The sequence below is a fragment of the Mauremys reevesii genome, linkage group 15 (assembly GCF_016161935.1).
Source record: "Mauremys reevesii isolate NIE-2019 linkage group 15, ASM1616193v1, whole genome shotgun sequence".
In the NCBI taxonomy this organism is placed as follows: Eukaryota; Metazoa; Chordata; order Testudines; family Geoemydidae; genus Mauremys; species Mauremys reevesii.
The window spans coordinates 15198303-15270022 of NC_052637.1; the positions used below are offsets into that span (position 1 = coordinate 15198303).

The following is a 71720-nucleotide window of genomic DNA, read 5'->3' on the forward strand; positions in this document are numbered from 1 at the left end:
CCCCAGACAAGGCTACCAAAAATCAAGCGGCAAGCGGGCGCTACGGGCCTGCCACCACTGCCCCACCAGTGACCGTGGACTCTGTGATGGGACAGTGTCGGCGGCCAGTTCACCGGTGATGTTCACGGACGGGAAGATGAGGAAGGGTTTGTGGAGGAGGAGGCGGGCGAGAGTGCTTACGCGCTGGTTTCCCGACAGCCAGGATCTATTCATCACCGTCACGGAGATCCCCAACAACCCTCCCGGCCATTAACCGGACCCTGAATCAGGGAAGGAGCAGTCGATAAGTGCTTTAACCATGTTAACTTTTATTCTTAATATAACAGGAATCTTAACTGTGTGAAAAGGAGGTCTCTCGAGATATGGGGATAGAACAGACAGCATCCTTGGAGATCTCCACGAAGCTCTCCTTGCGTTAATCAGCATCAGCAGGAGGTTCCTGGGAGAGCTGCCTTATTGGGTGCTCCGTGGTAGCACAGTTTTCAGCGCAAGGCTTTCATGAGGAACTCAGGAGCACTGCCTCCCCGAGCACGGCTGCATCGGGCCCTGGTTCGTGCTAGCTTTCACGCAGCATGCGCTCTCTATCTCCTTCAGTGACCCTCCTCAGGGTGATCTCGCTCGGAGACTCCTGCATCTAATTAGGGTAATTACTGTAATTTCGCCTGGTCCAAAGTATTTTTAAAATCTACGGACAGGCGGCATAGCACAGACTCAGCACGCAGCTGCGTGACGAGCGTAACGGAAAGCCAAAGAATATAATGGACGCTCATGGAGGAGGGAATGAGGGCGCAAGGTATCCCACAGTTCCTGCTGTCTCCGAAAAGTATTTGCATTCTTGGATGAGCTCCAAATGCTTCTAGGGTCAAACACAGTGTCTGCGGTGGGTCAGGGCATAGTTCGGCAATTTGTGCACCCCCCCCACCCCCAGAAGTGAAAACAATCCTCTGTTGACTCTTTTACATGTCACCTATCTTTACTGAATGCTGCAGATAGGCGCGATGGTGCAGTATTCAACACCAACATCCTTGCTCCCCACGCTATGGATGGCTGATGGTACAAAAGATGGGTATCCGTCCTCAACATCAGCCTATTGGCACATGGGGCAGTGCAAAGGACTGGTAACCATGCGTACTAGCATCTGTGAGGTTGATCAAGGGCGCCTGGCCTAATTTTCATGGTAGATGGTGCAGTATGGCTGGTAACCGTCCTCATCATTGCAACAGGGGGCTGAGCTCCATCAGCCCCCACCCTTCCTGTGTAAAGAAAAGATTGAATTGCCCCGGGACTAGCAGAGGGATGATGGGCTCCTTCATCCACAGTAATTAATGTCCTGCCTGGACTATCATTGCAGCTGGAGGCTTCCTTCTACTCATTTCTCACAAACAAGTCACTGTGTCTTATTCCTGCATTCTTTATTACTTCATCACACAAGTGGTGGGACAATGGTATGGTAGCCCAGGAAGGCTGTGGGAAGGCCGGAATGAACAGGTGGTGGTGTTGCAGGAGCACCCCCTTGTGAATAGCATACAGCTCCAAATTTATGCAGGATCGGACAGAGAGCAGCTGTGCTCTCTGGTTCTATGATACAGTGGTTCTCTAGTACACTTGCCCATAATCTAGGCAGGACTGATTCTATTTTTAGATACCAAAAAGGAGGATTGACTCAGGAGTCATTCCCAATTTTGCTTTGCGCCCCTGGCTGCTCGGCCAGGGGCACTTATAACAGCACCAAATGGTGCAGTGCAAAGGACAGGTAACCATGCCCATCTTATTACCATCTTATTACCAATTTATGGTATGGTGGATGGTACAATATGGCTGGTAACCATCTCAGCTGTCATGCAAAGCAAAAGCATGCTGCTGTGTAGCGCTGCTGGCCCGCCTCTGTCAGCGGCATCTAGTACACATACGGTGACATACACAAAAGGCAAAACAGTGTCCATGGTTGCCACGCTATGGCGTATGCCAGGGCAATTCTGGGAAAACGGGCTTGAAATGATTGTCTGCCATTGCTTTCCCGGAGGAAGTAATGACTGGCGACATTTACCCAGAATCCACCATGAAAATGATTTGTGCCCCAGCAGGCACAGGGGTCTCAACCCAGAATTCACAGAGACAGCCTAGACTCAGTTAATTGTTCGCAAAAATGTATCTTTGCAAGGAATTCACTCCCTGTTTCCCATCTCACAGCTTCCACTGTCTCCAGACCTGACACAGCATCCCCCTCGCAGAGGCTGGCAAAGATTAGGCGGCGAAAGAAAAAGACAAGGGACAAGATGTTCGAGGAACGTATGGGCTGCTACCTAGCAGAGGTGGACCAGCAGAGCCAGTGGAGGGAGACCGTCTCTCTGTGGCAGCGCTCACACAGCGAGCGGGAGGAGAGGTGGCGTGAGGAAGACAAGCAGGCGACTGAAGCGCTGCTTGGACTAGTGAGGGAGCAAACGGACACGCTCAGGCGCCTTGTGGATGTTCTGCAGGACCTCAGGCAGGAGCAGAGACACCCTGCAGTGTATCTGCAACCGCACTCCCCCGCCACAAAGTCCCATACCCCCCTCATCGAAAATAATCAGGAGGAGGGGCGGCCGGGACGTGAATACTGTCACTGCACCAGCACAGTGCTCAAGTACCCAAAAGCTCTCATACCCTACATTTGCCGAAGTCCTTCACTTCCAGACTCACAGTAGTCCCAATCCCAGTCCCATCCCTAACTGTCTACTTAATTAATAAAAATGCTTTGCTGTTAATTACTGTTTCCGTTATGCTTTTTCAAAGAAGACTGTGTTTGAATGGGGGCGTGGGGAAGGGGTGGTTAATTGCATAGGACAGTCACCTTTCCCAGGGTACAGACATGGGGGCAGGATCAGCAGCGGGTCACACACACGGTGCAGTCAGTAGGCACCCTGGTCGGTATGGGAGGTGGTTTCCAGGATCAGTGTGGGCGGGAGATGTGACTTTGCAGCGGGGAGGCGGTTACAGATCTTATACAGCGGTCCTTGTCCTGGACCGCTGAGTCACGCAGCTGAGGAATCTGTATCCGTCCTCCTCCACCACAAGGTCACATATCCTCCCGCACACAGAATTCCATAAAGAGGGATGGCAGGCTCCGTTGAAAGAAGCATTCGGCACTGCGGACGCTCTAGGAGCAGGAGCCTGTCATTCCTTGAGTTTAGAGGCGGTCTTTACATCACGCACACCCTACCCAGCACAGCCTGCGTTCCAGTTTCAACCCTTTCACGAAAAGTCATGAATAAAGAAATCTTTGTTAAGTAATAATGGGACATGTATTTTATTTTTACACGTGTGCTGGAAGTGGGGGTAACGGGGTGAACGGGGTATGTAACCGAAGAGGAGAGTCAACAGTAACTGGGTAAAGAAACAGGGGCAGGTTCAGCTTCTCTGTAAAGAAACTGAACAGTCACAGGTCACGCTGCTCGCTGCTTTCGCTGGTATTTGAAGAGTTCCTTGTCGCTGTCCCAGGCGCCTGTATAGGGCTTCATGAGCAAGTGCATTAGCGGGCAGGCTGGGTCCCGAGGATGACTATAGGCATCTGCACATCCACAACAGTTATTTCGTGGTCCGGGAAGAAACTACCTTCCTGCAGGCGTCTGAGCAGCCCACAGTTCCTGAAAATACACGCATCATGAACCTTGCCCGGCCACCCGGCGTTGATGTTTGTAAACGTCCCCTATGGTCCCCAGTGCTTGCAGCACCATTGAAAAGTAGCCCAATTTCTCATCAGCTGACTGTGGAAGAGGTGGGCGATAAAGTGCGAGGAGGAGAAAGCGGCGATGATCGCAGCGGGCTCCATGCTTGCAGTGCTGTGGCGTCCGCTGTCACTGACCAGAAAAGTGCGAACAGATTGCCCAGGCGCTTTCAAGGAGGGAGGGAGGAGGTTGTGATTGATGGTTCAATGGCGACACTTACCCAAAACCACCCTCGACACATTTCTCCCCCCAGCAGGCATTGGGGGCTCTACCCAGCATTCCAATGGGCAGCGGGGACTGCGGGAACTGTGGGATAGCTTCCCACGGTGCACCACTTCCACAGTCGACGCTGGCCCGTGAACATGGACTCAGAAATTCGAATTAGTGTATTTAGTATGGATACACAAATTCGACTTCATAAAGTCGAATCCACAAATTCGAACTAAGTTGATTCGAAATAGTCTTGTAGTGTAGACAAGGCCTAAGGTTTAATGATACGTTTAGTCTTGTTTTCATATGGCATGGGATGTTTGTAAGCTTCTTGCCTTCGTACTGCAACACTCTGTGTCCTGCAGCTTATTCGCTGCACTTGTAGAGTAATCCCAGCAGTTTGCTAACATGGGTTTGATTTTGTTTGTTTCTGTCTTTGTTCAGAATAAGTTATAATGAAGAGGACGATTTTCTCATTCTTTCATGGCTTCACTGTGAGCTCCTTTCTGCCTGGATATGTTGTTTTCTTCATTGCTCTGCACATTCACAGTTTTGCATCAGGTGGGAATTCCTGTTTATCCATGAGATTTTTGCCTGCTCATATACCTTCTCCTTCTAAAAGTACCAGTTCTCTCACATTATAGCCTCATGTCATTCACCATGCCTTTTCACTCTGGAAGATCATGCAAGTCAGAAACTGGTCTCTTGGTTCCAGATTTTTGTGTGCATTCTAGTGCCATGACTTTGGAAAGTTGCCAGGTCCTCCCAGTTAAGAATGTTCCCCTCTTGGGGTTGGCATTTCCCTGAGGGACACATGGCTGGTTTAACAGCCCAGCACTGCTCCCTGCAGCCCCTGGCACAGGAGTATCCTGTGAGTGCTTGGGGCCTGATTTGCAAAAGTGAAAAACACTCACCACTGCCAATGAATTCCAGGGTAGTGTGGTGTGAACGTGTAACATGCCATAAGAATGCAAATCAGGCCCTAGGTGTCTCAGGGTAGTGGACAATTTTGGCCTCAGTGTCTCTGTGCCTCAGTTTCTCGTCTGGAAAATGGAGATAACGAAACCTCCCTACCTCAAAAGAATGTTGTGAAGTTAAAGTCATTAGTATGAGTTGACACGCTCAGATAGGGATGAGCACCACAGAAAAGCTCTTGAGTAGATAATATAATTCTATATCTAGTGCAGGATTTGGAGGGTGGCAGTAAATATGGCCTGGAGCCCTCACTGAATGATTAGGATAAAAAGCATTGAATAGCTGCTAATTCAGTGAGCACGATCCACCCTGTGCACTGAATGAGTCAGGGCTCCCATGGAAAAAATACCATGTTTTCAAGTAATTAAAGACTGTAGCATAATGAACACACACAAGTGGGTGCAATTAAGGTTTCATACAAATTGTGACGAAGATGCTTTACTAATGATGATAAACTGGCATTTCCTCAGTGCATTTTGCCTCAGGCACTGCCTCTTCGCCCTTGTGGGTACTAGTCTCATACCCTCTGGCTGTGTTAGAGAATTGAACGATTGCTCATTGAACAGGAGGGCTGCTCTAGTGTAAGCACCAGTGCTGCATTGTATCCACACTCTTTCTGTTTGCACCCTGCCCACTTTTGTGCCCGGCCACACTGTTGAACCTAAATTAATTCAGTTTCTCTCTGACTTAATCACCTTTTTCTACTGGTACATTTCACAGGAAAGTTCACAGTGACTGGACCTGACCATCCAATCACCACCTATGTAGGTGGGGAGGCCATCCTGCCCTGCCACCTCTCCCCCAGGATGAGTGCTGAGAACATGGAGGTGCGATGGTTCCGATTCCAATATCATTCAGTTGTCCACCTGTATCAGGAGGGACAGGATAAGTATGAAGAGCAGATGCTGGAATATCATGGGAGGACAGAACTGCTGAAAGATGGCATCACTAATGGGAGTGTTTCCCTGAGAATACACCAGGTCAAGCTCTCTGATCATGGGCAGTACACATGCTTTTTTCAATACAAGATCTTTTATGAAGAAGCCATTTTGGAGCTGATGGTATCAGGTCAGTTATTGTGTTTTATTGTTTTGATTTGCCAGCAGTATAATAAATGGAGTAATCGCTCATTGTGATTTACCTCTCGATCGCTCTCATTCACACATGAATATCCAGAATTCTCTTTTAGCTCCCAATTATTGCATAGCAGGGTCAATCCCTGAGGAAAAATGGAAGAATTTTGCTTGTGTGCTCTGTACTTGGGGCAGTTTCTAAATTTTGTTTTAAACAGACTAGTATAGAGTTCAAATATTTCTCTGGCAATAAACAAACCCACTGTGATGATTTGAGGACTTATGAATTCTGTTTGATATTATGAAGTTGTTTTTATGAATTGCTGTATCATAGAATGTCTATATGTCTACGTGTATTTACCATTACTGACCAAACCGTAGCACATACACACCAGACTATTTACAATGGGGGGTAGTTAGCTTTAACTACTCTGACCTGCCAATAAGTATGCTAAGGATGGTAGCTGGAACTGGGAAGAAGCCACTTCCTCCTGCTGGTCTGTAGGAGGACTGGAGTTTGGTGAGTTGAAAATTACGAGAAGCAGAACAAAAGAACCAGGTGTTAGTGATGGGACATAGAAACTGGAGACAATCAGTGGGACAGGAACAAGAAAGAGAGAGGAAGGACGCAGACCAGCCAAGGCCAGAGAAGACTGTCTGGGAGAGGAGGCTCTCTGGCTGAGAAGACAAACCATGTGCTGCAGCAAAAGTGCCTTAGAGTCTTAGACACCTCCAGAGGATTTTGACCCAGCCCAGAGAATACTCTGGAGTGGTAAGGAAATTGTGGGAGGGAATGAATGTAGGTCTATTATTTTTCTATAGAAATGTGTTTTCAAGAAAAGAGCAATGGTGTTCAAATCCTATGCAAAGTCTCTCTGGTGGTAACCCTACCACATAACCTGTGGACCTAGAATGCCCACACAGCTGGAGTTCTGGGACACCGAGGGTGTGTTTAAGCTGTGGGGGCTGCCTATGGGAACAGCACTGGTCCCAGCAGGGGCTGGGCCGTTGGACCATGAGGACTCACTGCTTGAAGGGGTGTAAGATGGAGGATCTGCACCCCAAGAGTGGGCTGAGAGTCCTCAGGCCTTGTCTGTGCCTGGACTCTGCTCAGACTCTAGAGGTTTAAAACACGTGGGATTCAATGGTTGGATCCCCTCACAGCAGTCTGGTGAGTGGCCAAGAGGGGGTGCTTGACAAAGTTGTGACACTCCCTCACTCTTTTTCCTTGGGTTCTGCTTATATCGGGTGTCTGTCATTTGCCTATTTAAACATAGAACACTTCATCTGAAACCTTTCCAGCAGGTTTTTTTTTCTTTCCCTTCCACATTATGGGCTAAACCTCAAGAAGGGCTGATCACTGATGACTGCCACTGAAACTGCAGTTACTCAGAGCCAATCTGGATCTATATCTATTAATTGATTTTTTTCGAGTTGTACAATAGGATCAACTTCTTTTGGAATCGTCTTGTTATTTTCATAGTCCCATACCCCTCTGGAAAAGAGCTGGTCGGGAATTTTTTGACAAAGCTTTTCTTTCATCAAAAAATGCTGATTTGTTGAAACTGAAACTTTCCACAGCTGATTTTTTGCCCCCAAAAGTTTCAAAATTGCCAAAATATTTTGTTTTGACATGTATAACATGAGACAACCCATTTTCCAGTTAAAAGCAACTGTTTGTTTTAAAATGTAAGCTAATTATAGTAAATAAGTAAAAGTAGTCAAAATTGAAATGAAATGTTTCAACTAATTTGACTCAAAAATTTGTGGGGATTTTTGATTCGTGAAAGTTTTTGGAGATTTTGATTTTTTGTTTCAGTTTGCTAGGAGAAATGTTTTGTATATATCTTGAAAATTTTCACAGGGCAGGAAAACTGCTGCCCAGCTCTGCTCAGGAAGTAAGATCAGGAAGAACATTGTCAGAGTATCTCAGGATGCTGTCGGAGTATCTCAGTATCTTTATCTACAGATAGCTCAAAACTCAATATAAATGACAAATTGAATTGTGAAATCATTTTTAGATAAAGAAATAAAATGATATGTCACCTGAAGAAATATATGAAAATAGTCAGAATGAATTTACTCTGACTTAATCTCTAATATTAATTTCCCCATAAAAAAGGAACCCCAGCCCAGATGAAACCAATAGAAGGAAAGTGCAATGTAAGGCATAAGATATAAATTAGGAGGGGGAGAATAAAAGCCAAAGCCAAAAACAAATATCAAGAAATTGTTTCAGTGTTTATCAGGGGTTGGTAGTCTGCCAGAGAGTTGGTGGGTAAGGTGTACCGATACAGAAGAAGGAGAGCAATCAAAGAGGATAAGGACATTACAGAAAAGCTAAATGTTTTCTTTGTGCCAGTCGTCAGCACAGAGGAGATATCTGCTCTTCTCAGCTAATAAAGGTGAGGCACTGTCAGAGAATGATGTATCAAAAGAAGAAAAGCTGGAACAAACTAATGAGTTAAATAGCAAGGCATCACCAAGAGTTCCTTCAGAACAGTTATATGAATTTAAGAGTTCAGTGGCTGAGCTGCAAACAAAATTATGCAAACATTAAAATCACTGCTCAACTGGAGGAATGGAAGGTAGCCAGTGTTTTAACTATCAGTAAATGTGGTGCTAGAGGTGACCCTTGGATTTACTTCAGAACTGAGTAAATTGGTTGAAACAGTAATCAAAGACAGTTAGAATAGTTTCAACTCTGTGAAATTTCCACACAATTATATGGCAAACTTTTGTGATTTTGAAACTTTTCAAACATGAAACAAGTGTAGCTGAAGCACTTTTGTCTTCCTGAATCCAGCAACATCCTGAAATCATTGCTGAAGAGATGTGACTGTCCCAATCATCTCACTGGGATATTGACTCTGAAACATAATTGACTATTTCATTGCTGAGATACCAATAAAGTAAACTGGCCAGAACTCAATCTATCTCCTAGTGAAGGGCCGAGTACAGTGTGATGGGATTGAACATGCAATTTTAGGAGTCCAGGTGCCAGGACCATAACCAGGGCAGAGCAAGTGGGGCAGTCGCCCAGGGCACAAAGCTGCAGGGATGGAAAAATGGGGTGGAAACAGAGGCAACTAGTAAAGCCCTGCTTGGCAGGGCTCGGTTGGGCCAGCCCCACATGGCGGAGCTTGGTTGGACCAGTCCCATGCAGCTTGGGTTCAGGAGGGGCTCTCTCAGCAGGCTACCCATCCTGTCTGGGTTGGGGGAGACGCAACTATAAAATCTGTGGGGGCACGTGACCCCATGTTCCCCCCCCCCATACATGTTGCCACTGTGCAGAAAAAACATTAAAAAAATGGTAGGGACCTCAAATATGCTCGCTCCTGGTGCTAAAATGCTTAGTTACTGCTCTGCTCAGTGCTTCAGACCAGAGATCACCAAGGGCCTTTTCCAGTGACTTCAGTGGGCTTTGGGCCAGGCCCTGTCCTCTAACATGCACTGTCCACACTAAGCGTTCAGCTTTCAAGGGTGTGTTCACTAGTGAGATTCTGGTATCTCGCTGAGCCATAGTGAAGGGACCAGGCTGCCCAGCACTCAATGACACACACCTGCAGTGAGTTTTCCACATAGCTTGCTCTGATGGTGGGTGCTAGGGACAGAGAAAAAAGTTAATTTTCTACTTCTCCTGAAGGTTAAGCTCCTGTCTGCTTTGCTGAAAGTGTGGAATTAACACAGGTTCATTCCATTCTCCTCTAGCTATGGGCTCGGACCCCCATATTTCTGTTGATGGTCACCAGGATGGAGGAATCCGGGTTGTGTGTCAGTCGGCTGGATGGCACCCAGAACCTGAGGCTCAGTGGAGAGATCGCCATGGGCAGCTGCTATCATCTGCCTCTGAAAAAATATCCAAGGCGGACAATGGCCTATTTCAAACTCAGATTTCTATTGTTATAACAGAAGATTCCAACCAGAATTTGTCCTGTTCTGTCAGGAACCCACTCGTCAACCAAGATAAAATATCAACAGTTTTCATAGCAGGTCAGTGAAAATCACAAAATATTCAAGTTACACCCAGTCCCAAGAGACCAGTCTCTCACCCAGATCGATTTGAATCCCAGATCTCACTCTAAAGAAGACTGCGCTGGCAGCCAGTTCTATAGTAAACCTACTAAAGGTTTATCAGCTAGGAAAAAGGCATGAGAGTTACTGAGAAGTTAAAATAGGTAAAATATAAGTACAGGTGAATCACAGTCTATAATTTCAAAAGGTAGCAGAGATGTAGTAATCTGTGAATTTCCAAAAACTCTTTCAGGGCTACCCAGAATAACTCAGGGGATCACCACCACCACCTTGTTCAGTTATTCTGTCCTCTTAGAATCCAAACTGTCCAGAGATGAAGAATTTTTCCTTGTGTCCATACTTCTAACTTCTTCTCACAGGAGCCAAGCTCACAGCAACCCTTCCCATGAAGATCCCTTCTTCGCGGGGCGGGGAAGGAATGCACTTAACGAAATCTTTGATCCCTGGTCTCACACAATGGCTCATTTGCATATAATGAACATGATTTAACCTCTTGTTAGAGACCCTTATTTGCATTACACAACAAGGCTTTTCCCCTTTTTGGTGAGTTACATAGTCACAGAGGTTTACAATGCAAATGCTTGCTATCACTTTATACCATGGGGTAGAGCTGAGTGAGAACAATGCATGCAGCATCCTACAAGTATTTTGTAAAACACTAAACACATCCCTATCAACAACCTCTATTATTTAGTTGGTGATGCTAACACACACATAAGCAAGACTGGTTTTCAACTATGCATTAGTAAGTGTTCAGTGAGGCCTGGGGCCTTGGCATGAGCTGGCATCTCATCTGCCAACATCACAGAGGATTAATATTTAACAAGCTGGGCTCCCTGTTTCTTCCCCGTAAGGATGTCACTGGTCTGTTGCAGGAAGGGGGATCTGCCTCTGCCTCTCAGACCAAGCCCAAGGATTCAGAGACCATGCTGGTTTCACTAGTTCCTATGTTATCCTTTCAAAAACGTGACCATGTATTTTCTGCCCATGTAAGGTCCAGTGGCGCTGCAACTCTGGACGTGTCAGGGTGTCTCCAGCAGCACTTCAACACAGGTCAGATCTGCCATGTGGACGGGACCTTCCCCATATTCCATAAGCAGGTTAAGGCTTGGACTTCATGCTTTGCTTCTAAACCAGTGGGAGGGCCATAGCTCACCATGAAATCCAGAGGTAGCCCCCAATGACTATTCCAGTCAGACACACAGAGTCATCTTTGCTCACAATACGACCACATTTAGTCTGTCAGGGTTTGCAGAATTGCCACTGCAAAATACTGCAGGTGCATTTCGTATTCCACCAGCTGCCACCAACTGTCATGGATTTATACGACCAAGGGATCAGATTTTGCCACAAGAATAGGCAACAGAGCCTCCACTGAGCCTCCAGGCTCCAGCACTCCTCCTTCTCACAGTGAGGTCTGCCCACTGTGAGGAAGACGCCCTTTCAGAGACTTTTGCTCCCTTCAGGGGCCAACAGACTTCAGCAAGTAAGAATCTGCAGTGATACCCAGCAACCTTTTCCTTTTAATAGTCAGCTGGAATACAGTATTAGGAAGCCCTTAGGTTAGTATAGAGAGGCCAAGGTTAAAACACAGCCCATACAGGCCCCAAGGCTCCCTTGTCAGGGGCCAGTCTCCAGCACAGACAGTCTCTTGGCAATCTAATGAGCGTAAGTGGCCCTCGTACAAGCTGTCTGATTGACTGTGCTTGCTGATGCGTTGCAGGAGTCAACAGGCTGATGGTTAAGCTTTGTAGCAACAGTCAGCAATCCAGTGGCTACACAGTGCATTTTGTACCTGTCTGTAACCACTCCTGCTCCACCCCTCAGCTACTTTCTGGCTCTGACCCTCCACTGCGCCTTCTGACTGTGACTCTGATTAACCTTGGGCTTAGGCTTCTCACTCCCAGCTCTGACTCTTGGCTTTGATCCCAGGCCCACCCCATCTGGATCTAGCTCTAACTGGTATTCTGAACTCTTGCTCCAACCATTAGGCCATGACCTAGTTGCTGACATCCTATGAGACAGGCAGCTGTAGGAACCATCTTGGTGTCCTTCCTTTGTCTCTGATCCTTTGTCTTAGTTCCAGGTGAGAGCCCTGTTTCTCTGTGAGCCCAGTTCTTACCACTGCCTCCTGTCACCTCTGCCCATCGTTGGCCTGCTGCAGAGCCGTGCTGAGTTCACACGTTCACTCCCATTGATAAGTGTCAGTTGTTTAGTCCTTCAGACGTCTCCTATCTCTGTCAAGGCTTCTATTGATTTGGACTGGTCCCAGCCAGTCCTGAGCGACCCATTCAGATCACCCCAGACAAACATCTCCTGTCTTATGCTTTGTTCCAATGGCAGCATTTTAACCCTTCTGCCCCCACTGGGTAGCAATACCAAGGTGATAGGTAGAAAATCATAAAAACATTACAGACAGTTTCCACATTGTCACAATGGCGCTTTCTTTTGCAGAGCTGTTTTTCCCAAGGGTCAATCCCTGGATAGTTGCTCTGGGTGTGATCCTGGCTATTCTCATTGCCCTGGCCAGTTACTGCTTCTGGAGGCAACATGGAATGAAAGGTAAAGTTAGAAAGGGACAGAATGTGGAGAGAATGAGGGTGATTTTCTGTTTTGGGGGTTTTTCTTCCTTTTAAAGAGAGGGACTGGAAGTCAATGTTCTGAAGAGAGATTTTGACACTGAGAGATGGAGTGAGGCTGAGGGAGAACAAATCATTCAACCTGAAGAAAATATCAAGTGCATTCACCCCTATAGCTCTCACCAAACAATCCAACCCTGGCATTGTTGTTCACTAGTCAGCAGGGATCCATCCTGTCTCACCTGGAAACACAAATGTGACGTTAAATGAACGGCACCTGGAACTTCCACTGAATGGCAGCAGATCTGGGGGCCTTGCAGCAGGTCATTTCCCTACTGGTAGAGAATTCAGTGATGAGGAGGAAGGGTATCTCCTCGTATAATTTATTATCAGAATGTGCACAGGTCCTCTTTGTCTGGAACAGATGTGGCCAAAACTGCCATCAGGCAATTGCCCTTTGCACAGAAACCTCAGCTTGGGCACTGCCCTGCTACCGAGGAGCAGCTCCCTTGAGTGCTCCCGCCTAGTCAGTAAAGCCCAGCTCCACAAAGGGACATAGTTACCTAAACTCCTGATTTAGGTACCAAGTCTGTTTTAGGCACTGCTGCAATCCACAAAACCCTTTCTTGGCTGCCAGCTAACCTTGTAGGTGCTTAAACTCACCCAATGCCTATGTCTTTTGCAGTAAAAGTTCCCCAGGCACCTGTTTTTGCCTCTGGGCATGTGCACTTCTGCCTCAGTCTACACACCCAGATGCCTATCTAGGGTTATGTCTGGGTTTTCCCAGACATTGCCTCTTTTGATCTTCCACCCTCCGTCCGGGCAGATTTTTTGAATAAGAGGCAATGTCTGAGATTTTGCAGGGCAGACATGGCAGCTCAGAAAAAGCCATCTCTATGCTCCGATTGGTCCCTTCCTGCAGCCACAGCTGCCAGATCCCACCACCCAGGCCCCAGCACCCAGCCCTGGGAGGGGAGAGGCCTGCTCGGAGGTGCTGACTGATGGGCTGGAGTTGTGTTCCAGGCCTGCGCCAGCCATCATGACAGGAAGCAACATCACCCCAACCTCAGGTGTGAGACCCCAGTACACACCCTCCAGCACGCCAAATATCTCCTCCCAGTACCCACGCTTCAGCTCCCCATTACCCTCTCTAGCTTCATCTCCCACCCCCACCCACCCCGCCCTCCAGCAGTGTCCTCTTTTGTGGAACCTGAAATACGGTAGCCTGTCTTACCCACGGGCCTGATCTGACAGGTGTTCTCAGAGCACTCCTACCAGATCAGGACCCATACAAAATCTGGCCAAAGGAAGACCTGGTGGTGCCATCTCCCTTATAACCTTCAGCCCAGTGGTTCGAGAGCTCACCTGGGAGACTTGGATTTAATTCCCCCCTACACCTGATGGTGACAGATTTTGGATATGGGTCTCCCACCTCTCAGAAAAGTGCCCTAACCACTGAGCTGTGAGCTCCCATCTCCATCTCTCTTGAAGAGGTTGTTCCACTATGTATAACCACCTCATCATTGGGACCGACAGAGAGAGACTCCAAGCCTGGTAGTGAGGGCCACCACCTGGGATGTGAGAGACCTGGGATGTGAGAGACGGGTAGTGATCAATGGCTCCATGTCTAGTTGGCAGCCGGTATCAAGCAGAGTGCCCCAAGGGTCGGTCCTGGGGCAGCTTTATTCAATATCTTCATTAATGATCTGGAGGATGGTGTGGACTGCACCCTCAGCAAGTTTGCAGATGACACTAAACTGGGAGGAGTGGTAGATATGCTGGAGGGTAGGGATAGGATAAAGAGGGACCGAGACAAATTAGAGGACTGGGCCAAAAGAAACCTGATGAGATTCAACAAGGACAAGTGCAGAGTCCTGCACTTAGGAATGAAGAATCCCATGCACTGTTACAGAGTAGGGACTGAATGGCTGGGCAGCAATTCTGCAGAAAAGGACCTAGGGGTTACAGTAGACGAGAAGCTGGATATGAGTCAACAGTGTGCCCTTGTTGCCAAAAGGCTAACGGCATTTTGGGCTCTATAAATATCAGCATTGCCAGCAGATCGAGGACGTGATCATTCCCTCCATTCGGCACGGGTGAGGCCTCATCTGGAGTACTGTATCCAGTTTTGTGACCCACACTAAAAGAAGGATGTGGAAAAATTTGAAAGAGTTCAGCAGAGGGCAACAAAAATGATGAGGGGGCTGAAGCACATGACTTATGAGGAGAGGCTGAGGAACTGGGATTGTTTAGTCTGCAGAAGAGAAGAATGAGGGGGGATTTGATAGCTGCTTTCAACTACGGATATAAATTGTCAGTCAGGAAATTCAGGCTTGAAATTAGACGAAGGTTTCTAACCATCAGGGGAGTGCAATACTGGAACAGCCTACCGAGGGAAACAGTGGGGGCGAAGGACCTCCATGACTTTAAGATTAAGCTAGATAAGTTTATGGAGGAGATGGTATGATAGGATAACGGGCTTAGTCAATAGGTCAATTAAGTGCCACACTGGTAAATAGTACAATGGGTCAATGGTATGATATAACCTTTTCCAGAGGGTTTGGCTGGAGAGTCTTGCCCGCATGCTCGGGGTTCAGCTGACCGCCATATTTGGGGTCGGGAAGGAATTTTCCTCCAGGGAAGATTGGCAATGGCCCTGGAGGTTTTTCGCCTTCCTCCGAAGCATGGGGCAGGGGTCGCTTGCTAAGGAGTGGGTGGATCGGCTTATGTGGCCTGCATCTTGCAGGAGGTCAGACTAGATGATCATAATGGTCCCTTCTGATCTTGAATTCTATGATTCTATGATTCTATACCTGAAAGGGGGTTCCAAAGAGGATGGATCTAGACTGTTCTCAGTGGTAGCAGATGACAGAACAAGGAGTAATGGTTTCAAGTTGCAGTGGGGGAGGTTTAGGTTGGACATTAGGAAAAACTTTTTCACTAGGAGGGTGGTGAAGCACTGCAATGGGTTACCTAGGGAGGTGGTGGAATCTCCTTCCTTAGAGGTTTTTAAGGTCAGGCTTGACAAAGCCCTGGCTGGGATGTTTGAGTTGGGGATTGGTCCTGCTTTGAGCAGGGGGTTGGACTAGATGACCTCCTGAGGTCCCTTCTAACCCTGATATTCCATGATTCTATAACCCAGGGAGCCAGTCCTCGAGTCTCTTTAATTGTTTATATGCAATGGCACAGCTTCCTCAGAAGAGACTGAAGGAGCCCCACATCAGAATATCCCAGGGCTCAGTGGCTGGTTACAGCACTCTCCTGAGAGGGAGAGACCCCCCTGTCAAATCCTTTGTTCCCTGCAGGCAGAGGGGAAATTGAATCTCGGTCTTCCACATCCCAAATTAGGGCCAGAACCACTGGGCTAGAAGTCAGGTTGCAGCTCTTCCTCTGGCCATTTTGTATGGAGTTAGGCAGGCACTTAACTTGTTCTCACAAGAAGCAGTCTAGGCACCTGACTTGGAATCTGTTTTCCAGCTGAGAATCGCCAGCAGGGTTAGGCACCTCCCTGCAGCCTGGACTTAGGTGCTGAACTCTGAAAGGGGGTGGGGCTTAGCACACACCCCTCTGATCAGCATCTCCCATTGGCCAACTTAGGTGGCTCCCTGCCTAACATGCTGGCTTTTGTGAATCCCATTCTAAGGCATCTCTCGATTCTCTCCCCATTCATTGTATAGGTATAGGGAGCCTGGGTGACTATAACACAGGCTCTGTGAAGCCCAGTGTCACCACTCCTAGAGTCTCTCGTGAGCTAGCCCCTGCCAGTTAGGTTCTGAAATACCTCTGTGGATCTATCTCTAAATGCTTTACAAATCTTGTTTCCTTTCTGCCCAGTCTCCGGAGCCATTCTGCTTGGGAGAACCCAAGATCCAATCTCCTGCATTGCAATAACATCTCTGCCACTGACACAGAGAGAGCTGGCCCTTTAAGGCAGCTGGGGCTCATCTGCACCTGTATCTGTGATTTATTTGAAGCAGGGGACTGCGGAGCCCCCAGGTGCAGCCCTCAGTATGGCCAACCTCAAAGACTCAAAAACCATGAGTCAGGCCCCTGAAATCATGAGATTGACTTAAAAATAATAATTTGGGATTCACTTTATTTGCCTTCTGGTTTTGGAGCCTTTAGCAGTCACGTTTTCAGTCCTTTCTCCCTAACCACAAAAGCTAAAACTTAGTTTTGTTTTTTCTGGTAAGTGAAAGCAGAGATTCTCACACAATCACATGACTCCAGGAGCTGGAGTGCTAAGGAAAAACCAACTATAGGAGACTTGTGATAAAATCAAGAGGGTGGCAACACTGATGCCACAATCAAGGGTCCTCTTTACCTGGAACAGATATGGCCAAAGCTGCACACAGTCTCTTTGTGCAGAAACCTCAGCTCAGACACCACCACCCTGGTACCAAGAAACAGCTCCCTTGATTGCTCTCTCTTAGCCACTGAGGCCTGGATCACAAAGGTATTTAGGTGTCTAATCTCCAGACTTAGGCACCTAAATCCCTGTGAGGAGGGACATTTGACTAGGATCAGCTGACTTCTGGGATGGGGTGGACTTAGGCCCTCCCAAAACTAGAGGCTCACCCTCTCCATCGAGCAGACAGACCACAAGACCTCACTTCAGAATGGACAAGTGTCAGGTGACTCTGTGAACTGTGCCAGCTATATTTCCCATGCCCACGGTTCCATGGGGGAGCCTCCAGCTGGTATCCCTGGCAGGTCACGTGACCAGGCTGGAATATAGGCTGGTGACCAGGTGCAGGAAAAGACCTGGTCTGGGTCTCTCTACAGCAACCTGGCAGGAGGCTTGTCACATAGCCAGAGAGGGGCTTAGCCAGAAGAGGCCCTGGGGAGAGCAGAGAAGCAGCAGCCTGGGAGAGGCTTCAGAGAAGCCCAGAAAGCCACAGGCCGTGTAGGAAGTGGGCCAGAGAAAAGCAACTCAAGGTTACTGAGCACAGTGAACAGCCCCTGTATATCTGGGGGGTCCCTGGGCTGGAACCCAGAGTAGAAGGGGAACCCAGGACCTCCCACTGCACCACCTGAAGGAGATGGGCATAAACCCCAATGGTGAAGGGAGGACTGACTGAGCCCTGGACAAGGGACTGCAGAGTTGGAAAGATGGAAGAGGGCAAGAGATGAGCTGTCTGGAGTCTAAAAGGATTATTGAGCCCAGGGAAGGGCTGTGACCCAGTAGCAGTGGGGAGAAGCAGATTGTTCAGCTGTTTTGCTCATTGGAGTTTTGTTGATTCAGGAAAAGGGAAGGGCCCTGATAGAGCTTTGGCCAGAGAACTAAACTGAGAATTACTTGACCACAGGTTATCCCTCCAGCAGCTGCAAACTGCAGGCCCACTGGGAGCCTCTGTCTGACAGGGAAACTGAGGCATGGCAGCACCTCCATGCTGGGGAGAGGTATCCTGCTATTGTACACACTTCAAAGTTAAACCAGTGAAACCTTGTGTGTACACCTGGCCAAAGACAGACCTTCTCTCAACCTCTCTCTCACCTGCCAGATCTGAGAGGAGTGTGACTGGGGCCCAGGCAGCAGGGGTGACTTTTGGGAGCAGACCTTTAAGTGGCCACTGGAGGGGATATGTCACCCTGTCCCCACTATTATCTGCTACTGTGACTCAGTCCCAGGCAGAGGGGACACTGAGTGCAAAGGCCCCTGGACAGATCTGTCTGCATGTCCATTTGTTGGCTGTCTGCCCCTCTCACCCTAGCGCAGTGGTTCTCAAACTTTTGTACTGGTGACCCCTTTCATATAGCAAGCCTCTGAGTGCGACTCCCCCCCATAAATTAAAGACACTTCTTTATATATTTAACACCATTATAAATGCTGGAGGCAAAGTGGGGCTTGGGGTGGAGGCTGACAGCTCATGACCGCCCAGGTAATAACCTCGCAACCCCCTGAGGGGTCCCAACCCCCAGTTTGAGAACCCCTGCCCTAATGTGATTATGCTGTAGTTAACAATAGTGATGTGCCCATAAACATGATGGTGAAATCTCACTTCTTGCCCTTTTCTCCCCCTAGAGATGCTGCGATCTGACATTGCGAGACAGAAAGGTCAGTGTCTGGCCAATGGGGCATGTTAAACATTTTATGTAGCTATTTGCAAACAATGAAGAGATGAGCAAGTATCAAGATTCTCTGTAGATGGGTCATTTGCAGTTACACCAAAGGGAGGTTATTATGACTGACATCTTGAGATTATCACAGAAATGTGATTCCCTCAGGCATCCCTGCTGTACTAAATAACCCAGCATTTATCAACTGGCAGGTCATGACCCTCTGGAATGGGGTCACGAAAGGCTATTGTGTTAGGGGCTGGGGGATTGTGAGGTGTTGAAAATTTTACAACAGTTATAAAGCAAAGAAAATATAATGTCCAAAATAACTTTGAAGCTGCTAAAACCTTCCGAGTTTGGGAGGTCACATACAGTAATTGGATGAAGGATGAATTCAAACTGGAACAGGTTCAGAGATGGGCTACTAGGATGATCCAAGGAATGGAAAACCTGGCTTATTTCTTAATTGAGAGTTGAATGGGTAATTTCAGCTAAGGCTGCTGCAGTGTAGCTGTGAGTGCTGCAGCAGGGCCAGTGCAGAAGTAATGTTTAGAATATAAACCACAAGCCCAGTGTCCCATGTAACGCTTTCACTGCTGTGCCAGGGTCACTGCTCAACTCTGGGTTGAAACCAGTGTATGATTGGCTCCCTCTCTCAGCAGAGGTGACTCTGAAATCTCACTGGGGATTCCCCATTAAACTCCCTTGGGCTGTGTCTACACACAAACTTTCTCCAGTTTAACTGAATCAGTTGAAAAGCACCTTGAGTAAAATTGGTGCAAGCAAGGTAGGGCTTTGTGAGTCAGTGAGCTCAATCCCCAGACAGATTTTTACTCCAGCTCCCTAAAAGATTGAACTCACAACCTGAGGTTCAGCAGGCCAATGCGCAAACCACTGAGCTATCCCTGGGCAACTGGTTTTGTGTCTTTATTGCAGTTAGCCAGGCTCTTACTTAAGTGATGCCTCCAAACCGCCCCCCCCCTCTGAGTTTAGTGGGGCTTTCAGTCCAGGGGAGCTGGCCCATCTGGGGCTGAGGGTTAGAGCCTGGGTAACACTTTCACTTGGGCTGGTAACCTGCCCACTCTGCACTGAGGACACAGGTTAAAACAATGCTGACCAGGGGCGGCTCTAGCTATTTCGCCACCCCAAGCACTGCAGGCAGGCTGCCTTCCCACAGCTTGCCTGCAGGAGGTCCCCAGTCCCGCGGCTTCTGCTGCGCACCTGTGGGAGGTCCTCTGGTCCTGCGGCTTCGGCGTACCCGCTGCCGGAGCCACGGGACTGGCAGACCTTCCGCAGGCATGCCGCCGAAGGCAGCCTGACTGCCGCCGTTGCAGGGACTAGCAGGGCATCTCGCACAGCTTGCCACCCCAGGCATGCGCTTTGAGCACTGGTGCCTGGAGCTGCCGCTGATGCTGACAGTCCTCCAGTGCCGTCCCATGAGTCCCCTGGCTGTGCCAGAAGCACAGAGAAGTTCTCCCATAATTCACAGGGAAAAATCAGTGTGGCTCAGCTGACTCAGCACGGAGAACCATGGGATATGTTTCCAGCAGTCCTAGGGACTCACACAGGGTGCACAGCACCAGTGCAGACACAGTAACTGGGGTAGGGCTTTGCAGTGGGGCTGCTCACACCCAGGTTAGGTTAACCCAGAGGCTCAGACCCGGATGCTGATCACCTGGGCTAACTCTGCAGTGAAGACCTACTCTAGGTGGCATTTCAGACTGAGGAGGGGATACATCTGCCCACTTTGGCCACAGGCAGAGGTGACTTAAATTTGGGAGGAAAGGCCTTGATTTCATTATTCTAAACCCAGCAGCCTTCAGGGCAAGTAGCTGCCTCAGTGCACTCTGTCCCACTTTCTGTCACTACATCAAACAGTGAGGGAGAAGCACACTACTGAGTGGTTCTGATCAAATTATCAGCCATGCAATAGCTCTGAATGCTGTCACTATAAGGCTTTAGAGTCTACAACCTGAGATAAAGGGGGCAGTTAATCTCTCTCAGATCACAGGTTTCAGGCTCTCTGCAGACTCGGGCAGACATTGCTGTTTTGTTACAGATGGTTTTCTTTGAAAGTATTTCTTTTTATTAGGGATTTTTTTAATTAGTGTTTATCAGTTAAACCCAAAAATCAGAAACACCAATTACGGAGCACAACTATGTGGCAATTTTTAAAAAGTGAAAATAATGTTGCTAAGCAAATGACTGCATAATCACATTACACAAGGGCCTGACAATAATACAGTCAATGGGAACATTGTAAGCCTGTGTATGTATAGATAATTGTAGAAAATACTCCTGTAAATGTGCAATGTGTTAAATCAAATCCTCTTCTTTATGATTTATTTGTAGAAGAACATCGTGAAGAAATAGGTAAGGTTTCTTTGTTAATGTTAGCGAGGAGGGAATATAACATACTTCTTAAGCAGCTGTTGAGGGCTCTTATCAAATGGAACACAGTCTGCTTTATACTGCATGCAAAGTAGAGCTCCACCATAACCCCCTCCGATCTACACATACTAGCTATATTTACCAGAGCCCCAGCCACTGAAATACCCTGGGGATTTGCTTCCTTGTCATTGGCAGAAGGGATCAGATGAATGTATTATTTTGTCATTCACTGTATAGTTAGAAATATTATTATGACTTAACATTCCCCCATCACTAACTTCTCCATCAGAGACATTCCCCATCAGGAAGGTGGTAGCCAGGAAGAAATTGGCTGCACAAAGGTGGGAGCTGGGGTTAGATGTATAATTGTGAATTTCTAAACTTTCAGACATTTAAGTTGCGATTTATTTTTATAACATTTCATGGCAGATTTTCACAAATGCATTAACTTAGAGTTGACATTTAGGATAATTACCTAGGTACTGTAATGTGATTTTGTATAGTAACTCTTGACCTGTACATTCAGTAAACAGAATCACACAGTAGCTTCTTCCCTAGTCTGATCTGCCATGGCAAATCTGGCAAAGATTCTGTCTCCCACAGCACCAGTTGCTTCAGGGAAAGGTTCCAGAAACCCCAATAAGACAATCATGGAACACCCTGCCCTGATGGGACCTTTCTTCCTAGCTCTAGGCAGTTCAGGCTCAGCTTATGCCCTGAAACAGGAGGTTTTACATCCTCAATAAGTTTGCAGTTCTAACATACTGTGACTGTCCTCACTCTCCCTAGATATGTATAAGGCTACTCAGCTCTTGGTCTGAGTGATACCTGATGGTGAAGAGTCACTGTGTATTCTTCTTCGAGTGATTGGTCCAATGCATTCCAGTTAGGTGTGTGCGCCGCGCGTGCACGGCATCTCGGAACTTTTTTCCCCTAGCAACACCGGCGGGCCGGCTGGCGCCCCCTGGAGTGGCGCCGCCATGGCGCTAAATATATACCCCAGCCGGCCCGTCCGCTCCTCAGTTCCTTCTTACCGCCCGTGACGGCCGGCTGGAACTGTGGAGTGCTCTTCGTTCTCCACGATCCCTAGCGTGTACATCTCTTCTGTATATATAGTTAGTTTTTGTAGTTAGTTTTCAAGTTTTAGTAGTTAGTATAGTATAGTGTATATAGATAAGGTGAAAGGGGGGGGTCTTCCCCTTTCTACCTCACCCGGTGCGGGCTCATGCCCAAGGCACCGGGCTTTAAGCCCTGCGCGGCGTGCCAAAAGCCTATGCCCATCGGGGACCCGCACGACGCCTGTCTCCGTTGCCTGGGCGAGGGGCACAGAACGGACAAGTGCTCGATCTGCTCGACATTTAAACCGCGGACCCGAAAAGAGAGAGATATCCGCCTTAAGCAGATCCTCATGGAAGCGTCGCTTCAACCACCGGCACCGTCCGCGCCGGCACCGCGAACTGCCTCGGTGCAGAGCGCACCGGCGGCACCGAGCCGCTCCACCTCTGCGGCCCCACCGGTGCAGAAGGCGGCTGGAAAGTCCCGGCACCGCTCTCTTTCGCCGCAGAAGAAGCAGAGACTGGCGAAGGCGCTAGCTCAAGTCCGCTCGGAGGACTCTGCCAGAGCGGTGACTCAGCCGGCGGCCCCAGCGGTGCCAGTGCACAAGCCGTGCCCCGGACCCTCGACTCCGGCGCCGCAAGGCCCGTTGAGTCCGGCACCGCCACGCTCCCCGGTACCGTCCGCGGTTGAGCCCCGGCTACCATCAACGCCGGAAACATTTGCCTCTGCAAGGGACCTGATCCACCTCATAGAGGCACCAAGCCTCCGGCCCCCGGCACCGCCGGTGCGGGCCGTAGTTTCGGCGGGGAAGCCGGCTAGGATGGCCCGGCCACCGTCCCTGGAAGGCCAGCGTGGACGTCGCTCTCGGTCCCGGTCCCGGTCCCGGTCCCATGGCAGGTCTCCATCCAGGCGCTCGCGATCTCGACGCCGCTCGCCGGTGCGGTACAGGTCCCCCTCGCCTCGTCGGTCGCAGTCCCGGTACCGCTCGTCATCACGGTACCGGTCGTACTCCCGGCGCCGCACGAGATCCCGGTCGCTGTCGCGTCCTCACCATCGTAGATCGCCGTCCCGGCACCGCTCCCGGCACCGTGACTCACGAGGACGTTCGTGGCACCGTCGATCGCAGTCTCGGTCGAGCTCCCGGCACCGGTTGAGCTCCCGGCACCGGTTGAGCTCCCGGCACCGGTCGAGCTCCCGGCACCGTGGCGGACGCCACTCCCGGTCACCTTCCGGTACCGCCGCGGGCAACCGCGCTTCTCTGCCACCCGGGACGGAGTGCCCCATTCGGCAGCGCACTCGGCTACCGCTTCGGCACCGCCATGGCCTTCTCGACCCGCGTCGGTCGCTTCCGGCGCGGACGCTTACGGACTCCTGCTGCCCACCCCACGAGACCATCCGCAAGGGACTCAACCGTGGGGCTTCTGGGTTCCATGGGCTCAGTACGAGGCCCAGGGGGTGCCTTTTCCACCACGGCCCCCCGCGTCGGAGCGCAGAGTCCCGGAGGCGACGGTGTCCAGACCGGCCCCTTCACCACCAGAGGCGAACGCGGTTCCACCCGAGTCCCACGGCCACACACAGCCCGCACCCTCCGACGGGCAGGTGGAGGAACCTAATTCGGAAACAGCCGTCCAGGGATTGTCCTCTTCATCCTTGCCCGATGAGGCGGTGGCCGGGGCAGCGGCTAAGGAGCCTTCCCCCATTGACGTGCGGGCTCACCAGGACCTCCTTCGTCGTGTGGCGACTGCGATGGCCTTGCCCATAGAGGAGGTGCGCGAGGATGAGGACCCGATCACCAATGTGGTCGAGTCTGACATGCCGGTGCGGGTGGCTCTTCCGTTTGTACGCACGGTACAGAAAAATGCCACCACGATCTGGCAGACGCCAGCGTCTGTGCCCCCTACAGCCCGCGGGGTTGAGCGGAAGTACTCTGTCCCTCCCACGGGCTATGAATACTTGTAGATGCATCCGACCCCGGACTCCCTAGTGGTACAGTCGGTTAATGACAGGGAGCGACACGGTCAACGGCCGCGCCCAAGTCGAAGGACGCGAGGCGTATGGACCTGCTAGGCCGAAAGGTCTACTCGGCAGGGGGCCTGCAAATGAGAATTGCCAACCAAATGGTCCTCCTCGCCAGGTACGCCTTCGACATTCTGACGTCCCTGGCGAAATTTGCCGAGCTCCTGCCGTCGGCCTCCCGTCCGGAGTTCACGGCCATGTTGGAGGAGGGAAGGAGGGCGTCTAGATCCTCCATCTCAGCTGCCCTCGACGCTGCGGACTCGGGGGCGCGGACCCTAGCCTCAGGGGTTACGATGCTGCGTATTGCCTGGCTGCAGTCTTCCACCCTGCCGCCGGAAGTTCAATATACGTTGCAGGACCTTCCCTTTGATACGAAGGGGCTGTTCTCCGAAAAAACGGATTCTAGGATCCAAACGTTAAAGGACGGCCGTATCGCAATTCGAACATTGGGCATGCATACGCCAGCGACGCAACGTAGGCCGTTCCGTCCGCAGCCCTCTCGACCGGCCTACCAGTCGCGGTATCGCCCGTATAACAGCCGACGTACGGCCCAAAATCGCCGTCGTCCATCCGGCAACCGCCGCAACCAGGGCCAGGCCGCTTCCAAGGCCCCTCAGGGGGCAAAGCAGGCCTTTTGATGGGACGCTCAAGGACGGCCCATCACTCTCCCTACCGGATCCTTCCCCTCTGTTTTACAACCGCCTTTCCCATTTCTTTTCGGCGTGGTCCCGATTAACATCGGACAACTGGGTGCTCCACACAGTCCAGTCGGGATACCGCCTACAATTTGTTTCGCCCCCGCCTTCCCACCCACCCTCCCCGTCCCTCTTCAGGGACCCCTCTCACGAGCAAGTCCTCTTACAGGAGGTTCAGACTCTGTTGAGCGTGGGTGCCATAGAAGTAGTGCCTCAGGACAGACGGGGCAGGGGATTCTACTCCCGTTACTTTCTCATCCCCAAGGCGAAAGGCGGGCTGTGTCCTATCCTGGACCTTCGCGAGCTGAACAAGTACCTGCTCAAGCCCAAGTTTCGTATGGTCACCCTGGGGACCATCATTCCCTCTCTGGATCCGGGAGATTGGTTTGCCGCCCTCAACATGAAGGATGCGTACTTCCATGTCGCAATATATCCTCCCCATCGTCGTTTCCTCCGGTTTGTGGTCAACGACACCCATTACCAGTTCGCAGTCCTGCCGTTCGGGCTGTCCACCGCCCCGCGGGTGTTCACCAAATGCATGGCAGTCGTGGCCGCAGCCCTCCGACGTCGTCAGATGCATGTGTACCCGTATCTCGACGACTGGCTGGTCCGCGGCCAGTCCCGACAGCTGGTGATGGATCAGATGTCGGAAATCATGTCTCTGTTCCATCGCCTCGGTCTTCTCATCAATACCGAGAAGTCCACTTTGGTTCCTACACAGCGGCTGGAGTTCATCGGAGTGGTTCTCGACTCCACAGTGGCCAGAGCCTGTCTCCCTCGCTCTCGGCATCAGACGATGGTCTCCATCATCCGGGACCTCGCCGCCTTTCCTACTACGACGGTGCGCTCTTGCCTCCGTCTCCTGGGCCACATGGCTTCGTGTACGTATGTCACCGAGAACGCGCGGCTCCACCTTCGTCCGTTCCAGTCCTGGCTTGCGTCGGTGTATCGACCGCATCGAGACCCCATCGACATGGTGGTCACGGTCACCAGGACGACCCTCGAGGCCCTCAACTGGTGGCTCAACCCAGAGGTCGTGTGTGCCGGAGTCCCGTTCCACCCTCCTCGCCCGTCCGTCACTCTGACCACGGACGCCTCAGCACTCGGTTGGGGGGCTCACCTGGGCGATCTCCACACGCAGGGCCAGTGGTCGGCGCAGGAGCTCACCCTTCACATCAATGTTCGCGAGCTGCGCGCCATCCACCTGGCCTGTCGCACCTTCTGCACCCACCTACAAGGTCGTTGCGCGACAGTGTTCACGGACAACACCACCGCGATGTTCTACGTGAACAAGCAGGGCGGAGCCCGCTCTTCCCCCCTGTGCAAGGAAGCGATGCTCCTGTGGAACTTCTGTGTCACCCACTCAATTCGCCTCGAAGCATCATTTCTCCCGGGAGTGCAGAACACGCTGGCCGACCATCTCAGCAGATCGTTCCTCTCCCACGAGTGGTCCCTCCGTCCAGATGTCGCCCACACAATCTTCCGGAGGTGGGGATTTCCCCAAGTCGACCTATTCGCCGCCAAGGAGAACAGGAAGTGCCACCTGTTTTGCTCGTTCCAGGGTCGCTCGCCAGGCTCCCTGTCGGACGCCTTCCTGTGTCCCTGGACGGATCGCCTCCTCTATGCCTTCCCTCTGTTCCCGCTCGTGCACCGAGTGCTCCTGAAGCTTCGGAGGGACAGAGCTCACGTCATTCTGATCGCGCCGGCCTGGCCGAGGCAGCACTGGTACACCCTGCTGCTCGAGCTCTCCGTTCGGGAACCCATCCCCCTCCCGTTGTGGCCGGACCTCATCACCCAGGACTTCGGCAGACTCCGCCATCCGAACCTGCAGTCCCTCCATCTTACAGCTTGGTGCCTGAGTGGCTGACCCACGCGGAGAGGGGCTGTTCGGCAGCAGTTCAACAAGTCCTGCTCGAGAGCCGGAAGCCTTCCACTCGCTCCACTTACCTAGCGAAGTGGAAGAGATTTGCACTCTGGTGTGATCATCGAGGTCTTAACCCATTTCTGGCCACGGTCCCTACCGTTCTGGACTACCTTTGGCACCTTAAGGAACAAGATCTGGCGGTCTCATCCTGGAGGGTCCACCTGGCAGCGGTATCTGCCTTCCTTCCCTCCGTGGAAGGGCGGTCCATCTTCTCGAATCCAATGGTTTCCCGCTTTCTCAAAGGCCTGGACCGCTTGTATCCGCCGGTGCGGCGCCCGGCACCAACCTGGGACTTAAATCTCGTCTTGACCAAGTTGATGGGTCCTCCGTTTGAGCCCTTAGCCACGTGCTCCCTGCTATACCTCTCTTGGAAGACGGCCTTCCTCGTTGCCATTACATCAGCGAGACGAGTCTCTGAGCTTCGCGCTCTGACGGTCGACCCGCCATACACGGTCTTCCATGGGGACAAGGTGCAGCTGCGCCCTCATCCGGCCTTCCTCCCGAAGGTAGTGTCAGCTTTCCACCTCAACCAGGAGATCTTCCTCCCGGTGTTCTACCCGAAGCCACATGCCTCGCCTCGGGAGCAGCAGCTGCATACCCTCGACGTCCGCAGGGCGCTCGCTTTCTACATCGAGCGGACGAAGCCCTTCCGGCGTTCGCCCCAGCTGTTTGTAGCAGTGGCCGACCGCATGAAAGGGGAGCCGGTGTCCTCTCAGCGGATTTCCTCCTGGGTCACTGCGTGTATCAGGACCTGCTATGATCTGGCTCGCGTACCACCAGGCCGCGTGACTGCACACTCGACGAGGGCGTACGCCTCATCGGTTGCCTTCCTGGCCAACATTCCGATTCAGGACATCTGTCGAGCGGCCACCTGGTCCTCGGTCCACACCTTCGCCTCCCACTACGCGTTGGTGCAGCAGTCTAGAGACGACGCAGCCTTCGGCTCTGCGGTATTACACTCCGCCACGTCTCACTCCGACCCCACCGCCTAGGTAAGGCTTGGGAATCACCTAACTGGAATGCATTGGAGCAATCACTCGAAGAAGAAAAGACGGTTACTCACCTGTAGTAACTGTTGTTCTTCGAGATGTGTTGCTCCAATCCATTCCAGACCCGCCCTCCTTCCCCACTGTCGGAGTAGCCGGTAAGAAGGAATTGAGGAGCGGACGGGCGGCTGGGGTATATATTTAGCGCCATGGCGGCGCCACTCCAGGCGCCAGCCGGCGCCGCGGTGTTGCTAGGGAAAAAGTTCGAGATGCCGTTACGCGGCGCACACCTAACTGGAATGGATTGGAGCAACACATCTCGAAGAACAACAGTTACTACAGGTGAGTAACCGTCTTTTTCTTGGAGAACTATTTCAGTGAAATTGAAAGGCAGCAACTTAAAAAACTGGTGGGGAAATGTTGAGAGAGGGTGAATAGGACCATCCGATAATCGATTTACCATCTCCGTGCTATTCATTAATATGTGCACTTCTGCCATGTCCTCTGCTATGTCCTCTCTGAACAGTCCTAATAATAACATCTCTCCCCACACTGAAATCTTTCCATACTATTAATTAACACATTCTCCCTTCTCTGAACCCCTCCCCTCAATGTCTGCTCTATCGTGTTGGAGAGAGTGACCAGCAGAGGCACCGACTTTCTAATGTGCAGGGGGATGCTCAATCCCCTGGTTCTGCCCCAGGCCCCTGCCCCACACTCCACCCCTTCCCCCCAAGGCCCCACCCCGCCTCTTTCCACCCCATTCCACCCCCTCCGCTGAGTGCACCTGGCCCTTGCTCCTCCAGCTCCCCCCTCAGTGCCTCCTGCATGCCACAGAACAGCTGATCTGCGGCAGGCGGGAGACACTGGGAGGGAGGAGGAGGCACTGATCAGCTGGTGGGTGGGAGGCACTGGGGTGCAGGGGGGTTGACTGCCAATGGGTGCTCAGCACCCACTATTTTTTTCCCAGCCCTGGATCACCCATCGAGTTGGTGCTATGTGTTCATCTAAATGCTTTTGGATTCTATTTTTAATTATAATTTCAGCCAATTTACCGGGATCTGAATTTAAGTTGACTGGACTGTAATTCTCCTTATCACTCTTGCGCTTTTTTTAAAATATAGGTGCCACATTTCCTACCCTCTTTTCCTCTGGGTCAGTAGCTGATTCTAATTAGATGCATATTTTTGCTCGCAGCTCAGCAGTTTCATTCTTAACACTCCTTCAGGACTGCTTGTTATGGGCTGTGCAAGTGCCTGGAACTGTTGTGAATGCCTAGGTGCATCTTTTGTCTAAAGAGCTAGACTCCTTTTAGGTTTTTGAATCCCAACCCTTTTTATAAGCATGGTTTCAGATCTATTTATTTATTGTTTTCTAGGGAAACTCTTCACTGAATTGGGGCTTGGTAAGTTCCATTTCCTGCCCCCCACATACACACCCTTAATATAATCCGTGTTATATACTGTGTCCTGTTCAGCGTGTCTGTGCTCTGGGGAGTTCTCATCTCTCTCTGTGTTTGCTTTCAGGATTGAGAAGAGCCCAGCTATATGCAGGTACTGTACCTAACACTGACACTTTATTCACGTCGGCATCCCACCTGCTCCTGAGAGCTCTCTCCTCACTTCCCAGTGCACCAGCACTTCCATAGCAAAAGCAATAGGCTGGAAACAGCAATGTCACTGGGGGTGGGTGGAAAGGGGCAGGCCACACCCCAGGTTTATTGCAGAGCAGGGATGTGGCCCCGTTGGGAAAGGGCTGATTGGTGAGGAAATGCTGCCCCCTAGTGTCACCTTCGCAGGGTAGTACCTGGGCTCTGCAGGATGCACATTCTTAGCTGTCCATAATTAAATAGAAGGAAATTGTGGTTAAAGCTTGGTCTGAGCATGGTGATGCGGCTGTTGGGAGAAGAGCAGCAGCATCACCATGCACAGAACAAGCTTTAACCACAATTTCCTTCTAGCGTAACAGGACCAGACAAGAGTTGTTCATTATCTCCATGGATCTGGGGGGAGGAAGGCCCTGTCCTCACTACAAGGGCAGACAGCTTTTTATAACTGGCTTGTGACACTCCCCTGAACCACTTACAACAAACTGTGCCCAGCCCATGCGGCAGCTTTTCTGCCTCATAGCCATGGCTGAGCTGTGTGTGTGTGTGTGTTTGTACCCAGCATGCTGTCTGATTGTGTGTGTGCCCTGGTGCATGCTGGGAGAGTCTGGGCAGTTCCAGCAGAGATCAGAGCGCCCAGGGGCCATGCACACACATTGCAGCACCACTGGCCAGAAGGAACATGCACTCCGGGGTATCCTACTGCACAGAGCTGGTGGGAGGGACACCCAGGGCAGTTACACAAGCACTGCTGGGGGTCCTGTTAGGGTTGCCACCTCGGAGGTGCAAAAAAACCCAGGGCATCTGCCTGCTCCACATACACCATCTGTCCCCTCACCCCAGACACTATCTCCCCATCGCACCCCTGTGCACTGTGTCCCTATCCCACCCCTGGGAGAGGCACTAGCCCCCGTGGGCTCCTGTTCCTGGGGCTGAGCTGGGATCCAACCTCACCTAGCAGGACATGGTACCAGATCTACTCCACTCCCCCCGCATCCAGGCGGTGACCCTCACATCCAGTACCTGCATGGCCCCGAGCTCCCCATCTCACTTACTGCACCCAAGCTGCCCCATCCCCAGAGCTCCCAGACACTCTGCACCCAGAGGTCCCTCTGTGCAGGCACCACCACCCCGCAGCTCCTCTGCTACAGTCACTGACACACCCAGGACTTGTCATGTCCTGGACAGACTCACAGATTTCCCAGGACAGCGACCTGAACAAAGGGACGATCCTGGGAAAACCTGGACAGGTGCCAGCCCTAGGTCCTGTCCACACAGCACAGTAATACCCAGCCGAGCCAGCTACAGGCAGCCAGACACGTACCAGGCCAGGTCACTGGCAGGGACGTTGTGTTAACTCCCCAACGTGCCCCACACCAGGCTTAGAGCCCCCAGGACCCAGCCCCAGAACAGCTGTAACGTAGACTCATAGCAATGCAGGGCAGGAAGGGACCTCAAGATTTCATCTAGTTCAGCCCCCCATCCTGGGGCAGGGCCTAGACCATCCCTGACAGGGGTTTGTCCTGTTCTTACAAACCCCCAGTGATGGGGATCCCACAGCCTCCCTCGGACCTGGGTCCAGAGCTTCACTGCCCTGAGAGTTAGGAAGTGTTTCCTCATCTCCAGCCTCAGTCTCCCTTGCTGCAGATTGCGCCCAGTGCTCCTTGGACAGGCCCTCGCCCGGCCCGCTGGGGGTATCACCAAGTGTGCGTATCGCTGTTATCACACTGCGGGGGGGGGGGAGGGGAACCAGCTGGCTCAGGGGGGAGTGAGGGGAGCTGGGGCCTTTCACTCCTCAGTCCCTGATCCCAGCCTAGACTCAGAATCCAGTTCCCAGAGGACAGGCGCACACATCGTAGTTTACATTAACGGCAGCCCCTGGCCACCTCCGCAGGGAGGCCAAGTACTGAACACCGCAGGGACAATTCTTCCCCAGGGAGAGGCTCCAGCAGATGTCAGGGCTGAGCCATGTTGCCAGGACAGTGGGAGGCTCACACGGCCGCTGTGATGTCTTTGTACACTCGATACACAGAGCTCCAGTAGCTGGAGTGTAAACCCCACTCATACCCTCAGCACTGAGCTCACTGGCACTGCCACAAGGCCCCCCTCTCTCCACACCAGAAGAGGGGGTGCCAGGGGGCCATGGCCCCATCACTTTTAAAAGTGAGAGGGTAGGCCTCCCCCTTTTTACCAGTCAGAAGGGTTAGGATAAGAGCGGGGGGAAGAGGCAGCACGAGGAGAAGGGGCAGTGTGAGGGCAGGGGTTCAGGGAGAAGGGGCAGTGCGGGGGCAGGAGCTTGAGGAGAAAGGTTGGCATGGGGGTGGGGCCTTGGAGAGAAGGGGTGGCACGGGTGGGCAGGGCCAGGGTTCAGGCACCAGTGGCCCCTCTACTTTTAGGGAGCTTCTGTGACTCCTGGGGAGAGTACCTGCCGGATCCTGATCCCAGGGGCCAGAGGTGCCAACTTTCTTATGTGCCAGGAGGTGCTTGACCCACACACTGCCCCAGGCCCCACTCCCACTCCACCCCTTCCTTCATGGCCCCACCCCACCCTGCCCCTTTCCACCCTGCTCCACCCCACCCCACCTCACCTCTTCCTGCCCTGTACCGCCCCTCCCGACGCACCCTGCCATTGCTCCTCCCCCTCACCCCAGTGCCTCCTGCAGGCCACTGAACAGCTGATCACGGCAGGAGGGAGGGGGAGGCACTGATCATCAGGGCCGCCGGTGGGCGGAGGTGCTGGTGGGAGAGGGAGGAGCTGATTGGCAGGGCTACCATTGGGTGCTCAGCACCCACCACTTTTCTCCAAAGTGTCTCCAGAGTCTGGGTGTGAAAGTTCCCAGCGTGTCTGACCCAGGGCTCGTTAATGAGAGTGAGGGGGGTGGCTGGTGCAGTCATTAGATGGAGACACCTGAGCCCCTGGGGCTCTGAGACAGTCTCGGTGACCATCATCTGCTCTGGGAGATGCCCAGGTGCAGCTGCGGAGGGTCTGTGCTGCTGGCAGAGTCCAGGGGACAAATTGCTCTGGGCAGAGAGTTCAGGCTGGAGCCAAGTCTCCATTTTCAGCCTTATTTGTGGGGGTGAGATCAGAGGCCCAGAGGAATTTTTCTACCCAGGGCAAATTAAATAGCAGCTGTGGAGTGTTTCATAGCTGGTGTCCTGAATCTGGCCTGCACATAAGTGCATTTCCGGGGGTGTTGACAGTCACTCACTGCAAGTCACTGGGATTTGGGCTCCTAAGTTGCTCAGACAGGTTTGCAGTGGAGCTGGGTGAAAATTGGGTGCAAATAGTTTTAGTCGACCTGAAATAAAAATTTTCAGCAAACAAACTATTTGCAAATCCATGTTGAGTTTTCTGAATAGTTTGAATGGACAGAAAACGGTGCTGCCACTTCCCTTCTAGCCTTTAGCCCAGTGGCTGGGCCCTCAGCTGGGAGCCCCAGGTTCAATCTCCCCATGTGATGTGGGGCAGGAATTGGAATGTGGGTCTCCCCACCTCACATGAGGGCTGGAACCACTAGGCTCCAGGTGTCTGACATGGGGCTCCCTCAATCTCTCCTGCTGAAGATGCCCCGTGTCTAAACACAGCCATGGGCCAAAGTGTGGGAGTGAGAATGACTCTGCAGCCTGGTGGGTTGGGCTCCACCTGGGAGCCCCGAGTCCAGCTCCCCTGTCCCACTGACCCTGTAATTATTGATCCATAACCCCAGTGAGGGGAGGGGTTATGGCCCCAGGCACAGCAGTGTCTCAGCCATGACAGTGCCCCAGTGCAAACCCCTAGTGCAGATGCGCTGCGTGGGTGTGAGCTGGGACTGGCCCCTAGTGCAGCTTCTCCCAGATGCAGGGGACAGAATTCTGAGGATCAGAAACATCCACAAACACACATGTCAAGATCTGCCTGATAATCCTGAGAGATTTGATTATCTGATTATTGTGTCTTTGTCCTGTGTGTGGGGAAGGCACTGTCCTGCTCTTAGTAACAAACCAACCACACATGGCCCCAGACCAACAGAGATTCCCTGGGGCCTGGCCCCCATGTCATCTCTCTACACCCATGGCACCTGCCCCTCCCTTACCCTTCCCGCACCCCTCTGATCACCTGGCTCCTGCCTCTATTCTCCCCTCCTCCCCCCTTTCAACCCCTTTCAGCTCCCCTTGGCCCCTGCCCCTATCTCTCCACTGTGTCTCCCTGGCACATGCCCCTGCCCTCCACCCACCTCTGCCCCTCTAGAACTCTCCCCCTTTGTCCCCCTGCCCTCCTGACACCTGCCCCTCTCCACCAAACACCCTCTGCACCCTGGCACCCACCCATCACTTCACCCCCTTCTACTTCCTGCAGGCCTCCAGACAGAAATTGTGGGCCCTGGGACAGAACAGTCAATGTGCCCCCAGACACACACAAGCTGCACCCGTGGGCACAGTCCGCTTGACATTAGGGTGGTGCTGTGCCTGCGCTGGCTGGTGCCTAGTGAGCTGCCGGCTGCACTGCTGGTCGTGCTCTTCTCGCACAGCCAAGGCTTCCATGTGCTCACCTGTCTAATCATGCAAACCCAGTGACCTGTGCCCTGCCCCTCCCCTGAGGCCAAGCTCCTGTCCCAACCCTTCTCCAAGGCCCCGCCCCCGCTCACTCCATCCCCCCCCCTCTGTCGCTCGCTGTCCCCCACCCTTACACACTTTCACCAGGCTGGGGCAAGGGGTTGGTGCTGGGGGAAGGTGTGGGGTGAAGACTCTGGGAGGGAGTCTGGGTGCAGAATGGGGTGTGGGGTTGGACTCTGGGAGGGGGTTCGGGTGCGGGTTCTAGGCTAGGGCAGGAGAGGGTCAGGGGGTCAGCACTTACCATGGATGGCTTCCAAAAGTGGCCAACACACCCCTCTGGCAGTGGCTTCTATGTGGGGGGCCGCTGTGATGGGTTTGGTCACAGAGACCCCCTTGGGACTGTCACCTGATGTGTTGAAACTACTTCTGAGCCAGTTTTCCCTGTCAGCTTGCGACTCCACAACCCTGTCTTGCTGAGCCAGACACACAAGCCTGCTGCAATGCAGACCCAGGTCTGAACCACATCCCCAAAGCTGCAGGCTTTAACTGAAAACCACACAGTAGGCACTCCTGTCTCTAGCACCCAGATGCCCAGCTCCCAATGGGATCCAAGCCCCAAATAAATACATCTACCCTGTATAAGCTTTATACAAAGTAAAACTCATAAATTCTCTGCCCTCTATAACACTGATAGAGAGGTATGCACAGCTGTTTGCTCCCCCATCACTTACTCTGGGTTAATTAATAAACAAAAGTGATTTTATTAAGCATAAAAAGTAGGATCTAAGTGGTTTCAAGTAATAGCAGACAAAACAAAGTAAGTTACCAAGCAAAATAAAACAAAACATGCAAGTCTAAGTTTAATACATTAAGAAACTGAATACAGGTAAACCTCACCCTCAGAGATGTTCCAATAAGCTTCTTTCACGGACTAAACTCTTTCCTAGTATGGGCCCAATCCTTTCCTGTGGTACAGACCTTGTTCCAGCTCAGGTAGTAACTTGGGGATTTTTCATGACTGGCAGCCCCCTTTGTTCTGGTCCACTCTCTTTTATAGCATTGGCACAAGGTGGGAATCCTTTGCCTCTCTCTGGGTTCCCCTCCCCCCTTCTAAATGGAAAAGCACCAGTTTTAAGATGGATTCCAGTATCAGGTGACATGGTCACATGTCCTTTGAGACTTCATTACTCACTGGCTGGCACCCACATATACAGGAAGACTTCCAAGTAAATAAACCATTTACAACCAATTGCTCCAGTCAATGAGAGCCATCAAGATTCTAAGCCACCATTAGTGGAAGGAGGGATAGCTCAGTGGTTTGAGCATTGGCCTGCTAAACCCAATATTGTGAGTTCAATCCTTGAGGAGGCCACTTCGGGATCTGAGCCAAAAATTGTTCCTGCTAGTGAAGGCAGGGGGCTGGACTCAATGACCTTTCAAGGTCCCTTCCAGTTCTAGGAGATTGGTATATCTCCAATTATTACCTTTATTAATGGCCCACACTTTGAAGTCCTATTGTAACTATGTAGAGTAATACTTCATATTTCTAGTTTCAGATATAAGAATGATACATACATACAAATAGGATGAACATACTCAGTAGATTATAAGCTTTGTAATGATGCCTTACAAGAGACCTTTTGCATAGCACATATTACAGTTACATTATATTACACTCATGTTTATGAAAACGCAAGCCAATGGGAGCTGTGGAGTCAGCTCTCGGGGCACGGGCAGCCCACGGAGAGCCCCCCCAGGGGCCACCGGTCACTTCTGGGTCTGGAATGCAATGAGGGTGGGCAGGAAGCCTGCCTTAGCCACACTGCACTGCTGTCCGGGGGCCCCTGGGCCCTTTTACCTTGCCCGGCCCCCATGGCAATTGCCCTCTTTGCCCCCGCCTGCAGCGGGCCTGACCACCTGGCGTCCACCTCTCCCTTTTCCCCCTCTGATCCCATGTCTCCCACCCTCCTGTCACCCCTGTGCCTGCCACTGCCCTCACCCCAGATTCTCACCCCACCCCTCATCCTCCTCTGCTCTCCTGGCTCCCACTCTTCTCCTCACCCCCATCCCAACCCTCGCCCACCTGTGCCCACCCCTCTTCTAGCCTCATTCTGAACTTCTCTGGAGTCCTCCCATCTACTCACCCCTCCCTCTGCCCCACTGGTGCCAGCCCCTTCCCCCTGCCCTCCTTTTGTCTGCCCCCTGCTCAACCCCCCTCAATCTCCCTGGGACCTGCCCCTCCCTTTGCCCCCTTCCTGCCTGCTGCCCACCCCCCTATGCCCCAGCACCCACTTCTGCCCACCCCCCTTTTCCTCCTTTTGCCTGATCCTTCCTTTCCCTCCCCTTTTGTCCCCTGGCACCCACCCCTTCCCTTGTCCCCTCTACCCCTCATGCCTTCCCCTCCCCTTGCCCCTTGTTGGCCCTGGTCCCTGCCCCACCCTCCCCCCTCACTGTCCTCCCAGTGTCCACCTCTCCCCTGCTTTGCCCCCCGTGCCTGCCTCTTCCTTCTCCCACACTGACCCCCTCCCCTCGCCCCCAGCACAAGCTCCTTCCCTCACCCCCTGTGCTCCAGTGCCTGCTCCGACCCTCTGGGTCCTGCTCCTCCCCTCGTGTTCCCTCACGCTCACCTTGGTGCCTACACCTCCCTTCACACCCCTCTGTCCTTGTAAGGCCTGCCCTTTTCCACACTCCTCTCTCTGCCCCTTGTGTGCACCTGTTCTCTCACCCCCCAATCTGCCCCCTGCCCTTCTTGCATCTGCCCCTCTGCTCAACCCCCTGAAACCCTTCTGGGATCTGCCCCTTCCCACCATCTTCCTCCTGGTGCCCTCCCCTCCCCTCACTCCCCCCATTCCCCTCTGGTGCCTGCCCCACCCCTCACCGCCTTTGTCCCCTGTTCACCTGCACCTTCCCCCATCCCCTCCTTTGCCCACCTCCTGCCTGCCCCTTCCCTTGCTCCCCTCTAGCCCCTGGTGCCAACCCCTCCTTTTTCACCCCCTCTGCCTCCCTAGTGCCTGCCCCTCCATTCACCCCTTCTGTCTGATGGTGCAACCCCTTCCCTCTTCCCCCTCTGTGCCCCAGTGCCTGCCTTTTCTCTTGCCCCCCTTTGTCCCCTGGTGCCCACGTCACCTCTTTTCCCCTATGCATCAGCCCCTCTTCTCACCCCCTCCACCCCCTGGTGCCTGCCCCCCCTCTTCCCCCTAAGCTCCTTGGCACCAGCCCCTCTGATCACCCCACTCTGTCCCCTTGACACCTGTTCCTCTCCTGCTCTGTCCTCCAGTGACCGCCCCTGCCCTAGCTACCTCCTCTCCCCCGGTTCCTGCCTCACTTTGTCCCCCTGGTGTCTGCCCCACTACTCATCCCTCCACCTCTGGCACCTGTCCCTCTCCTCGACTCCATCAGCCCCTCTGGAGTCCACCCCTCTCCTCATTTCCCCTGCCTCTTGGAGCCCCCCCATTCCCTTACACCCCTTTGCCCCTGGATGCCTGCCCCTTCCTTTGCTTCCCTGTGCCCCCTGGGGTCTGCCCCCTTCTTCTTGGTGCCCACCCTTCCCCTCTTCCCAAAACCTGCCCTCCCCACCCCCACTGGTGCCTGCTCCTTCCCTTGCCCCCCATTGCTCTTGTGCCTGCCCCTCCCCTTTCCGCTCCCAGCATCAGCCTGGTGCCTGCCTGTCACTCTGTTGCCCTCCCCTTCCCCACCCTCACTGACACATCCCCCCAAACCTTCCTCTTGTCATTCCCCTCAAGTTCACTCTCATGGGCAGACAGGGCCCTGAGTCTCCTTAAAGTGCAGTGACCCCCCAGCACAGCAATTAACGTGGATGCAGGTTAATTTCCCTTTGATCCCAGTGACCAGCCCCTGCCCCCAGCCCTGACTCTGTGACTCTCTCCCCAGTGGACATGACTCTGGATCCAGACACAGCAAATCCCTGGCTCGTCCTGTCTGAGGATCAGAAATGTGTGAGATACGGAGACACACAACAGGATCTGCCCGACAACCCTGAGAGATTTGATCCTTTTCCCTGTGTCCTGGGCGCTGAGCGGTTCACGGGCGGGAGGCGTTACTGGGAGGTGGAGGTGGGAGACAAGACTAGATGGACTCTGGGGGTTTGTAGGGACTCTATGAGCAGGAAGGTCACGCCCACACCTGGGAATGGATGCTGGGTCATGTGGCTGAGGGGTGGGGAATACAAGGCTGGCACTTCCACCTCTCCCCCCATCTCTGTGAGCATCCAGCCCAGCCGGGTGGGGATTTTCCTGGACTATGAGGCGGGCGAGGTCTCGTTTTACAATGTGACTGACAGGTCCCATCTCTTCACTTTCACTGGCACCTTCTCCGGGACTCTCCGCCCTTATTTCTATCCTGGTCACAAAGCTGGGGGTACAAATGTGGCTCCCCTGATCATCTGCCCGGTCCCAGCTCAGGCCGAAGGGAATCTCTGCACCTGACAGTGACCTCGTGGCACAGACTGACCCCTCCCAGCATTGCTGATCTTTCTGCCCCCGCCCCACACACACACAGTGGTGGGGGCCAATTACTGCAGACTACTGGACTTTCTGTGCTGACCGGATGCTGCCTGTTTCCCTTTTCAACTGGAGGTTCCAGTCGAAAACCAGACATCTGGCAACCCCTAGCCCTCACCTTTCCCCATCCCCTGCCCCAGGGGTAGCAGATGGTGTTGGATCATGGTCATTCACTCCTGTCAGAATTTTCTATCCCTGTGAAATCTCAATGTAAAATATGAAAGAAAAAAGATTAGTCTTATATTTACATCTTGTTATAATAATATTTTATAAATTAGAATATTTTCATTTACATTTTAACAGTATTTCAAAAACAAGCACGTAAACATATTTTTAGAAATGTAATTTTTTACATTTATTTTTTGATTCCTCCCTCAAATCTATATTGAAGTTTAACTTCTCTAAATAATGTCATTTGTATTTCAACTGTGAAATTTTAAAATATTTATCTTAACAAAATAAACTATTAAATTGTCAGACTGGGGTATTCAGTTACAATGTACATGTGTCAAAAACATCACAACTACACATATGTGCAGCTGCTCTCTGTCTCTCTCTCTCCCCCTCTCTTTATTGCGTTGACTGGTTCTCTCTGAAAGGCAGGGCACATACGTCCACCTCCTACACTACATCTTTGAAAATTAATAGGTGAAAAAAATGATAGAATTAACTTAAATATATTGCTTATATAATCTTGTGTGGGTTAATTAATATTCTTTTAAAAATCACATGAATTAATGCTGACAGAAGTTCAGTTTGTAGCTACATATAATTGGTAATCAAGATATGATACTTCCTTTCTTTTTCTCATGTCAATGAACAAAACACAATCCTCAACCTCAAATGCTGTCTTCCTATATACAGAAATCTCTTCTACAATCTCCATTTTTTAGTTTTATTTTTCTTTAGAAATATTATTTGCAGGCAATGTACTGTCAGTGTCCACTGTTGATTTCAATGTACTGACGGGCTTTTCATGTTCTTGGTTATAAGGTCACAACAAATGTAGTTTGGTAAAGAAATAGAGAAGGGGGTGTACTCCTTTACTGAATCATCACAAATTAAGTGCCAGCGTCTCCAATACAATTAAGTTAATGACACATATCATGAAATCTGGTGAAGCTTTATTTGGAAACCTTTCTTCTCAGCTGCAAATCAGTCAAAAGGGTGATTATTTTCTTTGTACTCTAAACTGCATATGACAAGAAAAATAAGTTGCTCTGGGAAATTTATCACAATTCCTCTGGGTTCTGTCTACAACCTTCTGGAATGCTCTGTGAAAATTGTGACTGATTGGTCTAATTCCTTGAAATTAATGATTGAACCTCATTTCTTGAAGAGCTACTGAGCAGAGTTTTAGGGGAGGCACATAATATACGGAGATATACTTATCTCATAGAACTGGAAGGTCATCAAGTCCAGCCCCCTACCTTCACTAGCAGACCCAAATACTGATTTTGCCCCAGCTCCCTAAGTGGACCCCTCAAGGATTGAACTCATAACCCTGAGTTTAGGAAGCTAATGCGCAAACCACTGAGCTATCCCTCCCCCATCACACAGTATTACTAGGACTAATTTTTGTTTTAAATGTGATGCGTTATGAACATTTTTCAATGTCATAATTCAGTTCTGAAGATTTATTCACAATATGCCATTCATGGCAGTGTGCCCTAAATTTGATGGATTCATTTGTATTTATTATCAAATAATCAAGATAAAAGATAATTTTAGGGTGTTTTTATCCTGTCTGCTGGTGTCTAGGTGGCATGGACTGCTGAAGTTATGTGTTTTTCCTAGTTTTTAAACAGGGAAATTTTAATCTAAAAATAGATATATCTGAAGAAAATTTTAGGGAAAAATTACCTGTGTTCCTTTACACATAATTCAGTGAGAAATAGGGAATTACTGTGTTTTTTATACAATCTTATTGTGTTAGTGAAAACCAGGTTGTATATTAACTTATTTTCAAACATGTTTTCCCATGTACTATCTGACAAGACATAGAAAATTAAAAATGAATGTTGCCTGCAATCTCTTCATGCCACTTCATGCTGTAAATTGTGACAACACATTTTTAACTATGAATGGGCTCCTGCATCAGTTCCTGCAACCCTTGGCTGGCAGACCTCTGTGTGAATTAAGCAGCAGGCAGTCTGCCGGGGAACCTCCACCAAGTGTCTTTATTACCATTTATTGTGCATCACAAGATAGCAGCAGTTATGTGGAGGCCCCTTCCTGCTCCCTGATTCAGACTTATACAGCTGCTTTCTTCTCAGCGCTGAGCTAATGACCTCATCAGGCTCCCTACAGGTGCAAGTGATCCCCTCTGCCCTTCCAAACCCAAACAGCTCAGTCCCTCCTACTCTAACTGCACCCAATGCCCTGGATGTGCTCAGTGACCAGGGTGCTGGCTTCCAAAGGGCTCAGTTTGTAGCTGCTAACAGCCCCCTGTCACACGGCCATGCTTGTGTAATTGACCATATAGTAAAAATAACACCGAATGTTCTAGCAGCTCTGATCATCACTTTGAACTCTACTGCCCTGACCTCAGGTGACCAACCATCAGACCCACTCTTTAAATTATCTGGGAATTTAGAAAAATACCTTCTTGTTTGCTCAGCTAGGTGTGGAGTGCTCTTGGCGAATCTTTCCAGGTGACCATGCCCCCACGCGCCAGGTGATCCCCAGTATGGAGCAATGGCAAGATGCTGGACCTCATCAGTGTTTGAGGGGAGGAAGCTGTCCAGTCCCAGCTGTGCTCCAGCCATAGGAATTATGATACCTTTATGCAGATATCAAGGGACATGATGAAAGGAGCCATAACCAGGACACACTGCAGTGCAGGGTTAAAGTGAAGAAGCTGCAGAATGCCTACTGCAAAGCCCGCGAGGCAAACCACCGCTCTGGTGCTGCCCCTGCGACCTGCTGTTTCTACAATACTTGGATACTTGGAGGTGACCCCACCTCCACTCCGAGTACCACCATGGACACTTCAGCGCCCAGTTCAACAAGGCAGGAGGAGGATGGGGAAAGGGGGAGCAAGGGTTCTGAGGAGGAGGAATAAACCCCAGAATCCCTAGGTGCATTCAGCCAGGAGCTGTTTTCAAGCCAGGAGGAAGGTAGCCAGTCGCAGCAGCCGGTGCTTGGGGAAGGACAAACACCAGTGGCGGTTCCCGGTAAGTGGCTTTTATTTTGGGAAGGAAGCTATTCTGTGCGGGCTCTTGAGGCGAGGAGGGTTAGAACTGCATGCATGCCTAGATGCGGAATAGAACGTTGATGTGCTCTCTCACATAACGGTAATCGGCCTCAGTGATCTCTTCAAAGGTCTCTGTCAGAACTTGGGCAATGTGCTTGCGCAAATTCCATGGGAGAGCCACTGTGGTCCTTGTCCCAGTCAGGCTAACATTTCCACGCCACTGTGCCATGAGGGGCATGGGGACCATTGCTGCACACAGGCAAGCTGCATATGGGCCTGGGCGGAAGCTGCATTGTAGGAGAAGACCCTCCCTGGCTTCCCACGTCACCCTCAGCAGCAAGATATCTTTCAGGACGAACTCCTGTGGAAAATGTGGGGACAGTGTTCAGTACAGGGGCCCCCTGCAGCTGTTAGCTCTCCCCAAGGCACAGAAACCCAGAGGACAGTCCCTCTTGACCCTGTGCTTACTCACCATTTTGGGGCTCCCATGGGTTATGTGCGCTCGCTTTGGGATGGGGAAATTATGCTGTTGTGTAGACTGTGCTTGCCCTCCTTAAGTACAGGGGAATCATTGCTCTATCTGGTGTGAACAATGCTGCCTCTAAGTGTTGCATTTTGCCTTTACAGATGCAACCTTGAGATCTCATCCGTCCGTGTTATCCCCGGCTGAGACTGCAAAGAATCAGGAAGAGGCCATGTAGTAGCAAAGAGGACATGCTGCATGAAGTCGTGCAGCAGTCCCTTAATGAAAATCAAAATGTGCAAGAGTGGCGGGAGAGTGAAAGGAGGCTCCACCAGCAGAGCAGCTGATAAGTATCATGGAGCTCCAAGCGGACTCGATCCAGGTGCTCGTAGCCATGCAAGCAGAGCACTGCCACTCCCGCCACCCTCTGCAGCCCTTGTCCCAAAACTCTTTCCCTTGTGCCCCCATGTCACCTTTAACCCACTTTCCCCAACATCCAGGTTCTTATGCCACCAGCTGCCTCCAAAACCTGTAGCTTCACCACCCAACCTTGAAAACTACAACCCTTACCCACTGCACTCAGCCCCCATCACCATGCAGTATAGCCAGCCTGAAGTGCAGCACTCATTGCAGAGCCCTCCAGACAGGAATGCTGAGTATGATAACAGAATGTACGCAAATCTGTGATTGTACCGTTCCCCACCCCATCCCCTTGCCATTTCTGTTTCCCAAGCAGTTGTGTTTCTTTTCAATAAATGAATGTTTTCAAAGCCAAAAAAAACCACATTTATTAAAAAGAAAATTATTTTTTACTTTATGCAATAATAAAGATACCTTAGCCAGGGAAAGCAACAGGCACTGCAAATCAGCCTAGCAAACACAGATTCCTACTAACACTGGAACCACTGCACTTCACTCCCGTGCAGGGCACCAGACATTATTGGTGGCTTTCAGCCTCAAATTGCTCCCTCAAGGCATCTCTAATTCTTGCAGTCCCACGCTGGGCCCCTCTAAAAGCCCTGCTCTCTGGCTGTTCAAATTCAGCCTCCAGGTGTTGAACCTTCAAGTTCCATGCCTGAGTGAATCTTTCACCTTTCCCTTCACAAATGTTATGGAGGGTATAGCATGCAGATATAACTGTGGGAATGCTGTCATCAGCTATGTCCAGCTTCCCATATAGAGAGCACTATCCGGCCTTTAAACAGCCAAAAGCACAGTCATTCTGCACTGGCTCAGCCTGATGTTGAACCGCTCCTTGCTGCTGTAAAGACTACCTGTGTAGGGTTTCATGAGCCACAGCATTAAAGGGTAAGTGGGGTCTCCAAGGATCACTATAAAAAGTGACAAAGGATACAAAGGGCATTTCGACTTCCCCTACAGTGATCTTCTGATCTGGGAAAAAAGTCCCATCTTGCAGCTTCCAGAACAGGCCAGTGTTCTGAAAGATGTGTGCGTCATGCACCTTTCCGGGCCAGCCTATATTCATGTCAATGAAATGCCCACAGTGATCCACAAGCACCTGGAGATCCATAGAGAAATACCCCTTCTGATTAACATACTCAGAGGCTAGGTGAACTGGTGCCAGAATAGGAATATGCGTCCCATCTATCACGCCTCCGCAGTTAGGGAAACCCATTTGTGCAAAGCCAGCCACAATGTCATGCACGTTACCCAGAGTCATGGTTCTTCTAAGCAGGATGCGATTAATGGCTCTACACACTTGCATCAACACAGTTCCAACGGTCGACTTTTCCACTCTGAACTGGTTAGCGACCGATCAGTAGCTGTCTGGAGTAGCCAGCATCCACAGATTCCACAGGGCAGCTCTCATTCTCATGTCCTTGCGCTGTAGGGCTGGAGTGAGCTCATCACACAGTCCCATGAATGTGGCTTTCTTCATCCCAAAGTTCTGCAGCCACTGCTCATCATCTGAGATGTGCATGATGATGTGATCCCACCACTCAATGTTTGTTTCCCGAGCCCAGAAGCAGCACTTCACTGTGGTCATCACCTCCGTGAATGCCACAAGCACTCTCGTGTCATAGCTACTATGTGTGGCAAAATCAATGTTGCACTCCGCTTGCCTTTGTAGTTTAAGGAATAAAAACACTGCCACTCATGATGTATTAGTAAGAGCGAGCAGTATACTGGTCAACAGTTTGGGATTCATTCCTGCAGCCTGAAGAGACAGGGCACAGAAACCATTGAAAGATGGTGCCAAATGTGGACAGAATCACAGGGATTTCTGGGATGCGAAGCAATGCATCGCAGGGCATTGGGACTGGATCAGGATGCCCCGCAACCCCCTCTGCCTTCCCACAACTCTTAGCGGCAAAAGAGAAAGAGGTGCTCTGTGGGATAGCTGTCCAGAGTGCACCGCTCTGAATAGCGCTGCAAGTGCTGCAAGTGTGAACACGCTATTGTGCAGGCAACAGTTTCCCTTCAGCGCTCTCTGTAACTGCTCAGCTGAAACTGCCAGCTCTGTAACTTTGCCAGTGTAGAGACATGGGATCCAAACATCACTGATGGAAGGTGACTGTGAGAATGGCAAGTCTGTAATTAATGAATCCCAGCTGACACAACAACATCCATAGACTTACATGAGAGACAACTGCTATAAAGATGGGCAGAAGCCAGGAGACTTTGGGTTTGTTCTGCACCAACAATGGAGCATCAGACGCATCCGATGGAGGCCCAGCTCCCACTCCGGTTTGGTCTGGCTGGCCACTAGGCTGACTCGAGCAACGATAAGGACACTTTTGGGGTGGAGGGATGTGTGTGTGTGTGGGTGTTTACAATGTATTGATTTTAAGAGCACAGTTCAAAAGTTACTCAGTCCTTGAAGGTCCCCTCCATGGTGGTCTGTAGAGCTACTACACGCTCCCCCACTGGTAGAGGGTCCTCTTCTTCTCCTCCTTGGGGCTCCAGCAGCTTCCCAGCAGCAAACCCAGCAGCAGATCCAGCAGATCCAGGCAACAGTCCGGTGGCCAGCAGGAAGGACTCTCTCAGGTGGTGGTGGTGGTGATGGTGTCCACAGCAGTAGCAATGGCTGGGACTGGGGTCCCCCACTCCCCTCTTCTGGGGAGAGGGCCAGCGCCCCCACCCCCATGGGGCTGTAGCTGGAGCAACAGCAGCAACTGAGGGGGGTGGGGGGGGTTCATCAGCCAGACAACAAGCAGGTAGCAGAGAAGGGGGGTGGTATCTGGTGTCTGGCCCAGCCAAGGGAGCAGCTGGAGCAGCAGCAGGGAGAGTCCCAGGCCCAGCAGCAGGAGCAGCCCTCTCTCTCCTTCCTTCCTCCAGGCCAGAGGGCAGCAGGAGAACGATCGAAGGGAGAGACAGTAGCCTCAGATTAAACAGGTCCCTTTTCCCTGAGTAAGATAACGGGCTGTTCTAGAACAATCAGGAAGTTGCTGGAACCAATTAAGGCAGGCTAATTAGGACATCTGGAGCCAATTAAGAAGCTACCAGAATCAATTAGGACAGGCAGGCCAATCAGGGCACCTGGTTTTAAAAGGACCTCACTTCAGTTAACCAGGGTGGGTGTGAGAAGCTGAGAGTGAGTTGGTGTCCTGCTGGAGGACTGAGAAGTACAAGTGTTATCAGACATCAGGAGGAAGGTCCTGTGATGAGGACAAAGAAGGTGTTGGGAGGAGGCCATGGGGAAGTAGCCCAGGGAGTTGTAGCTGTTATGCAGCTGTTACAGGAGACACTATAGACAGCTGTGATCCACAGGGCCTGGGCTGGAACCTGCAGTAGAGGGTGGGCCTGGGTTCCCCCATCCCCCTTAACTCCCTATTTGATATAAGAGGAGTTGATCTGGATTGTGGGTCCCACCAGAGGGGAAGGTCTCTGGCCTGTCCCCTGACCCATTAGGTGAGCCAGCAGAGACCATGGGGATTGTTCTCCTTCTTTTCCCAATGATAACTTCATCACTAGCCAGCCAAGTGAATGGCAGGTTTGTGCCACTAACAAAAGGAGCCAAACTGGGGACTGCCGTGAACCTCTGAGGCCAGCAAATCTGCTAGAAAGTGCAGAACCCACCAAGGCAGAGGAGGAATTTTATCACACTGTCTATTGTTTGTGTGCACACAATCCTGCTGCACACCACTTTTTCAGGACTGTGGTCAGAAGTTTGTCTGAGAACAGGAGGTCTCATGGGCAGTGTGAGAAGTGGATGGAGAACTGGTCCCAGGGTCAGTATTTTCTGTGGCCACCATCTGGAGGGTTCTGTTGTTTCTGGTTCTGTTTTTAAATATAAAGAATTTAGGGGCAAAAGCAGCAGGGGGGATGAGGAGAAATTAACAAAGGGGAAAGTGAGGCTGAGTCTCAGGGGAAACATCCTGGCAGTGAGATCTCTGGTGTTTGGGAGCCATCCCCCTGGGCCAGCACTGGGCACCCCATTATTCCATGTTGCCTCTGGGAACCCTGCATCACCAAGCCCCCCGAGACCTCACAGTGCATATGAGCTGAAACAGCCCCACAGCCTCCTCTGGGCCATGCTGTGGGCCTCCTCCCTGTGCTGCCCGCAGGCTGAGTGAGGCACAGGCATTGGTGGCAGCCTGGTGTATTGCAGCCTCCAGGATTCCCTAGTGGCAGAGGTGGTGCTGCCCCCCACAGTATGTCAGCTGCACTGCACAGCAGTTATATTCCTGTGGGGACTTCACTCCATCCTCCCGCAAGGAGGAGCTGCCCCTGCTGGTGACAGGTCTCTGCTGGGCCAGGGGCCCTAACAAGAGCACAGAAAGACACAGTGCAACAGGAGAGAGTCTAAGGAGAGATCCTGGGGAAAGCAGAATATATTGTGCACAGGCCCTAAAGTGCTCAAGGCTTTTGGCTGTTCTGCCTGTAGCTAGTTCCATGAAGTGAGGCCAAGTGTTGTGAAATGAATGAATGAGACTGAATTTCCCCTCCCTGTCCCTCTTCCAGCCAGAGGGCATTGCTGGCACAGGATGGCATATATCACATTAGTAGACGTGCAGTTGAATGAGCCCCTGATTGTGTGGCTCATGGGGTTGGGTTCTCTGATGGTGTCGCTAGAGTAGATATGAGGACAGAGTTGGCAACGGGGTTTGATACAGGGATTGGTTCCTGGATTAGTGTTTCTGTGGTGCTGTGTGTGGTTTCTGGTGAGTATTTGCTTCAGGTTGGGGGGCTGTCTGTAAGCGAGGACTCGCCAGCCTCCCAAGGTCTGTGACAGTGAGGGATTGTTTTCCAGGCTAGATTGTAGATCATTGATGATGTGCTGGAGAAGTTCTAGCTGGGGGCTGTACGTGATGGCCAATGGTGTTCTGTTATTTTCCTTGTCCTGTAGTAGGTGACTTCTGGGTACCTGTCTTGCTCTGAAGTAGCCATCCTGCAACAAAAAAACTTCAAAAACACACTTCAAATAGAAACTGCAGAGCTACAATTCATTTGCAAATTTAACACCATTAATTTGGACTTGAATAGGGACTGGGAGTGGCTGGCTCACTACAAAAACAATTTTCCCTCTCTTAGTGTTGACACCTCCTCATCAGTTATTGGGAGTAGACCACATCCACCTTGATTGAATTGGCCTTGTCAACACTGGTTCTCCACTTGTAATGTAACTCCCTTCTCTTCATGTGTCAGTATATTTTTGCCCACATTTGTAATTTTCGCTCCATGCATCTGAAGAAGTGGGTTTTTTACCCACAAAAGCTTATCCCCAAATAAATCTGTTAGTCTTTAAGATGCCACTGGACTCCTCGTTGTTTTTGTGGATACAGACAAACACAGCTACCCCCTGATACTTGACACCATGCAAGGCACTGAATTTAGCCATATGAAGTGGAAATCCATCAACTTCATGAAAAAACTCACATAGTTACAGAGAGACATCATCTTCCTCTCCAAGTGCGAGAAGTATGGGTAATAAGCAGGAAGAACTGGAAGTGCTAATAAATACAACTATGACATTGCTGGCATCACTGAAACTTGGTGGGATAATGCACATGATTGGAATGTTGGTGTGGATGGGTACAGCTTGCTCAGGAAGGATAGACAGGGGAAAAAGGGAGGAGGTGTTGCCTTATATATTAAAAATGTGCACACTTGGACTGAGGTGAAGATGGACATAGGAGACGGAAGTGTTGAGAGTCTCTGGGTTAGGCTAAAAGGGGTAAAAAACAAGGGTGATGTCATGCTAGGAGTCTACTACAGGCCACCTAACCAGGTGGATGAGGCTTTTTTTAAACAACTAACAAAATCATCCAAAGCCCAAGATCTGGTGGTGATGGGGGACTTCAACTATCCAGATATATGTTGGGAAAATAACACTGCGGGGCACAGACTATCCAATAAGTTCTTGGACGGCATTGCAGACAACTTTTTATTTCAGAAGGTTGAAAAAGCTACTAGCGGGGAAGCTGTTCTAGACTTGATTTTAACAAATAGTGAGGAACTCATTGAGAATTTGAAAGTAGAAGGCAGCTTGGGTGAAAGTGATCATGAAATCATAGAGTTTGCAATTCTAAGGAAGGGTAGAAGGGAGTACAGCAAAATAGAGACAATGGATTTCAGGAAGGCAGATTTTGGTAAGCTCAGAGAGCTGATAGGTAAGGTCCCATTGGAATCAAAACTGAGGGGAAAAACGACTGAGGAGAGTTGGCAGTTTTTCAAAGGGACACTATTAAGGGCCCAAAAGCAAGCTATTCTGCTGGGTAGGAAAGATAGAAAATATGGCAAAAGACCACCTTGGCTTAACCACGAGATCTTGCATGATCTAAAAAATAAAAAGGAGTCATATAAAAAATGGAAACTATGACAGATTACAAAGGCTGAATATAGGCAAACAGCACAGGAATGCTGGGGCAAGATTAGAAAGGCAAAGGCACAAAATGAGCTCAAACTAGCTATGGGAATAAAGGGAAACAAGATGACTTTTTAATCAATACATTAGAAGCAAGAGGAAGACCAAGGACAGGGTAGGCTCACTGCTCAGTGAGGCGGGAGAAACAGTAACAGGAAACTTGGAAATGGCAGAGACATAGGCGGCAGGTTTGTATAATTTTTGGTGGTGCCCAAAATGATGGTTCTCCCCCACCCCCGCTCTTGCCCTGTAAGCCGATATAAAATGAAGCTACAATGCATCGGCACCACAAGATTACAATGGTCAATTAGAAGTGGAAAGTCAGAAGCAGCACTTGCCTGCTTCTATATATGGTATTAGATTTTGTTGCACCTGTTGTGACAAAGTGGGAATGTTCTTAATGTTTTCCCTGAATACTGTGTGGGTGCCTCAGTTTCCGCTGCAAGGTGCCAACTGAAGGTGTTGGGGACAAAGAGATCAGGTGGCCTAGAGGAGGGAGTGTCAGTTTGGAGCTGGCTGGGGAAATGGGGGGAGGCCCAGAACTTGGGTCTAGGCTCCCCACCCTCCAAGATGGACCTGACTGAGGGGTCCTGTTTTCTGTACCTACAAGCTCTGTTTTAGACTGTGATCCTGTCATCTAATAAACCTTCTGTTTTACCGGCTGGCTGAGAGTCACGTCTGACTGCAGAGTTGGGGTGCAGGGACCTCTGGTTGCCCCAGGACCTGCCTGGGCACACTCGCCACAGAAAGCGCATGGTGTGGAAGGGCATGCTGAATGCTCCGAAGTCAGACCCAGGAATGTGTGAGCTTCTTGCTCTGGAGACAGTATGCTCAGAGAGAGGAGGCTCCCCCAGAGTCCTGACTGGCTTTGTATGGAGTAGTTCCAAAGCATCCCAGCATCCCATTCCACACCATGCGCTTCCCGGAAGTCTGCACAGGCACTGACACTCCCTCCTCTGGCCTTTGTCTCTTTTCCAGGCATTAGGAGGCCACCTGATCTCTTTGTTCACCAACACCTTCAGTGGGCACCTTGCAGGGGAGCGGCCCAGGCCATCAGTTGCCCGGAGACAGGGTTTCGGCCATTCTCTGTGCAGACGGCATCACACTGGCCCTCTAGGGCTCTACAACAATCACACCCCCTTATCCCACCATCTAGATCCTTGAGAAATGCATAGGGAAAACTGAGGCACCCACACAGTATTTAGAGAAAACATTAACATTCCCACTTTGTAACACCTGTATACGACTAGATATATACTTTAAAGGGGTGTAAAATAATCAAATATTGTGCTAAACACAATGATACTCCAAACTGACCACCAAATTTAAGTTGCACGTTTTTCCCCTCAGGTGAGGGCTCTGGGGTGGGGCTGGGGATGAGGGGTTCACAGTGCAGGAGGGTGCTCAGGGTTGGGGTGCTGGGGGCACAGACTCTGTGGTGGGGCAGGGCTGGGGATAAGGAACTTGGGATGCAGACAGGCTGCCCCAGGGCTAGGGCCAGAGAGGACTCCCCCCCGACCCCGTTACCAGCAGCAGCAAGCTCCAGGGGAGGGACCCCTCCTCTCCCCCTCTCCCCCTCCTTCCTGCAGCACACTCACTTGCACCACAGTCACTGCACATGCTCCTAGGGACTCTCTCAGGTCCGGAAAGCCCACTTGCCTCCCATATGGTGGGTACTGGGTATCATGGAGTCCCTGGGCGATGCTCTGGAACTGCTCCTCACAAAGCCACTCAGGACTTTGGGGAGCCTCCTCTCCCTTGGAGCAGACTTTTTCAGGGCAAGAAGCTCACACGTCTTCACCTCCTGGGTCTCTCCTTGGAGCATTCAGCATCCTCTGCCCCTCCGTGCGCTTCCCACAGTGAGCCCGCCCCGGTGGGGTCGTGGGGAAGTCACAGGGTCCTGCACCCCCACTTTGCAGTCAGACATGACTCTCAGCCAGCCAGTAAAACAGAGGTTTATTCAATGACAGGAACACGGTCTAAAACAGAGCTTGTAGGTACCATGAACCGGACCCCTCGGCCGGGTCCATTCTGGGGGCAGTGAGCCAGACCACCCCTGTCTGCACTTCACTCCTCGTCCCCAGCCAGCTCCAGACTCCCAAACCCCCTCCAGCCCCTCCTCTCTGCTCAGTTCCTTTCCCAGGCCAGGAGGTCACCTGATCTCTTTGTCTACAACACCTTCAGCCGGCACCTTTGCAATGGAGAGGCCCAGGCCATCAGTTGCTAGGAGACAGAGTGTCAGGCATTTAGGTGCACTGGCCCTTTGCTCTGTAGCAATCACACACCCTGATCCATCACCTAGATACTTAAGAACTGCATAGGGGACACTGAGGCACCAACACAGTATTCAGAGAAAACGCTATGAACATTCCCAATTCTTCATACCGGGGCAGGGAGTTGCCATCATGTGTGGCCTCCCCACCCCTGCTGCTGCCTCTGGGTGCCGGGGGGGGGAGAGAGAGCTCCCAAGCACCTGTGTGCCTCCTTCCTCCTTCTCTCTCCCTCTTCCCCTCCCCCAGTGCTCCAAGAGGCTGCTGATCTCTATAGCCTTAGGCAGAAGCAGCACAAACAAAAGAGAGAGGCACTGGCTGTTTTCTTTCAGGCAGGGAAGCTCCGAGGCAGGGGCAGGGGAGAAACCCAGCTCAAATATTGGTGGAGCAGAGCCCTCAGCCTTGAATATTCCTGGTGCTTAAGCACCTCGAGCCCATATAAGCTGCCGCCCCTGGGCAGAGATGCTTAATGACGTCTTTGTTTGGGTCTTCACTGAGAAGTCTGAAGCAATGCCTAACATAGTGAATGCTAATGGGAAGGGGGTAAGTTTAGAAGATAAAATAAAAAAAGAACAAGTTAAAAATCACTTAGAAAAGTTAGATACCTGCAAGTCACCAGGGCCTGATGAAATGCATCCTAGAAAACTCAAGGAGCTAATAGAGGAGGTATGTGAGCCTCTAGCTAGACAGTATTTGGTCCTGCCATGAGGGCAGGGGACTGGACTCGATGACCTCTCGAGGTCCCTTCCAGTCCTAGAGTCTATGAATCTATAAGTGCAAATGTATGGACATCATACCACATGGACTGAAGGTAAAAAATCCATTGCAATTGACATACTGCACTGACTATGGTGAGTGATGTAGTAAGTGCAGGCCCTGATAAAGGCCCAGTATGAGGCCTGAGGCCTGAACTAAAGTAATGGTCAAGACTTTGCTAACATAAAGCAAAGTTAAGCTGTGAGCCAGAGGCCGGCTTGGTTCACAGAAGCTGGCACGAAAAGGGCTGATGCTGCAGAAATAAATATTCACCTAGCATATCAAAGGATAAACACAGCATTAGAACATATTATACTGAAACATTCCATAGATAACGAAAGGACAGGTCGACCCATCCCAATGACAGGGGCAAAAGGGTAAAATGATGGATAGAGTTGTTTTGTACGAACCAACATGTACAAGGTAGAAGGCGGTGCCTTAATACGTAGAAGGGTTGTAACTTGCTACGTAGAGAGGTTGTACCTCAATACGTCAGGTGTGATGTGTAACTTGTTTGTATCTGTGTATAAGAATGCATCCCTGGGGCGGTGTCTTTGTCCGGCCGTAGGGGGAGTGGAAAGTCCCGCCACTAAGCCGGGTCCTTGCCAAGAGGCACTTTCTCGTAGTATGCCCTGAGTTAGGCTAAGAAACCTACAGGGAACTGCAATTGTGTCCGAGGTCGCAATAAACCTAGCCGACGTGGCTTTGCATCTTACTGGACTCTGTGGTCATTGGGGATTTTTGTCGGGTCTGCTGTGTCAGCTATCTGCAGAGCTGGGGCAGCACACAGAGGGAACTCACACACGCAGCCGAGTGATATCAACAAGGAGAAAGCAGAGCACCACACCGGTACCGCTCTGACAACACTGGTGACCCCGACCGCTGATCTGGTGAGTAAGCGAACCTGCCGTGGTAAGAATCGCAATCCAACATGGCAGCAAACCTCGTGCTAGGGAACCCCCTGTACCCCTCCCTTTTAAGCCCCACGGAGTTTGATAACTCCAGGACCCGCTGGATTGCCAGTAAAGGGGGTCCATATGAATTGAAAAAAGAGAGTGGGGAAACATGGACTGGCATATGTAGAGCGACGGTACAGACCAAGGCTCTGAGAAATAGTAATAAAAGTAAAAAAGCAAGAATTTTGCAACTCCTGTCTATGGCAGTGAAATGGCTCAAACAGCATGCTGGCATGCTGGCCAAACAAGTAACAGTAACAAAGAAAGAGTTAAAAGAATCAAAAGAAGCTACACAGCCCTGGAATGCTCCCACCCCCCTTGCAGGGTGGCAAGCAGCCCAGAGACAACCAGTACAGGAACAGAGTGAAACACTGGAAACAGCTGTAAGGAACTTACAAAAAATACATGTGCCGTCCCCTGTTATAAATATTGGTGGTAAACAGCAGGCTTCAGGTAGCTACTCTCTGCCTGAAGAATGGGGACAGAAGTGGAAAAAGGTGGCCCTAGTAAAATTAAAAGATGAAATGGGGTCCACTGCATTGCAACCATCACCTTATAATAAAAGCCAGGTTCCGGTTAAACTTAAACCGCAACCTAGACTGGTGCCTGTCAGAACGGGACAAGTAAGTGTACAAAAGGAAAGAGTAGGAAAAAATACCCTCACTGAATTGGTAAATCAAATGAAGGAAAAAATGGAACAGTTCACAGAGCACATTAGGAGACAGGAGCTGCGACTCGATCGCAGCGGAGTGAATAAAAAAGAATTTCAAAGTAAAAAACTGAAATTAAGCGGGTTAACACCTAGAATTAATGCATTAACACATGGAGTTGCCCAAAAACAGTTAACTGCAGCAAAAAAGGGCACTCTCACTATCCATTTGGCATGCACACAAAAGCAGCAGACACTGGGGAAACAAATTCATGTTTTACAAGAGCAGGTAACTACCCCCAATCTCTTCTCAGAGCCAGGATAAAAACCAGGGGCGCAATTCCCAACTGTGCAGGTTCCCAATTGCTTTGACCCATGGAACCACACTCCACGCTCATATCTGAAAATATAACCTTCTTTCTCAAATATTTGTACATACCACTTAAGTTTTGTCTTTTATATGTTTTCTCAGTTTGCTAAACTTGCTGCTACTGCTTGTACTTTCAAATACCTTGATAGAGTTAATCTCTCTTGGCTCAGGTCTCGCTACCTGCCTAGGAAGAGCTAGGTTGCTCTTCACCCCCCTCCTTCCCCCCCTTCCCCCCGCTCTGCCTCCCCTCACTTCGGCTCTTTTTTTTGTTTTAAAAGTTAAAAGTTATAGTTTTTACAGAAACCTCCAAAATATAAAGCAATTAAAAACACAACAAAACAAGAAACAAAAAGAAAACAAGGTAAAAACTTTAAATCCAGTAAATTAATTATTTTAACCCTTCAGGAATGCAACAGCTGGAATTATTCCTAACTTTCTTGAAGATATGGTTCCCAAGCAACAGAAATGCACTCTCTGCTAACCACTAACTAATATTTAAAACATGGGCTTTTCTTATTTCCATATAGCAGAGTTTTAAAATAATGTTAAATATAAAGTAATGCAAAATTCCTTGTTACCAAATTAATATAATACATTTGGCAAACATTAATATATTTTTATCAAATTTATGCTACAAGTTTTAAATAAGATAATAACTTGTTTAGTCAAATGTTTAACCCTTTTTATTTTTTATTTTTGGTTGTGTTATTTTGTATAGTTATGAATAGAATTTTGGCGCCATTTGTTTTTAATTGTAAGTTTGTCCTGTATGTCATGTGTGTGTCTTATGTCTATGTTGTGTGTGTCACGTGACTATTTTTTAAAATTATTTTTATTTTGTTGCAACAAAAGTCAATTTTATACCCTTTTAAAAATATATATAAAATGTGGTACCACAATATTTTAAGATCATGGTTGGGGTATAATCATATTATTAACACCAATTTTTTGTGCAAAGTTCAAAAAGGTTTCAGTTACAAATATATGTACATATATTTTTGCCTCAACAAATAATGCAATTGCAAACAAAAAGAATTCTCTTTTATCAATTACAGTTGTTTTTTAACTTTTTTTAAATTGTTATTCAAAGAAAAAAAAATGTAAGGGGAAACCTCAAGGTTAAGGTAAAGATAATACTAAAAAAAAAAAAGTCAATTTCTTGTTTGGGCTTTTCAATAAACTTGTTTGCATTTTTAAATATAGTTATAAGAATGTCATAACCAAGATGTTTTAAAATAACAATTTATGCATAAAGCTAACCAAACAATTTTAACCTAACAAGGTTTTAACATTTTCAACAGGTTTCCACCTTTGGCTCCCAAACATGGCAAAGCATCATAAAAGTATACCCTCAAATACCCTCAAAGTATTTGCATGTATCTGTATTTAAAATTTATTTTAGTTTAATTTTATAGTTGGTTTAATTTTATATGCTTTTCTTTTGTTATGTTATGTTAATGGGAAGCAATGGTTGTTAAGGTTTGTGCTTCTAAACAGTTAACAAGAATGAAGTTGGTATCACAAGCAAATTAACTCTAAAAAAGCTAGTTAAAATTATGTTACTAACTCTTTTGCTGAAACAAAGTGTTCAGCAAGGGAAAGCAATATACCTTCTCATGGAAGATTATGAACATTTATTTTAGCCATTAAGCATTACATTTAGTATAAAATATTAGTAATGCACCCCAAATAAAAATGAATGTCTATACAACAGTTGCAAAAGCATAGCTTGTGTTATAAAACACTTGGTCCCTATTACATTGTTCTTATACATTGTAAACAAACTAAGTTAAAACTGTATTAAGTTTGGGTTACTAAAAACGAACAAAGAAAAAAAAAACTTTACTGTTAACTAACAAAAGTTGTTTAAGTTGCATCCCACAGACCAAAGACACCAGAAAATATCACACCCTGAAGACACCAGTTCATATCTGTATACAGTGAAGAAACCCCCAAGCATCAAGAAAAGAAAAATGAAGTGTTTTATAAATAAGAGACTGGTCAATTACACCTCTATCTACAATATATTGACAATTAATTTAACAATCAGCTAAAAACCACTAGCTGGACCAGAAAAACTGTCATTTAATTTCAACTTGGTTACTGTGTAAAAACAACTGTATTATTGCTGTATTACTGTATTATCACTGTACTGCTATATTATTGCTGTACTACTGTATTATTATTGTACTGCTGTATTATTGTTGTATTGTATTATTGCTGTACAATATGTATAACCTTGCTAAACTGTTTAACCAACACACAGGTACAAATCAACAAACGAATGGCAGCAAACAACATGAAGACAAGGAAAAAACAAATTGGTAAAAAAACCACATAGTAACTACAAATTGAGTAAACAAATTGCCTGTTAGTACCAGGCAGTCATAATTTGGGTCAGTAACACTGCATCCTAACTGAGGCACATGTTATTCAAAACAATCTTGTTCAGTGTCTGGGTACCAATATTAAATCCTGACACAGCAATATTTCATAAATTGGTTACTGTCCATTCAGTAGGTTATCTGGAAGACAGCATCCATAAGAAACAACTGGATCTACATCAACCACTGGAACAGAGAAGCTACCCACTTCTGTTTCCTGCCCAGTAAAGCTGACCAGAGGGTAACAGCCAGCCTTAAGGATAACCTATAACATGAATGGACAGTACTGTGTAGTAACTAATTACAATATATTTATATATAAAGGCCTCAGTGGTAGTGTCACTACTCCAAATTTCTGTTTTACTTCTCACATAGCAGTGTGGGACACACTATCATAATCCCCATCCCAGTATTTTAAAACACTCAGCCCACTACTAATAATGAGAGAGATAGTCACTGGAATTGCCCTAATAGGGGTGTGTGTCTATCTGTGTCACCAAAGTAAAAGGGCCAGAGTACACTAGCAAATTGGAAAAACATGGTTATGCTTGAATATAAGGTGGTGTCATATGTACACATACATACTATACATATATGCCCATACACGCTACAAATATATATGCTATAGCCATATAATTTATATATATTAATTATTTGGGTGTGCCTCTAAGGCTCAATTATAATACTATTTTTATATTTTACATTTACATTTGTATGGTCTCACAAGGCCCTCAATAAAACACCAGAGAGGCTACTGACCCCCATGTATCCATGGTCCCGGGCCTAACATTCCCAGGCCCAACATAAGGGACTAAAATAATTGGATAATAAAGTCTGTCTAATAGTTGTACGACGGAATGTGCAGACTAAAAAGACAGATGGGGCATGAGTGTATGAATGGTAAAATAAGGTAACCACATAACAGTGTTTAGCCCACTGGGTTATCTTTAGTCCGTACATTATGCTTTTCCGGGACGATGGGTAAAAAGACAAAAAGCGGGGGAATGTAGTAAGTGCAGGCCCTGATAAAGGCCCAGTATGAGGCCTGAGGCCTGAACTAAAGTAATGGTCAAGACTTTGCTAACATAAAGCAAAGTTAAGCTGTGAGCCAGAGGCCGGCTTGGTTCACAGAAGCTGGCACGAAAAGGGCTGATGCTGCAGAAATAAATATTCACCTAGCATATCAAAGGATAAACACAGCATTAGAACATATTATACTGAAACATTCCATAGATAACGAAAGGACAGGTCGACCCATCCCAATGACAGGGGCAAAAGGGTAAAATGATGGATAGAGTTGTTTTGTACGAACCAACATGTACAAGGTAGAAGGCGGTGCCTTAATACGTAGAAGGGTTGTAACTTGCTACGTAGAGAGGTTGTACCTCAATACGTCAGGTGTGATGTGTAACTTGTTTGTATCTGTGTATAAGAATGCATCCCTGGGGCGGTGTCTTTGTCCGGCCGTAGGGGGAGTGGAAAGTCCCGCCACTAAGCCGGGTCCTTGCCAAGAGGCACTTTCTCGTAGTATGCCCTGAGTTAGGCTAAGAAACCTACAGGGAACTGCAATTGTGTCCGAGGTCGCAATAAACCTAGCCGACGTGGCTTTGCATCTTACTGGACTCTGTGGTCATTGGGGATTTTTGTCGGGTCTGCTGTGTCAGCTATCTGCAGAGCTGGGGCAGCACACAGAGGGAACTCACACACGCAGCCGAGTGATATCAACAAGGAGAAAGCAGAGCACCACACCGGTACCGCTCTGACAACAAGTGATTGTGCCTCATACTCTCAAAGAAACTGAGGAACCACCTGATAAGCATCCTGTACAGCAGACAGGAGAAGATCAAGAATGAGCTCTTAAAATTGGAGACTGTAATACAAAACCAACCTTCCACACAAACTTCCACGTGAGAGCAGTTGGAAAGGATGGATCCCATTATGAACTAGGTCTGTTGATTAATCACAGTTAACTCACTTGATTAACTCAAAAAATGAAATTAATAAAATTTGCAAAACTTAATCATGATTAATCACAGTTTTAATTGCACTGTTAAACAGTAGAATACCAATTGAAATGTATTAAATATTTTTGGGTGTTTTTCTATATTTTTAAATATATTTATTTCAATTACAACACAGAATACATTGAGGGGACCTGGGTTTGGCAGGGGGAGGCAGCATCTATAAATAAATGGAGATATTCTATCTCCTAGAACTGGAAGGGACCTTGAAAGGTCATTGAGTCCAGCCCCTGCCTTCACTAGCAGGACTAAGTACTGATTTTACCCTCAATCTCTAAGTGGCTCCCTCAAAGATTAAATTCACAACCCTGGGTTTAGCAGACCAATACTCAAACCACTGAGCTATCCCCTGACATCTGCTGGTGAATTGTGGTGAGTTGTGGAAAGGAACTTCAGGGGCTGATCTTGTTTGCATAGGCACACCCACCCCACCTAGCCTGAGCCCATGGCAGCCCAAATGGTCACTTTGACTGCTGTGGGATCCCCAGTTTCTCTGTTATTGGGGCAGGAAGAATAAAGTGTTGTTACCCTGATTATGTGAATCAAGGGCACTAGAACTGTACTTGGCATTTTATGATGGAGGGACTCGTCATCAACTAAGTAGCACTCGCTAGACAAGGGACATGGGCTCCAAAACCCAGTGAATAGAGGGACAGGGGTAGGGGTTTGGACCTTATGGGATGATCCTTGCTACACCAATTGCTCTCCTGTAGAATAGCAGAGCTAATCTTGATTCTATTAGGAGCCTAGTTAAAGGTAGCTAAGCTGAATTCATCTTGGGCCAATAGTACACTAGCAGTGGGGCTCTGCCTACGACAAGCTGAATTCATGAAAGAGCTGCAATCACTGAGTGCAGTGTTAAGTAGTTGGGGGGCCTGAAGATATATGGCTGAGCAGCTGGTGGAGTGGCTCACAAGATGGCTGATGGAGCAAGGTGTAGTTGGTAGGATGGCTGGAGTGGCTTATGGGACAGCTGGTGGAGCCAAGCAGTGCAGTTGGTGGGACAGCTGGAGTGGTTCATGGGATGGCTGGGGGAGCAGAGCAGCTCATGGTGAAGGCTACAGCAGAACACCATGGAGAGGCGGGGCAGTTGGCCTTGGACCACATAAAGTGTTCCTTAACACCCCGGGGGGGTGGGGGAGCATTTCCACCCAGTCTGGGAGGTAAAACTCTGCAGATAAACTTTTGAATTCTGGGTCTGCACTGACCAGGGGGGGAGGGATAGCTCAGTGGTTTGAGCATTGGCCTGCTAAACCCAGGGTTGTGAGTTCAATCCTTGAGGAGGCCACTTAGAGATCTGGGGCAAAAAAATTGGTCCTGCTAGTGAAGGCAGGGGGCTGGACTAGATGACCTTTCAAGGTCCCTTCCAGTTCTAGGAGATTGGTATATCTCCAATTATTAACTTTTATTAACTTAACTTGACCAGGGACAGAGACTTTAGGTTGTTGGACTTTGGGGTAATTTTTGGGTCGCTGGACTCAAGATACTTTTGGGATGTTGAACTTTTGGGACTTTGGGGTGATCTTTTGGGCTGTTGGGCTTAAGACCATGAGGGGAAAAGGACACTGCCAAACTTACTTGGGGGTGGGTCTTTTGCTCATCATTTGTGTTATGAATCCTGTTTGTGGTGTTTCCCCAATATGATGCCGCATTGTTTCCCTCCTTTATTAAAAGGATGTTGCTACACTCAGACTTTGTGCTTGCGAGAGGGAAAGTATTGCCTCTTAGAGGCACCGGGGAGGGGTATATAGTTGTCCCAGGTCACTGGATGGGGGCTCGAGCCGGTTTTGCATTTGCGTTATTGAAACAGAACCCCTGAATACTGAACCCGGCCCTTGTTGCTGCCAACTCAGAGGGGCAGAAGGGTTACATGAGTGCAAATATAATGTAACTGGAATATGCTTTAGGAAAAAGGTCTCTTGTAAGGTATCATTACAAAGTTTATAATCTACTGAGTGTGTTCATCCTATTTGTATGTATGTAACATTCTTGTATCTGAAGCTAGAAATATGAAGTATTACTCTGAAGACCAATTGTAACTATGCAAAGCGTGGTCCATTAATGGTGGCTTGGAATCTTGATGCCTCCCATTAACTAGGACAATTGGTTGTAAATGGCTCTGTTTACTTGTAAGCATTCCTGTATACATGGGAGCCAGCTAGTGAGTAATGAAGTCTCACAGGACATGTGATCATGTCACCTGAACTGGAATCCATCTTAAACCTGGTGCTTTTCCATTTAGAAGGAAAGGTAGGAACCCAGAGAGAGACAAAGGATTTCTGCCTTGTGCCAAAGCTATAAAAGGGAGTGGAACAGAACAAAGGGGGCTGCCAGTCATGAAAAATCCCCTAATTACCACCTGAGCTGGAACTAACAAGAACTGAACCGGGGAAAGGTTTGGGCCCTGACTAGGAAGGAGTCTAGTCTGTGACAGAAGCTTATTGAAACATCTCTGAGGGTGAGATTTACTTGTATTAAGTTTCTTAATGTATTAGGCTTAGACTTGTGTGTTATTGCTTTATTTTGCTTGGTAACTTACTTTGTTCTATCTGTTTGTAGACGGGTCTACTCACCCCTGCAGCACCTCCTGCTGGTGACTCTGGGGAATCAGCTCTGTTCCAGCCCGGAGCGCCCTCTGCAGGCCGGTGATCCACCTGTTTACTATTGGCCCCTGTGTCCCTCCCAGGACCCCGGTGCCCCTTTAACCTCTAACTGGGTTTCCCCTGCCAAGGGGAACCCCCACCCTACTATCCCCACTTCGCCTCAGTAGTGGCTACTGCCCAGTCTCTATCTAGCCCCCTTTCGCTGGGGCAGACTGCAGTATCCAGTACTCATCATCGGCAAAGGGGGTTTGGACCTGCTGCCTTGGCCTAACCCTGGGCTGCCCTCTGCAACCCCCAGTACCTGTAGCCCTTTGCTAGGCCGCAGCCTCGGGTTTTCTAGGCTAGAGCTTCCCTAGCTCCTCAGCCTTTCCCCCAGCCCTGCTTCACTCAGGTACTTTGTCTCTAGCTTCCTGCAGCCAGGCCCATCTTCCTCTAAAGGCAGAGAGAGACTCTCTGGCTTCTGGCTTCCCTGCCTTTTATAGGGGCCAGCTGTGGCCTGATTGGGGTGTGGCCCAGCTGCGGCTACTTCCCCAATCAGCCCAGCTTTAAGAGTAGCAGCTCTCAAGCCCTGCCAGGCCACTTTTTAAACCCCTTCAAGGCAGGAGCAAGGGTCCACCCTGCTACATCCCCCCCCCACCGGGGGGGGCAGGCGGGATGCTCTAGCAGCCCAGCTTTCTCCTAAGCTGGGCTCGCAGGGAATCCCTCTCTTGCCGCAGGCTCTCCAGTGTTTGGAGCAGTCTGCTGGCTTCACCCATTGTCTGGGTTTCCACTATAGACCTCCCTAGTCCTATGTGGGTCCCCACTTCTGTTTGGGTTCCCACATCGGCCCTTCTGCCCACTATGTGGGTCCCCTTTTTAAGGTGAGGCTACTCTGCCCCAGCCCCCTTGTCTTTAGGGGCCTCGGTCTTCACCACCCCTTTTCTGGGGCTGGTCTCAGACCGAGCCTTTTTCTCAGGCACTCCCCCTCTCTGCCTCAGGGGGCAATGCCTCTTGATGTGGCCCTTGGTATGGCAGTGGAAACACCCTTGGCGCCTTCCCCCTGCCACGGCCCTAGTCTTGGTTGTGTGGGCCCTAACCCTTTCTTCTGGGCTGGCCCGGGCCTTGGGAGCTCTATGAGGGCACACTCTCTTCAGGTGTCCCTGCTCCCCACAAGCCCAACAAGTTTGGAGCCCCCCTGTTAACATCACAGGGGGCACTCGAGTCTTGTCTGGGTGAGGCCTCTCTGCCCCAACCCAGTAGGGGCACACCCTTCTCAGGTGTCCCCGTCGCCCACAGGCGAAACAGTCTTTAGGCCCTGGCACTGGCCTCCAGCCCAAAGTGCCTGGCCCCCATTGAGGTCCATGTGCCCTCCCCCGCAGCAGCTGAAGCAGCCGTGCTTGCTGCTCGGTGAGCCGGGCCACATAGGCGCTCCAGTAGTAGTCTCTTTTCATTTTCTTCAGTCTGTCAAGTCTCAAAGTCCAGGCAATAGTCCCATAGTCCTTGCCCTGGCCCCTTGTATCAGGGGCGGACCGCTATACCTGCAGTCTCCACCACATGTAAACGGGTCGGACTCACCCCTGCGGCGCCTCCTGCTGGACTCCGGGAATTAGCTCATTGCCAGCTTCGGAGCACCCCCTGCAGGCCAGTGATATGCCTGTCTTCTGGACTTCATGCCTTCTCCACCACGTGTAGACGGGTCGACTCACCCCTGCAGCACCTCCTGCTGGTGACTCTGGGGAATCAGCTCTGTTCCAGCCCGGAGTGCCCTCTGCAGGCCAGTGATCCACCTGTTTACTATTGGCCCCCCGTGTCCCTCCCAGGACCCCGGTGCCCCTTTAACCTCTAACTGGGTTTCCCCTGCCCAGGGGAACCCCCACCCTACTATCCCCACTTCACCTCAGTAGTGGCTACTGCCCAGTCTCTATCTAGCCCCCTTTCGCTGGGGCAGACTGCAGTATCCAGTACTCATCATCGGCAAAGGGGGTTTGGACCTGCTGCCTTGGCCTACCCCTGGGCTGCCCTCTGCAACCCCCAGTACCTGTAGCCCTTCGCTAGGCCGCAGCCTGGGGTTTTCTAGGCTGAAGCCTCCCCAGCCTTTCCCCCAGCCCTGCTTCACTCAGGTACTTTGTCTCTAGCTTCCTGCAGCCAGGCCCATCTCCCTCTAAAGGCAGAGAGAGACTTTCTGGCTTCCCTGCCTTTTATAGGGGCCAGCTGTGGCCTGATTGGGGTGTGGCCCAGCTGCGGCTACTTCCCCAATCAGCCCAGCTTTAAGAATAGCAGCTCTCAAGCCCTGCCAGGCCACTTTTTAAACCCCTTCAAGGCAGGAGCAAGGGTCCACTCTGCTACACTGTTGTTACTTGAAATCACGTAAATCCTACTTTTTATACTTAATAAAATCACTTTTGTTTATTAATTAACCCAGAGTAAGTGTTTAATATCTGGGGGAGCAAACAGCTGTGCATATTTCTCTATCGGTTATAGAGGACGGACAATTTATGAGTTTTACTCTGTATAAAGCTTATAGAGGGTAAATGGATTTATTTGGGGTTTGGATCCCATTGGGAACTGGGTGGCTGGGTGCTGGAGATAGGTGACTTGCTGAACAGTTTTTGGTTAAAGTCTGCAGCTTTGGGGGTGTGGTTCAGACCCTGGCTCTGTGTTGCAGCAGGCTAGTGTGTCTGGCTCAACAAGACAGGGTTCTGAAGTCCCAAGCTGGCAGGGAAGACGGGCTCAGATGTAGTTTCCGCACATCAGGTGACAGTCCCAAGGGGGTCTCTGTGACCAAACTGATCACAGTGGTGTAGTTGAGCAGGATCTGTGCATGGCTTAGAGACCCTGGTATTGATTTTAAGTGAGTTTTGGGTGTGGTGGCTGGAGAACAAACAAAGTGGTTACTGGTTTGTTGTTTTCTGTTTGTTTATTTCAGGTGAGAGAAATAAGCACAAGAAAGAGGGAAATGAATACCAGTGAGGCAGCTACAAAACTAGAGCTCGACAGACTGGAAGTGAAAGAGAAGGCAAAGGACCGCGTGTTTCAAATGAGGATCCAAGAAGTAGAGGCAGCCAGGGAGGAGGCTGCTCACAAAAGAGCCATGAAAGCCCAGAGGTTAGCTCAACAAGCTTCTCAAGAAGAGAGGCAGCAAGCTCTGGAATTAAAAGACAGAGAAATACAGGCCCAAATTGAGACCCAGAAGCATGAACTGGCTGTAATGGAGTGGAAGAGACAAAACCCTCCAGCAACTGGCTCTATTTCCTCAAAAATCCACGAATGGGAATGATTATACCCGCAGTATGATGAATCCAGTGATATTACCGAATATGTCATCACCTTTGAGAGACTGGGCTTCTTGAAACTAGTCTCTTTAAGACCTTAAGCTTAGGATGCATGTTTTGTTTCATTTATTTAGTAATCTGCTTTGGTCTGTTTGCTATCCCTTATTATCACTGAAAAATTACTTTTTATAGTTAATAAATATATTTCTTGTTTATACAAGTCTTTTTCCTGGGAGGGAATTTGGTGCAGGAAGGGGCTGGAGCAGGGCATTGGGGTTAACTGGCCAATGGGAGCTACAGGGTCGGTGCTTGTGAATGAGAGCAGCACACGGAAACCCACTGCCCCCCTCCCCCCAGGGGCCACAGAGACATGCTAGCAGCCAGCCGCTTCCGGGATCGGCAGGGGGCTATGGCAGGCAGGCAGCCTTAGCGCTGCTGCCCTGCTGGCTGGGAGCCACCTGTGGTAAATACCTCCCGGCCAGAGCCTGAACCTTGCACCACCTCCTTCACCCCAACTCTCTGCCCCAGATCAGAATCCCCCTCCTGCACCCAAACTCCTTCCCAGACCCTGCACCACCTCCTTCACCCCAATCCCCTGCCCCAGCCCCCTCCTGCACCAAACTCCCTCCCAGGAAAAAGACTTGTACACAGGGCCCCACAAAATCTAATAGCCCCGGGACCACAGGAGAGTCAATCTGGCCCTGCCAACTTGTCACATTCTCATGGATTAGTAACTGGTTAAAAGATAGGAAACAAAAGGTAGGAACAAATGGCCAGTTTTCAGAATGGAGATAGGTAAGTAGTGGTGTTCTGCAAGGGTTTGTACTGGGACCAGTTCTATTAATCACATTCATAAATGACCTGGAAACAGGAGTAAAGTGAGTTGGCAAAATTTGCAGATGATTCAAAAGTGCTCAAGATAGTTAAGTCCAAACCAGACTACGAAGATTTACAAAGGGATCTCACAAAACTGGGTGACTGGGCAACAAAATGGCAGATGAAATTCAATGTTGATAAATGCAAAGTAATGCACATTGGAAAGCATAATCCCAACTATGCATATAAAATTAGCTGTTAGCACTCAAGAGAGAGATCTTGGACTCTGAAAACATCCACTCAATGTGCAGTGGCAGTCAAAAAAAGCAAACAAAATGTTGGGAACCATTAGGAAAGGGATAGATAAGAAGAGAATATATCATATTGCCTCTATAGAAATCCATGGTACGCCCACATCCTGAATAATACATGGAGATGTGGTCACCCCATCTCAAAAAAGATGTATTAGAATTGGAAAAGGTTCAGAAAAGGGCAAGAAAAATGAGTAGAGGTATGGAACAGCTTCCATATGAGGAGAGATTAATAAGATTGGTACTTTTCATCTTGGAAAAGAGACCACTAAGGGGGGATATGACAGAGGTCTATAAAATAATGATTGGTGTGGAAAAAGTAAATAAGGAAGTGCTGTTTACTCCTTGTCATAACACAAGAACTAAGGGTCATCAAATGAAATTAATAGGCAGCAGGTTTAAAACTAACAAACAAAAGGCGGTATTTCTTCACACAACACACAGTCAACCTTGTGGAACTCTTTGCCAGAAGATGTTGTGAAGGCCAAGATTATAACAGGGTTCAAAAAAAAAGAACTAGATGAGCTGATGGAGGATAGATCCATCAATAGCTATTATCCAGGATGGGCAGGGATGCAAAACCATGCTCTGAAATGTCCCTAGCCTCTATTTGCCAGAAGTCGGGAATGGGTGACAGGGGATAGATCACTTAATGATTACCTGTTCTGTTCTGTTAATTCTCTCTGGGGCACCTGGCATTGTCCACCGTCATAAGACAGGATACTGGGCTAGATGGACCATTGGTCTAACCCTGTATGGCCATTCTTATGTTCTTGTGAAAAAGGCTAAGATTTTTAGTAAAAGTCTCGGCCAGGTTATGGGCAATAAAGAAAAATTCATGAAAGCTCGTGACCTGGACATGACTTTTACTAAAAATATCCATGACAAAATGGGGAGGGAGAAGGCTACAGAGCCTATGGCTGCTGGGGCTCTGGGCTCCCCCCAACCCTCACAGCGATGGGGTTCCTACACCACCCAAAGTGGCTAGGCAGCTGTGGGGCTCTGATGCGCCACCAGTGGTGGTTTGAAGCCCTGCAGTTGCCCCCGCTGCCTGTGGCATCTTGGAGCCCTGGGGTTCCCCCACCACCTACAGTGGTTCAGAGCTCCATGGGCGGCCAGGAGCTCCAAGGCTGGGAGATCTGGGGATCCCCCCACTGCTCACAGTGCATTGGAGCTCTGGGGTCCCAGCTGACAGCTCCAGCCCCAGCCCCAGCACCAGGGTTGAAGTCACGGAGGTCACTGGAAGTCCAGAATTCAATGACTTCTGCGACCTCCATGACAAAATCATAGCCTTACTTATGATTGATGGCAAAACATATATTATGGGACTGCATGACCGCAGGACACAGAAAGTATTTTTCCAGCAAAAGAGGTCAAGATATGAAAGGGGATAACAAAGGTCCTTGGCCACCTCTTTCCTACCCCCATGTATGGGCTGATGAATTCTAACAATGGGAAATTTTAAACAGTTTTGGGGACCATAGTCCTTTTATTTGGCAACCCAGTTTCTATAAGTCTCTGAGACTTATAGGAACTAGCAGATTTAACATCCCTGCTATCATTTTAAACTATATCCTCTGATCCAACTATAATGTATTCTGTCTGCTTTAACCATTTATTAACTCTCACTTATTTTCTTAACTAATACATTTCTAGTTTTAATTCCTAAAGAAATTGGCTATCATCATTGTCTTTGGTGAGATCTGGAATATATTTTGACCTCAGGTAAGTGACTAGTTCTTTGGGGACGGAAGAACCTAATGTGTGGTGAATTCTGGTTTTAATAACCTTTCATCATAAAGTCTGGTTTGTCTGGGTGGTACATAAGGGGCTACAGAGCCTGAAGGGGACTGTCTGCTGCTCCATTATAAACTAGTACAGTGATTCAGGAGCACTCATTTGTTACTGGCTTGGTGAAATCTTATGATAGAGTACACATGAGTTTGGGGTGCCTGCCCTGTTTTCTGACAGTCTGACCTGAGATTGGCACTATTAGATGTTTCCCATACTAGGCAGCATGACACAGGCATATATGTGTTAGTGTGCCTATAGCGCCTATGGGGCGACAGTATTGTGCTTTGTTGACAATAAACCTGGCCGAGCACCGTCACCACTGAACCGAGCCTGTGGTCTTTCTCATGAATTACATCGAGGTCTAGTAAATCTGCAATCTGCATCCTCTGCTCATGCAGCTAACATCGGAGCTCCAAAAACAGCAGCATTGATCAGCCATAACAACCTGCTGGCAGTAACAACAGTCCACAGCACTGAACAACACCAGTCTGAACAACACCCTTCAGAGAGAGTTTTGCAAACCCTTGATCATTTACACAACCCTTCTCTGAGCCCCCTCTGATCCTTCACTGTCCTGTGTGAGATGTGTGCCCACTGCTGCACACACTATCCAGGTGTGGCTACACCACTGATATATATCAAGGCATTAGAATATTCTCTGTATCATTCTCCTGCCCATTCCTTGTGCAGCCAAGCATTTTGTGCCATTGTTTGAGAAGAGCCACACTGAACAGAAGTCTCCACTGAGGTGTTTACAGTGACACCCAAGGTCCCTTTCTTGGGTTGATACCATTAATATGGATCACCACAAGGTAGATGGGTAGTTTAAATTTTCTGCCCCGATGTGTGTATTTATCATCACTTGATTTCATTTCCATTGTTTTGCCAATTCACCTGACTGAATCAGGTCTCTGAAGTCTGCCAAAATTCCCTAACCCTAAGCCATACAACCTGCCTCAGAAATATCCTCCATATCTTTTGGCCCAGAACAATTTCAAACCAAGACCTATTCACACAGTGCAGCCAAGAGGATCTGAGCACCATCAATACCAGAAGGCGCGGGAGATGGGTTCGCCATGTGCTTCGGATGGAAACTGATTCCATCACCAGGGTAGCAATAAGACGGACACCTGAAAGCAAGCGACAATGAGGCCGCCCAAAAACAACATGGCGAAGAGCTGTGGAAGCTGAGCTGAAAAACCTGGGGCACAGCTGGGGAACCACTGAAAGACTTGCCAGAAACAGACAAGAGTGGAGGAGCTTCATTGCTGCCCTAAACGCCAAAGGCGTGGGGTTAAAGGTCCCCTGGAGTCCCTCCCCCCACTGTGTGCAATTGCTGCATAATTGTTTAATAGCCATTATTTATATTAACACATATATTTTATATTATATAGGATAGCTGGCATGATATATAAAACATAACAGGAGAAAAAGGAAATCCAAGAACCAACAATAAAATAAACAAACATATGTGTGAAACATGGCCTAGTATAACAGCATAATATTAATAAAAAATTAATAAAAAGTGTTGTAGCGTAGGTGGTTGCATGTAGTTGGTGGGGGGCTTGCTGTGCTTGGGGGGCTGAAGTAGGCAGTAGTTGTATTGGGCAATAGGGTAACAAATTATTAAATAAAGAATCAGACCCCCCCCCCCCACAACCCAAGCAAACTATCCTAACTCCTGCCCCCCAGGCCCAGGTCTGTAAGCAACAATTCCATATAATATAAAGGGTTAAGGTTAAAAAAAAGTTTTTTGTCTGTAGGGGGGGGAGGGGGGGGTGGTGTGATGAAGACCAGAGAAAGAAGGAAAGGGGAGAAGGGGAAGCTCAGCTAGAATGCAACACAATGCAACAACAATGCGCAGGGAGGGGTCAGTCAGCAGGCAGGCAGACTACCAAAACTGCCAAGAAAGAATAAAAAAAAAACACCATGTATGAAAAACTGAAAGTAGCTTGCAAATGTCACAAACTGATAATTCCCAAATAAGGATTTTTAAGTAATGCTAATTTTTGGTTTTTTTACTTATAAAGCCGGTAAAAAAATGTAACAGGCAGGAGTTTTAACCCTCTCTCTCTGCATGCATGTGCTATGCTATAATAAAGTGCCTCAGTGTGTCTGACCCAAAATCAAAGGCGTGGTCAATTTTTCCACAACAGGCGTAATGGGTACATACTAGCTAACTAACCTCTGCAGAGATTGCCCTCTTGCCCCCTTCCAGGTCATTAATGAATATATTGACCAAACCTGGACCTAGGACAGCTCCCTGAGGCCCAGCTGTTAATCTTTGTCCCTGATGAAAACTGACTGTTTATTCCCATTCTTCGTCTGCTCTATACTAGCCAGTTTCTGATCCATGACAACACTTTGTCTCTTCTCTGTGATAACTTAGTTTCTGTGAGCGTCACTTGTATGGCACCTTGTCAAAGGCCCCTGCATACTCTTGGTTTTCACTAAAAATGTTCAGTTGCACCTGATTTCTGGTCTGAATGTGCCCAGAGTCAGCTTCCAGCCATTGGCTCTAGGCTGGCTTCCCTCAGCTCCCATGTCCTAGTTGTCCAGGCCCCGCACAATGTCACCCACGGTGCATCTCTGCCATCAGTGCCTCACCCTACATCCCTCTCAGCTGTTCCCTTCATCTCCTTCTCACTCTCTTTACTTCACACCTTCTTTCCAGCACCACCACCATTACGGTATAAGTCACCAACACCACCCAGCTAGTGGGAGCAGTTCTTACCATCTTTAATACTGTAACTCCTCTGCCAGGCAATGATGGCAACGTCCAGGGCTGGGTTCAATATCTCAGGGTTCCTCTTAACAATACAAAACAGAACCAGCTTAAGCCTGCCCACAGAAAACTGGGAAAACTTACCACCACACCTGGGCGCCTCTAAGAGGCAATACTTCCCCACTCCCAAGCATTAAGTCTGTGTAAAACAAAATAAATGATTTATTAAAAAGAAAAAGGAACCCAGCATTGATTGGGGAAAACACCACAGTCATGATTCAAAAGCATGTAACTATAAGCAAACACCCACCTCATAGTGAACTAGGCAATGTCCTGTGCCTCAGTTTCCCACCTTGCTGTGTGAAAATCCAATGAACGAATGTCTCTTTAACACATCACTCCTCTCTTCCTCTGTAGCACCCCACTCACAGTTGGCTGTCCTTGGTCAGCCAAGACCCAGAGTTCAGAGGTGGGTCACAGGGGTTCACCTCCCATGCCTGAAAAGGCAGGAAGGGGCATTGAACAATGTCTGTGCTGCCACGCATCTCTACAACTGGCTCACTGCTGCAGTATCTGCTGCTGTTTGCCACTGCTCTTTACTGCTGCTGCTGTTTTCATAGAATCATAGAATATCAGGGTTGGAAGGGACCTCAGTCACAGTGCAATGATACAATATGGGTGATAAGTGAAATTATCCAATGTAACAGTATAAAAGAAAATTAATGACTTAATTTGTGAGGCTATGATAGCAGATAATCTGCAAGGGTGTACCTAAAGGCTGGGTCGAGAAACAGGAGTGGGGAGGGGAGTGAATGAGAGGAGAGTGCAGCTGCAAGCAGAGCAGCTGGAGCGCACTTAAGGGGAGTCTGGGAGCAGCAAGAGGTGAGGGCGCTGAATGCGCAAGCAATGGGAAAGTACGTGGAGAATGGGGGGGGCGGCTGAGGGAAGAAACAGGTTGCAGCAGCGGAGAGCACTTCAGGGAAGCTGCGGAGCAGCGGGCTGAAGACAAACGGAGCAGTGTGATGGTGATCTTTGGTAGGGGAGGGGCAGCGGAGAAGCGGGAGCACGAACACAGGGGATACAGGGAGAGGCAGCAGAGAAGTGTAAAGAAGGGCTAGAGGGAGGTTTAAGCAACAAGCGGACACCCAAAAAAAAGGAAAGAAGCGGCAAAGGGTTTGGGAAGTTACACAGGGTGATGCAGACGTGGGGGAAAAAGCAGCAAAGGGTTACAACAGGGAGACACGGAGAAGTACACAGAGTGTGAGATTGGAGCGGGGAAAAAACAAACACGGGAAAGTTCAGGGAGAGATCGGGACAGCAGGAAGATGAATTCAAACAGCAAAAACTTTGTCTATCATCTAACTTAATCAAACTTATATAAAATGATAAGCAGCTTATACAAAGTAACAAAACAGGTACAGAATACAACCAGGCAATGAACGACTAGGCAAAACAACAAATATCTCAATTCTAAGCAAAACTTATAACAAGCAACTATACGGAGCAACAAAACAGCAAACTATAGCAAGGCAGGTGAAACTTACTAGCGCTACAATCTTAGCAAACTATGACTTATTAGACTAAAAAGCAAAACCTATGGTGCACCTTATGCTATGGGGAAGTTACAGAGGGCAGAGTGATATGTGCCCAGGATACAGCTCCCAAGGCAGCCCCCAAGGAAGCCAAGGGATGGTGGCTGCAGCAGTGGATACGGCTGAAAGCAGTGAGCCCCGAAGCAAAGCCCACTGGAGCAGAGCTTGGCAGCGGCACAAACTTATTTTTTAGCGGCAAAGCGCCGCGGAGTTTTAAGAGAGGTTTTAAGACACAGACCAAGGTTTAGCTTGAGTCTGTGTGCTGGGGAAACAGAGCCAGCAGCTAAAATAATGAAATAAAAGTATAGAAAGTTTCACAGAGGGATTCTTACCAGTCCCCAAGGCAGCAGCAAAGGCAGAAGCAGCAATAA

At 49.5% G+C, this 71720-nt stretch overlaps 1 protein-coding gene across 1 annotated transcript; it reads left to right on the top strand.

Moving 5' to 3' along the window:
- The first annotated feature begins 4348 nt into the window (after positions 1 to 4348).
- Positions 4349 to 38725, top strand: LOC120383010 (butyrophilin subfamily 1 member A1-like). Its single transcript, XM_039500600.1, has 9 exons — positions 4349 to 4475; positions 5610 to 5957; positions 9674 to 9955; positions 12452 to 12559; positions 18602 to 18634; positions 20989 to 21009; positions 29083 to 29109; positions 29231 to 29257; positions 37735 to 38725. Exons 1-9 carry the CDS (start codon positions 4370 to 4372, stop codon positions 38286 to 38288), a joined length of 1506 nt encoding a protein of 501 aa, XP_039356534.1. The 5' UTR covers positions 4349 to 4369; the 3' UTR covers positions 38289 to 38725.
- Positions 38726 to 71720: the final 32995 nt, after the last annotated feature.

Bases quoted from the DNA above. Each gene is read 5' to 3' on its own strand.
- LOC120383010 (XM_039500600.1), top strand. From the start codon at position 4,370: ATGAAGAGGACGATTTTCTCATTCTTTCATGGCTTCACTGTGAGCTCC. The intron at 5,958-9,673 runs GTCAGTTATTGT...ATTCTCCTCTAG, and splicing joins TTTGGAGCTGATGGTATCAG to CTATGGGCTCGGACCCCCAT. The intron at 12,560-18,601 runs GTAAAGTTAGAA...TTCTCCCCCTAG, and splicing joins GAGGCAACATGGAATGAAAG to AGATGCTGCGATCTGACATT.